General features: G+C 40.2%; 1 protein-coding gene across 1 annotated transcript; it reads left to right on the forward strand.

The window, feature by feature from the left end:
- Positions 1-25,324: 25,324 nt before the first annotated feature.
- Positions 25,325-49,320, forward strand: LOC135476333 (equilibrative nucleobase transporter 1-like). The gene is made up of 9 exons (XM_064756332.1): positions 25,325-25,851; positions 27,266-27,312; positions 33,782-33,951; positions 36,429-36,636; positions 37,688-37,858; positions 42,791-42,892; positions 44,313-44,499; positions 47,710-47,836; positions 48,868-49,320. Exons 1-9 carry the CDS (start codon positions 25,325-25,327, stop codon positions 49,318-49,320), a joined length of 1,992 nt encoding a protein of 663 aa, XP_064612402.1.
- The last annotated feature ends 22,769 nt before the right edge of the window (positions 49,321-72,089 follow it).

Consider the following 72,089-nt stretch of genomic DNA (forward strand, 5'->3'; position numbering starts at 1 on the left):
ATGTCTTGTTTTCAAAAAGTCACATTTTGTTTTTTGTCAATGTTGACCAATTTTCAGTTTACTTAACTGTTATGTTAATAAAGTTTATTCCTCAGAAATCACTTCCTGGAGAATTATTCCGTTAACATTGTTCTGGTTATATGAAGTCATTGTTCTGGTTATATGAAGTTATTGTTCTGGTTATATGAAGTCATTGAAGTTGTTCTTGTGCATCATTCCGTTGTACATCTGGAATCAGATTGTGGTCATGCTCTCCCTCACCCACTTCCACCACATCATCACTGTAGTCACGTTCACGAATGCATATGTTATGTAAAACACATGTGGCAGTAACTGTGTGACAGATAGTTTCAACTGAGCGTGCATTGATGTACTTCAGTCTCCTAAAACGAACCTTTAAGTGCAGGTTCAATTACCTGCCGCTTAGATGACAGCGCCCTGTTAAACCTAGCCTGCTGTTGGGGTGAGATGTCCATTGTCTCTGTAAGCGGTTAACAGCCATTTTCTGAGTGGATAAGCTCCATCTCCCAAGATATGAGAGCGCCCATTTTGACATTTGAAAAACCCATAATCCCACAGGCTGGGGTGTTTCAGAACTTTACCATCGTAAACTGGAAAGGAGTTTGCAACTGTCAACTCGTAGTACTTTTGCGGCTTGAATCTGTCTTCTCTAATGCTGTGAGATTTATAAAAGAAAGACATCGAGCTCAGTGTTTGTTAAATACCCAAATAAGCAGACTAACATGTAAGGAGATTTAAATTTAAATGCAATAACATTTAATCCGTCGGGCACATTCTCTTCAGAAACGGTTGATTATTCGTGACTGGTGTTGAAAACAAAAACTGAACACCAAATAATGTATTTCAATGGCCGATGGACAGTTCATGTGAGAAAACGATGCTCACAGCCCTATAATTCAATTTTCAAGGAGTTGTATTGACTTACATTGAAGCCTAGGCCAGAGCTGAACCTTCTCCGTCATCATCGTCATCTGTATCATTGATGTTTTTACCGATTTGCAACATTGCGACACTCAGTAACACATTTGACGCCATCACCGGGTTACTTGATTTCATGGCAGGTAGTCACCTGACCGGCTTGCGCCGCTGAGAAAAGCGGCGCGCCGGGTTCGTGTTAAAACAAGCAGACCCCATATCAGAGGGATTATCGTTTGTGTTATAGATGCATACATCTAACTCTTCTAGAATAACGGAGCTTGAAAGACTTCAAAACAAGGAGGTGACTTGAAAATGTGACCATGTCGGTAGAATTTGTTTTGGCGATAAGTCCTACGTGCGAAGGTCTACGACACTACGACATATTTAATACCGGTTTGGCACTGCAGCACTCGCAACTGCGCCATTCGAATCCGTGTTAAACTTTTGCGTTAATGTGCGTAACAATGTGTTAATGAATTTGACCAACAAGTGCCCTAAACAGCTTACTTTACAACGAAGGTCGAATATTGTTACATAAGTGATGACGTCAGTATATGTGCTTAACTAAGATGGCGTTGAACTTTTGTATGGGGTAAGAAAGTCATTTTATCGTATGCGAACTGTTACTTATCGCTGTTTCCGTAGAACTAATTTTGCTGCGCTCTTGGCCAGGTTGTTTATTGCATTGGTTTAATCATGTCTTTATACGAACAAGGCACAGTTCCCGTCTAAATTGAACTACACACACCTAAACTAGTCCTTCAACAACACACAAACATTCAAAACACCCCCATAGTCTCCCAAACCCACAAATAACAGCCTTAGTGATTGCATGACCGGAACACGATCTCGCAGGTGAGCTTCTTTCTCAGCATTCTATTACTAAACACACAATCGTTATAGGACAAACACACAAAAAAATTGTTGCATATCATATCATGCAAATACGATCTTCTTGGAACCATTGCCATGAACATTTACAGTACAACCATACACATGCTTACGGTCGTATATCTTCATTGTCCTCGTGTAACCCACTCACCATGCCTATCCGTTCATCTGCTTTCATTGTAAGTCTCTAAAACTCATATACCCACTCCATGAAATTGTTAAAACTCCCATCCGGCTAATTCCTTTTATGTAGACTGTACACCTTTGTCTTTAAAACACCTCAATACAGAGAAACCATCTTATCACCCAAATAGAAATCATCTGTTAAGAAAGACTACATTGTGATAGTTGGCAAACGGTAAAACATAAGCTTTGAAAGCTTGTTTAATTGCTTCAGTTAGGGTTTTATTCTAAACAAAGTTCTACATCGACAGACACGGACGTGTTACCACATTGACAAGCGAGGGCTCGATTATACAACAAAAATGGTTAGTGTATGTGTATTCCTTTTGGAATAACGAATATGTTGATAGCGAGGATTCATTATGCAGTTAACAATGTAATTTATGTCCTTTTACAGCATGGAACAAAAGTTGTTTCTGTCATTACAAAAAGGGTTATTTCATTTCACATTGACTTACACATCGAAGACTTTGCTTATCTGGTCTTCAACCCCATGTTATTTTCATTGACTCTACAAAGTAAAACAAGGATTTGACGACTGAGCTACATGCTACTCAGCCTGAGTATAGAGAGCCTGAATAAAAAAAAATCAGCGTCTGAACATTTGGTGTAGCTCGCGATTTCACTAACATTAAGACTTATGTTTTGTAGTTCCAGTATGATCGGCTGCTGGTGTTATGAGCACAAGGCAGTTCCAAAGTGAGACAAATGTCAGAGGGTTAAGCCGTTACATTTTCAGGGAATGCAGATATCTGTCGGGAAGTAGGGTAATCCAAGAACATCTCAGTTCAGCTCTGCAGTTCTGATGGGAATTCTTGAAGGGGCATCCCCCAAGGTAAAAATCGTATTTAAATGTTACCAAAGACAGGTATTTTAACCATATCTAAATACAACAGTAAGCCATTGAGTCCTCTGCTAAAACTAGAAAGTGTATAACCGATTTGCAAATCAGTTCTGTTAAATGTTTGGTAAAGGGGTTGATTATTTATTGTTTACTTATTAGCGCTCAAAATTTAATGCATACCTTTCATCTGAACTGAGTTATTTTCAATCATCCAGACCAGAGATATTGTGTATTTATTTATTTCATTGCGTCCATACTTAAGAATATTTCACTTATGCGACTTATACATCCATCATTACAGTGGCAAGAAAGCGGATAGATCGCTGAGGAAACCCACAATCATCCGCAGGTTTAAGACCTTCACACGCGCGAACAGAATTGTGATAAACTGACAATACTAACGGATATCTTGGAAAGCATCCTAGTACAAATGTAGAACACGATCGTTGACGGCACGATTTGTTCTTTGATTGGGCATAGGCCTTAACTGACAATTAAATGCGGTCTTGTCAGAACTCTACTCTCTAACAAACTCTCTTATATCAGAAAAACACAAAAAGATTGAAATCCAATTTCGGAGTCGATGACGCCGTTCTATTGACCTTTAGATCGGTGTACAAATTTCCGTTTTGTGATGACATCTAAGGTGCAAGCAGTAAGAAACCATTCTCCTTCCCTCAGTACCCATGAGACTGGTTCCTATCTCATTCCTAATGAATGAAATGTGACAACCTTTAAGGGGTCGAGCACCCATTTCTATCTGAGTAATTTCCAATTTTGGAGTATCCGTTCAAGATGCCATAGCTCATCGACCAGGTAAATTACTGTTTACACCGACCTCTTTTCATATTTGTATGATAAACGGCAGTCGATTGAGGTCTTCCACGCATTAAATAACGGAGCAATATACACCGTCAGGGTACTGCATTCCACGTGTCTTTGAGTAGAGTCCAATCTCCAAAATTGTTTCCCTTTGAAGTGGATATTTGTGGCTCATTCATTTAAAGCGTTGTTATTGGACACGGCCCACTCGTGACTAATAGTCACATGTACCGGTTCGAATCTATCTCTCGTTCGTTCTGATGACGCTTTAAAGGATTAATGCCCAGATTTAGCTATTGTCCATGCTTACAACTGTACAACCTGTTTAAATAAATAGGCTATATTCTTTGTTATTACGACAATTATCCAAACTGGACTCTCATCATTTTGGTCATCAAGTTTGTGAGGTTCATGTAACTGGAGAAGAGGAAAGTTTTCTCCTGCACTAATAACCAGAGGGACTCCGTTGTCGAGTGGTTACCGTGCTTTTGCGGTGCAATGACCTAGGGGCCTCTAATCAATGCGGTCAATTAGAGTTCAAGTTCAACTCTTCCTCGTCTCCTCTCCGGTCGTAAGTGTGAAAGTCTGTCGGCAGGTAGCGGATGGTCGTGGAATTCCACCTGGCCTTTTCCCAGTTTCCTTTCAACATGTTCTGGTCGCCGTTATACAAGTGAAATATTCCTAAGTACGGCGTAAATCAAATGAATAAATAACCTGACGGTCGGCATGTAAAGGGGATAAATATTAATGGGGATATTACTGCGAAAAACCACTAAGCAAATAAAGAAGTAAATAGTAAATAAAACTATTCTCGTGTAACCTCATCATTTGAAAGTTTTCCATATGTTATCTTTCCATTGTCTTGTTCAACAGTCAAACAGCCTATTATTTGCCACCTATCAAACAGTAAACCTAAAACGACAACATTTGAACGTCCACAAAGGATAGCCAAATTGTTGACGTAAACCCTGAATCAAAATATTCTACAGATTTAAAAAGGGGGTTCTCAAAATGGAAAGCGGCTTCCTGTCAGCCAGTGGGACTTCACAAAGGATCGTTCGCAGTGCCAGCTGTCGTCTTGGGAGATTCATAAAATACAATAGATAAGTTAGATACCACAGCCCTATTGGTCAGTCCCGTAAGTTAGATACCACAGCCCAAATGTTCATCCCTATAAGTTAGATATCACAGCCCCAATGTTCAGCTTCATAAGATAGACACCACAGCCCTAATGTTCAGCCTCATAAGTTAGATACCACAGCTTAATGTTCAGCCCCGTAAGTTAGATACCACAGCCCTAATGTTCAGCCTCATAAGTTAGATACCACAGCCGTAATGTTCAGCCCCGTAAGTTAGATACCACAGCCCCACTGTTCAGCCCCGTAAGTTAGATACCACAGCCCAAATGTCCAGCCCCGTAAGTTAGATACCACAGCCCTAATGTTCAGCCCTATAAGTTAGGTACCACAGCCCTAATGTTCAGCCTCATAAGTTAGATATAACAGCCCTAATCTTTAGCCCCGTAAGTTAGACACCATAGCCTTAAAGTTCAGCCCCGTAAGTTAGATACCACAGCCTTAAAGTTCAGTCCCGTAAATTTTATACCACAGCCCCAATGTTCAGCCTCATAAGTTAGACACCACAGCCCTAATGTTCAGCCTCATAAGTTAGATACCACAGCCCTAATGTTCAGCCTCATAAGTTATATACCACAGCCCTAATGTTCAGGCCCGTAAGTTAGATACCACAGCCTTAATGTTCAGCCCCGTAAGTTAGATACCACAGCCGTAATGTTTAACCGTATAAGTTAGATACCACAGCCCTAATGTTCAGCCTCATAAGTTAGATACCACAGCCCTAATATTCAGCCCTATAAGTTAGATATACCACAGCCCCAATGTTCAGCCTCATAAGCTAGATACCACAGCCGTAATGTTCAGCCCCGTAAGTTAGATAGCACAGCCCTAAAGGTCAGCCTCGTAAGTTAGATACCACAGCCCTAAAGTTCAGTCCCGTAAGTTTTATACCACAGCCTCAATGTTCAGCCTCATAAGTTAGATACAACAGCCCTAATGTTCAGCCTCTTAAGTTAGATACCACAGCCCTAATGTTCAGCCTCATAAGTCAGATACCAAAGCCCTAATGTTTAGCCCTATAAGTTAGATACCACAGCCTTAATGCTCAGCCTCATAAGTTAGATACCACAGCCCTAATGCTCAACCCTATAAGTTAGATACCACAGCCCAAATGTTCAGCCTGATAAGTTATATACCACAGCCCTAATGATTTCAACTGAGTATATTTAGGGCAGGAATCAAGTGTGTGTTTTTTACAGACGTGGAATTATATACACAGCTCAAAAATGATGGCATACCAAGGATTTATTAAAGCATTGATCTTCACCATTTCAGAGCTGTTTGACAGTTTGAACCTGTAATGTTAGTCTTGTTGCCTCGTGACAAATAGTCAACTGCTAGCGACCCCCAAAACAGCTGGTAAATATTTTTGGCCCGTTTGATTGGCCCAAACAATTCGCAGATGTACTAATTTCACATATGTAAAATTTGAAAGATGTTTAACAATATTGATAATTCATTACTATTGACATCTACACTTCTATTACTGCATTTATTACTAATTTTAATCTACTTTTATTATTACATAAACAAGATGTCTTACCTTTTAAAGGTCTTGATCAGAGTGCTTGCCTAGTATACATGGTGGTTTTCTCCAACCGTAATGCTGCCCGCACTGTCGAAGTGAAATATTCTTGAGTGCAGCCTGAAACACTAATAAAAAATATCAGACGCGTTCATTTCGTGGCAAATGTCAGGTATGTAGATCATTAATTATCTTTGGCATTGCTTTTTTAAAATAACTTTATTGATGTTTAAATGAAATTATTATTAGGTGTAAATTTCTCATTTTAGGTAAATGATAATATCTCTTATGTAACCACACATGAAACAAAATTTTATTATGACTACGCTTTTCACTTCCTCACTTCAGTGGCTGATTGTATAGTTTATTCCTCTATTGGGTGGCGGGTTATCGTAAAAATATCTGCCTTAGTAACGTTTTAGTACAGTTGACGTTTACGGAAATGGCCAAGAAATTACACCAAAGGCTGAGTTAAGCTCTGTTCTCGGAATACCCTCTACATTGAAGCACATTTTTAGCCGGAACAAGGACAAAAGCTTAAACTGACTGACAGTAGATATCTGACTTCAAGATAAAAGGCTGCTTTCTGTGGCAACCTTCACAGGACTTATGCTTACAGCGCAGGAAAGCCATGTTAATGAAAGTAAAAATCTTTCTTAAGTTTTAATCATCGTGAAATAGCTAGCCACATCAAACGTTTACATGTTGTTTTTCAGGGCAGCATTCTGGCGGGAATCAATTTGTCGGCGAGAGATTGCCGTTCTTACAAACCCTGCAGAGCTGGGATTTCTGCCAGAGGAAAAACCTTTCGCTGGAAACTCTGTAGAATCACTGAAGACAACCCAGAGTTGGTGCCAGGGCAAAAGATTTTTCTGACGTGTAATGCGGCAACAAGGTGATGGAAGAGAAGACTTATTCTTTTGTACGCATTCCTCTCCCAAGTTTTCATCTCTGTTTACACAAAAGGCGAATCAGAATGTCGAAACAGACAGTCGTATAACAGCTATGTGGACGTTCCAGCTCAATAATCGTAAGGTTAATTGCTAAAACAACCTTTAACACAAACCACTAAAAATTAAGAAGTCTATAAATTCCAAAATTGAAAAGGATTCATTAAAAGAGAAGCAATCAACAGTTTTCAATGACGTTGGAATGAATGAATGAATGCTTGGAGTTTAACTTCGTATTTAACAATTTTTAAATGTCATATGGCGACGAGGTGTCATTAGGTGTGTGTGCATATGCTGTGTCTTCTTTTAGCAAGGCGAGTCCATGCCCCCAAAATGCTGCATTCACTGAAGAATCGTGCCGAAGACACTAGACATGAATCTATGGGTTCCAACAGACATCCATGGAAATGGATCTTGCGATTATCGACTTGGAACGCCCTTTACGGACTACGAATGGTATAGGAATGTCTGACTTGAAGCTTATATTCATAGATCAGCCGTTAATCAGTACGACCACTCCTCTGATCCCTGTCGGCTAAAAGAAACACTAGTTCTAGATAAATTTTATGGCTAATATGCCATTTTGCCTCTATCGATCGGCCCATGACCAATAAGGTTACAGACCCGTGTTTGACTGTGGTGAATCTAGAAGTTCGTCAGGTACCTGTCGTGGGGACAGAGGTTTACTTTTGTTTTCTCCACCCAAACCGCCTTGGTGCAAGAGAAAATTTTGTTGAGAATCAACCTCTTGTACACATCAGCACGTCTGAACGATTAAGTTATTACAAATGAATCTAGTATGAAATTGGTCAGATCAAAATGAACATAAAAAACATTTCCATCCTCCTATTTTCTACTGTATTGTTTTATGCAGACCTATTAATTATACGCCGGGGAAATTCGTTTTCAAATGTAATCTTGACAAACGTATTTTTGTTTCACAGTTTTCATTGAAAATGGACGTGGTGGCTGAGTTACATCAAAACCACCTGCTCACACACAACCGGTAAAGTGCGAGGTCGTGTTCATGTGAGGCTGTTTTAATGTTTGTGTGTTGTGTCTGGATAAACGAGGACTAGCACGTTCCAGTGTGATCTTTGAAGACAAATTAAGATTTGCGACGTTCACAAATTAATTTTGAACGACAAATGGCATGTCTTTTTATGAAGGTGAAAATTAACAAGCTCAACCCAGCAGTACATTTGAACATGGATTCTTTCCTGTACTTTTATTCTTAAAGTGACTTTATAAATGTTAATCATTAAGTACATGAAAAACGTAACCAAAGTGTTCTTAACCATTCAAACATATCGCACACTTTTTACGAGGTTTTTTTCTGAGATTATATAACCTTTTCTTTTTTCACATTTTCAAGGATGTGACGTAGCAAATTTTTATCCATGTAGCCTAATGTTTTGTGTCTGGGTCAGATGTACATATAGCCCCTTACTGGTGTTTTGTGTCTGGGTCAGATGTACATATAGCCCCTTACTGGTGTTTTGTGTCTGGGTCAGATGTACATGTAGCCCCTTACTGGTGTTTTGTGTCTGGGTCACATGTACATGTAGTCCCTTAATCATGTTTTGTGTTTGGGTCACATGTACACGTAGCCTTAACTCATGTTTTGTGTCTGGGTCACATGTACACGTAGCCTTAACTCATGTTTTGTGTCTGGGTCACATGTACACGTAGCCCTAACTAAGGTTTTGTGTCTGGGTCACATGTACACGTAGCCCCTTACTAGTGTTTTGTGTCTGGGTCACATGTACATGTAGTCCCCTTACTGGTGTTTTGTGTCTGGGTCACATGTACATGTAGCCCCTTACTGGTGTTTTGTGTCTGGGTCACATGTACATGTAGCCCCTTACTGGTGTTTTTGTGTCTGGGTCACATGTACATGTAGCCCCTTACTGGTGTTTTGTGTCTGGGTCACATGCACTTGTTGCCCCTTACTGGTGTTTCGTGTCTGGGTCACATGTACATGTAGCCCCTTACTGGTGTTTTGTGTCTGGGTCACATGTACATGTAGCCCCTTGCTGGTGTTTTGTGTCTGGGTCACATGTACATGTAGTGCCTTACTGTTAGGTTGGACCCTAGTACACCACAGACTGCAAAATGCTGTGTGGTTGGACCCAAGAACACCACAGTCTGCAAAATGCTGTGAGGTTGGACCTCAGTACACCACAGACTGTAAAATGCTGTGAGATTGGACCCCCAGAACACCACAGACCTCAAAATACTGTAAGGTTGGACCCCAGAACACTACAGACTCTAAAATGCTATGAGGTGGGACCCCAGAACACCACAGACTGCAAAATACTGCAAGGTTGAACCCCAGAACACCACACACTGCAAAATACTGCGAGGTTGGACCCCAACCGCTTCATCCTATTTTAAAAGCTGTGTTAGGAAACAGCACTTTGTAGTCGGTGGTGTACTGGGGTTCAACCTCGCAGTGTTTTACAGTCTGTGGTGTACTGGGATGCAACCTCACAGTATTTTACAGTCTGTAGTGTTGTGGGGTCTAGCCTCACAGTATTTTACAGTCTGTGGTGTACTGAGGTCCAACCTCACAGTATTTTACAGTGTATGGGTTTCTGGGGTCCAACCCTGCAGTATTTTACAGTCTGTGGTGTACTGAGGTCCAACCTCACAGTATTTTACAGTGTGTGGGGTTCTGGGGTCCAACCTCGCAGTATTTTACAGTCTGTGGTGTACTGAGGTCCAACTTCACAGTATTTTACAGTCTGTGGTGCTCTGGGGTCCACCCTAGCAGTATTTTACAGTCTGTGGTGTACTGAGGTCCAACCTCACAGCATTTTGCAGTCTGTGGTGTTCTGGGGTCCAACCTTGCAGCATTTTGCAGTCTGTGGTGTTATGGAGTCTAACCTCATAGTATTTTACAGTCTACGGTGTACTGAGGTCCAACCTAGCAGTATTTTGCAGTCTGTGGTGTTCTGTGGTCTAACCTCGCAGTATTTTGCAGTCTGTGGTGTACTGAGGTCCAACCTCACAGCATTTTGCAGTCTGTGGTGCTCTGGGGTCCAACCTAGCAGTATTTTACAGTCTGTGGTGTACTGGGATCCATTCTCACAGCATTTTGCAGTCTGTGGTGTTCTGGGGTCCAACTCTGCAGTCTTTTACAGTCTGTTGTGTGCTGAGGTCCAACCTCACAGAATTTTAGAGTCTGTAGTGTTCTGGGGTCTAACCTTACAGCATTTTGCAGTCTGTGGTGTTCTGGGGATCCAACCTCACAGTATTTTACAGTCTGTGGTGTATTGAGGTCCAACCTCACAGCATTTTGCAGTCTGTGGTGTTGTGGGGTCCAACCTACCAGCATTTTACAGTCTGTGGTGTACTGAGGTCCAATCTCGCAGCATTTTGCAGTCTGTGGTGCTCTGGGGTCCAACCTCGCAGTATTTTACAGTCTGTTGTGTACTGAGGTCCAACCTCACTGTATTTTACAGTCTGTGGTGTTGTGGGGTCCAACCCCACAGTAGTTTACAGTCTGTGGTGTACCTGGATCCATCCTCACAGCATTTTGCAGTCTGTGGTGTTCTGGGGTCCAACTCCGCAGTCTTTTACAGTCTGTTGTGTACTGAGGTCCAACCTCACAGCATTTTAGTCTGTAGTGTTCTGTGGTCCAACCTCACAGCATTTTTCAGTCTGTGGTGTTCTGGGGGTCCAACCTCACAGAATTTTACAGTTTGTGGTGTACTGAGGTCCTACCTCACAGCATTTTGCAGTCTGTGGTGTTCTTGGCTCCAACCTCACAGTACTTTACAGTCTATGGTGTACTGATATCATTCCTCACAGCAGTTTTTCAGTCTGTAGTGTTCTGGGGTCCAACCTCACAGCATTTTTCAGTCTGTGGTGTACTGAGGTCCAACCTCGCAGCATTTTGCAGTCTGTGGTGTTCTGGATTCTAACCTCATAGTATTTTACAGTCTGTGGTGTACTGAGGTCCAACCTCGCAGCATTTTGCAGTCTGTGGTGTTCTGGATTCTAACCTCATAGTATTTTACAGTCTGTGGTGTACTGAGGTCCAACCCAGCAGTATTTTGCCGTCTGTGGTGTTCTGTGGTCCAACCTCGCAGTATTTTGCAGTCTGTGGTGTTGTGGGGTCCACCTCACAGCATTTTGCAGTCTGTGGTGTTGTGAGGTCCAACCTCACAGCATTTTACAGTCCTGTTGGTGTACCGAGGTCCAACCTCACAGCATTTTACAGTCTGTGGTGCTCTGGGGTCCAACCTTACAGCATTTTGCAATCTGTGGTGTTCTGGGGTCCAACGGCGCACTTTTTTACAGTCTGTGCTGTACTGAGGTCCAACCTCACAGCATTTTGCAGTCTGTGGTGTTGTGGGTCCAACCTCACAGCATTTTACAGTCTGTTGTGTACCGAGGTCCAACCTCACAGCATTTTACAGTCTGTGGTGCTCTGGGGTCCAACCTTACAGCATTTTGCAATCTGTGGTGTTCTGGGGTCCAACGGCGCACTATTTTACAGTCTGTGCTGTACTGAGGTCCAACCTCACAGCATTTTGCAGTCTGTGGTGTTGTGGGGTCCAACCTCACAGCATTTTACAGTCTGTTGTGTACCGAGGTCCAACCTCACAGCATTTTACAGTCTGTGGTGCTCTGGGGTCCAACTTTACAGCATTTTGCAATCTGTGGTGTTCTGGGTCCAACCGCGCACTATTTTACACTCTGTGCTGTACTGAGGTCCAACCTCACAGTATTTTACTGTCTGTGGTGTACTGAGGGTCCAAACTCACAGCATTTTAAAAGCCGGGTTCTTCCTCTGAACCCTTGAATGTCAAACTTGATCTCAGGCCTTGTTGTTATAAAGTTACCATAGAACAGTGTGTAGTGTATACAGTTTCTGTCGATGGCAGCGCGGAACAACCTTTAATTAACGGCTGATATTCGTTTCGTTTAAGTGAAAAAAGTTGTACCTGCTTTTGGGTGATGTAACCTGTTTATCTGAATAAACATTTTCAAAAGAGAAAAATGCGTGCCTTCTAATCGTTGTGCTGAATAGGAATACGAGTTTCGATTCATACTATTAAATACCTTTTTAGTATTTATCAAAGTGAGGTAATGGATGGGCAGAATTTCAACCTCACAAGTATGTCTTTTGTATTTCTTCATATATTGTCAAGCTATATGTTACATAACATCAAAGTATTATTGTAAATCTATTCAGATTATATACACTATTCTTCCAACGACATTAGACGGAAATGTCTATTATCCTAAGCATTTAACGGCATGTAGTATTGTGATCGTTAGCTACGAATATTTCAGCTTAGCCTATTTAATCGTCTATACAGGCTGCATAACAACTTCTGTCGCATGGCGGGGAAGCCATTGTGTCATTTAGCAGACGACCTGTCCACTGTGAGCAGGGTTGGTCAATCGACCTGAACGACAGATTTTGCCATCTAGTCGCAAGGAGTCTTTTGAGTGTTTGTCGGTACATGAATCGAAAGACCGGTCAACTTAAGGTGAAGGCCGAATCGGCAAGCTGATGACATTTTTTTTCATAAAAATGTTAATAACAATATCTCACGATCTACAAAACAAATATGAAGCCATGTCTTTGGTGTTGTGTTTTTTATTTCTTTCTGAAATTACTGAGGCAAATATGCTTCAAGCGTTAAGTGTAGTCAATTCCAGGTTTTGTTTCTCTTGTCTTTTCGCCATTGTTGGAAGGCTTCATGACCAGATATATCCTTAAATTAATAGTTTTAAAGTTGGGTTTCCATTCAGCTAGAACCTGTACATTTACAAATGAATTCTCGGTCACGTACCTTTAACAATGAAGACTTAATCCGATAAGTCTTGATGGACTTTGTTAACACTCGAACAGAGAGAAAGCTGGTATTCCTGGCGAAACGTTGAATAATTTACTGTAAACAACCTTGGAAATCCGCTGAGGTTTTTTGAGAAGAGCCCGTTACTCTTGTTTGCGATTTCAGTTCGAGTTCTTCCGCTTCTGAGTCAGTTGAATTAATAGATTTGCATGTAGCTGAACGGGGATACAGAACAGAAGCTTGGTATTTTAAAAATAAAATATTATGGTCAAGTCGGGCTAGGATGGTTGCCCAGTAATGTCAACGCGGAGCTTAAGAAGAAACCAGTGTATGTAATTAATTATCAAAAAATGGTGAAGCTTCGACTCAAGCCATAGAACTTGTGAGGGATGTTCAGGGTTTTTCTAAGGAAGTATTCTGTGAAAAAAGGCTTAGTCCACTGGCCCCCCAAGACACATAATTACAAAATAATGTTCAACAACAATTTTCATTTAACATGTGCCACATAATCGAGGTACTTCTAGAATGAAACTATAAGAGTGATAACAATATCTACTTGACTTATCTGAAACATTTTAGCCGGTTTGAATGGCACTGTGTACGTTCAGCTTCTCTGCACGCCAATATCTCGTAAAGATTGCCTAATTTTGCAGGTTTTGCTCGGGCATAGAGACTCACGCGAGACCAGTGTGTGTTGCAAACACCGACGACACATCGTCGCCACGTGTTGATAAAAGCCCCTAAAAGGCTTAAAATAGGCGATATTTCTACCAGGTGTCTACATACTACAAACAAAATGATACACAAGAATTAGTGCGTAGTCTCAACAGAATTTTAACATCGCATGACATCTGCCCTAAAAGACAGCATACTAACATGCTAATTTACATTTAACCCCACAGCGTCTCACCAACACACAAAACATTAGGAACTACCCCCACAGACAACCCACATCCACCGATAATAGGCTGACTGGCTGCATGGCCGGAACACAACCCCTGTTGGGATCCGCTACATCATTCTATTTTAAAACACACACCTCTAAAATAACAACCATTTCCATGAATGTAATACCTTGAATAGTTACATTAAAACCGTAGTATAAAGATCCTTAAGCTCTTATTACACAGACTGTGAGGTCAACAGAAAATCATTGCATTGTATCCCAGCGTGCACCTATGGCCAACACTTCAACCTTGTCGAACAGCTACAATCATACAATGCTATAAAAGTACTCCCATGATTATCTTTTGTTCCCAATCACATATTTCTTTCCGTGCATGGCTTGCTCCTTTATCATTTACTAAAGATCATACTACAAACAAAAAGACTATTTGTAGACACCTTGTGCGATTAATCCTGGAACGACTGCAATCACCCTGCAGCACCTTGACAAACCAAACTTAAAGACACAGACGATTTTAAGTCTGTAAATCTGTGGTTAATCCTCCAACGTTAGAGCATAATCAAGATTTTATGCCAAATAAACAACTAGTTTTATCTATAATGATCTAGAAGCAAAAGTTAACACTTGAGGATAGCTGAATTCGTATTATGTCTCGTAAGGTTTAATCAGGAAGAACAGGAATCAGGGATAAAGAACACCCAAAAGAGTAATTTCTTTCTATCATTTTTACCTTTTTTCTGCATTACAAATCAGAGAGCTTCCACGCCCTGTCTCCAACCATATGTTGTTATTTTTGTTGATACTAAGTCTGCCACAACGACTTGGCCACTGGGTTTTGTGTCACAAAACTGTGTTGAACTTAGAAGCCTAAGCCTTCAGAACGCTGACACAGCTGAAAGAATCAAGCCAGGTATCAACTGTCCGTGGGTTAAGCTCTTAACACATTCAGAGGCTACAAATGTTCCACATGAAAAAGGATATGCACAGAAAACAACCCAACAGAGCGTTTCAAGCATGTAGACCTCATGACGATTCTCCAAAGCGACGTCTCTCAAGGTAAAATCGCATGTAAATGGTAATGAATTGATCAGTTTGCACATGAAACAACAACTCAGTGGGAAATTAAACTATCATGTACAAAATAATTTCGGTGTGAATTTCAATTTTGAATGTAACCTACCACCGTGAATGAAACACTACTTTGAATTTTTTATGAAAACGTAAGTCAATTCAAACTGTACGGCATATTCATTTTTAATGTTGTACTTCGTTTTCAGGAAGATACTAGTGTCCTTTTGGCAGTATGATGCAATAAAACACTTCGTTCTTTAAACAAACAAGACCTTTATACACATCTGCCAACAATGAACAAACTGCAAAAACCGTGTTTTAAATAATATCAGTATGACTAAAGACGTGTATAGAGAGTAAAACCAGAACAGCAAAGACAGTGTGATAGCTCTTGTCTCTTACGGCCTCTTGTCAGTTTACCTCAGCCACAAATAGTGAACGGTCCACATCTCAGTATTTATTACGACTCAAAGGTTTGCTATAAGCATTTGATACCAAATAATATCTTAGAAAACATCATAATACCATTGTACATACGGAAGATATTTGCTGCTTTGAAGACATTTGCTGCTTGACTAGGTCTAGGCCTGAATCCCGTTGGTAGGCCATCTTGGCAGCACTCGAACCAGTACACAAAGTGTCTTATATCTAAGGAGCACAAAGAAGATTGAACTCCAATTTAGCAGTTGACGAGTCCGTTGTATTGACCTTTAGCTTGGTTAACAAAGCTCTGTGCTGATGAGGGCATCTTAGGTGTAAGTAGTTACAGATCATTCTGCTCCCTCCTGTATCTCAGTCTGGTTCCTATCTCTACCAGACAACTCGTCTGTATATCTACCGCCTTGTGCCGCCAATCTAAGGATAATTGCATGAACTCCAAAGAAATGAATGTATATGACAATCTTTGTGGGGCTGAGCACCAATTTCTATTTGGGTAATTTCCAATTTTTCAGCATCAGTTGAAGATGCCGTAGCTCATCGACCAGGTAAATTACATCTTACACCAGCCCCTGTCTGTTCCTATTTGGTCGATAAAAGTGGTCGATTGAGCGGTTCTACGCATTGAATAACGAAATTCCACGAGCATACCGTTAAGGTCTTCATTTTGTTCCATCCCACATATCCTTGATTAAAGCCCTGAGGCAAAAATATCTTTCCCAATTTGAAACCACCGGCGCCAAAATACAGTTATTACTCTTTAACGTGATTATTTGCCCAAGAGCGTTGTTGTTGCCGTAGATGACCCACGCTTGACTCCTACAATCACACCCCCGCTCTATATCTTTTTAGTTCAATTCACGGTTTGTATCACCAAAATTTTTCAGGTACATGTAAATGAAGAGCAGTAGGTTACTCCAGACGCCGATCAGTCATCTACTCAAATCAGTGAATGCTACACATTAGATTTTACAAGGCAAATGTCACCGTTAGAACATGCATGGGGCAAGTCCATGGGAATAAAGAACACTTTTAACATACGAATGGCGCCTGAACAACAGCTCTTCGGCAGCCCGCACGAGTTTGCTGTCTCGATTCCTCATATCGACACCTCTAGTGTCAAGGTTATCCCACTCTAACCGATACAATGGGTATAATTCTTTTGTCGGTAAAAACGGATAGAGGGATCAGAATATTTGGCTCTCTGCTTCATGACTGTCAGATTCCGCTTAACCTGGGCCTAGGGTTGGTATATTCATCGTGTTGAATTAGATTAACTGGAATACCAGCATGGGGCACGATTTGAAGACTTAGTTCACTCATTCGCCTAGAACATACCTTGCTTCTTTCCTACATCAATGATATGTGTTGACTGCTTCTCTTTCCGTCATAATTCCCTACTTCATATACTTTAATTCTTTGTTATTTTGTGTTAAAGGTAGGTTTGGAGATTGGCCTTGCGATTATTGACTTGAAGCTGATTATATTGGTTTTTTTTTTACTTTCGACGCACATATTTTCCCTTCTTATCAATTAGGCGATTATCACAAATTATGACTTACCGCTGAACTTGGCTGAACTGTTCGCCCGCACTTTTCCTGGGAAAAAAATAACCACATTTCAACAATGTCAAAATATAGAATATGATTCAGTGTTTAGTTCGGTCATGCCCAAGGCTTGGAAATTTACAATGCTGCTATTTCCTTTAATTGTGTAAGGCGATAGTACAGGACTCTGGATCTATTACACTTTCGCCTTGTTGTGGTTTTATTCTGAGCTGTACGTTCTGCATATTTCCAGTGTGGCAACACTATCAATATGTTGTTGCGGGCTACAGGAAGACACGGTGATGTCATCATGGAAATAATATGAAAATGACATTAATGCAAACCCAAAATCAAGAAAATTCCACTCTTGAGCATACAAACTGTTGTAAATGACACGTTCAGTTAATCTGGACTTCGTATGCCTTATGGATAATTGTGAATTCTGCGTATAGGTTCATTACAGAAATAGGACTGGTACAAGAAAGGGACGGAGGAAAACTAGGTTTTTAGACTGCTTTGGTTTGATGTATAGATGTACGCCTCACTTTACATACAGGGCGCATCTAAGAACATTTCCATCGATGCATGGTACCATATGTAGTCCATCATGGCGTCTAGAAAATGAAGAAAAATTGCATACATACATCGTTGTTATTTTTTTGGGATGTGTTCACATTCGTTCTAGGACAAGTAGGGCACCCGGTAGGCCAACGTTTGAACGTCTGTAAAGGTGAACCAAGACGCTGACGTAAATCCAGGATCAGAAGTCCCCAAAGTCAGGAATAAAAACAGAAGGTCTCGAAAAATAAGCAGCTTGCTAGGTAGGCTAGTGGAAAATCGGACATCACAATGGCATTCACAAATAACATCTGTCATCTTAAGAGATCCGTGATATGCAGGAAATCCACCTGGAAGCTGTCAAATGGAGCATATTTAGAGCAGAGATCAAACGTGCATAGTTGACTGACCTTAGAAGTGCAGGTTGAAAAACGATTCTAAGAGTGTACATGGATCAGCATTAACGATGTTCGCCGCACCTTTTTCAGTGCAGATATAGTCGTTTCTGTTAATGAACTGAATTCTATGGATATCATCCTTCTGAGACGAATTCTTTCTCCTTTTCATTTTTGATAATGATTTCGCTTTGACTTTTCCCAGTTAAGTGACAGAGCATATGTACGTTAAGCCTCACAAGAATACATGACACAAACTCGTGCTAAAAAACAAGCCGTAAAAAGACGGCATCAAAGTTAGTCATATAAAAAAGTCGAAAACAGAAATCATTCTTACGTAGTAAGAATAGTTGTAGTTGTTTGGAATTCAGATCGTAGCGGTGAAATCCTAACACTGTTTTGGGAACGAAGCCCAATGATTCCAACATGGCCCATTGATGCCAACATAGCCCACTGGTGCCAACGTGAACAGTGAGACTAGGAGGCAAATTCTTAATCAGACTTTAATCAATTGATATACATAATGGGCGGGTGCCTTGGGTAAACCCAAGCATATTACAGCAAACTTTCCTATGTATGACTTGCACATGTGCACAACACACTGGGTGACGAAAAATGCCCTTCAACGAACGTTGTCACCTAGGCTCCACAAGTAGTGAAAACGGTGCGAATCTGCAAAGTCCCTTTTCAAGGTTGAGCCCGCATCTCATGTTTCAACGATTGAAAGGAAATCGCCTATATGGGCTAGAGCACGACCCGCGCACAGGCTTAGAGTTGGCTGTTTCGCATCCCAGATAGACTCGGTAGGGCAACTTATGAAACTGACTTGAACCAATCCAATCTATATGGTACGCGAGCCTTTCGATTCCCAGAAGTTCTATATGTTGTTAGAATATAAAGATAATAAAACAACCAGAGTCCATAAAACTCAACAGCCTCGTGTAGCAGTTTTCACCCCGGTGCTGTCTGGCATCTGGGTGTTATCTGTCAAACTTTTACAACCATTCCCCGGAGGGTCATGTGTACGAGAATCTAGGTGATTGGAATGTGGTCTTAGACATCAGACGGAAAGTACGCAGTAATCGCCAATACATCGCCCAATCATTCTGCACGCAAGCGAATTCCTAACGGCTATAGGTGTACATAAACCAACTTGGAATACGATGATCTGGTGCTTCCAAGTCAGCCCATACCACGTGACAATGACAAACGTATTGTCCACGGATTTATGATAGCCCAAAGAAACTCCCGAGTCACATAAAATGCCGTTATTTGAATATAATTTCAGCTTTCATAAATCTGCACAACTTTTAAACTCCACTGACGTGGGATCAAATGAGTAACTGATCATGGTGAAGCCATGCACGGAGGTGTAGTTCAGTACCATCGACGGAGCCTCTGTGGCCGAGATGGTTAGTTTACCCAGCATTGACTTCCTCTCTGGCCGTACGTGGGAAGGTCTAGTAGCAACCAGCGGATGATCTTGAGTTACCAACGACCTCTGCGAGGTTTCTTATCACAACATTGCTGTCCGCCGTCGTACTTTTAAGTTAATTCAAGTGAAATATTCTTCAACATGGCGTAAAACAATCATATAAATAAATGAATACAATCGTCTATTTATAAAAAGCAATTTCAGAAAACAACCAACAGTTCAAAACCAAACGAAAAGCAGTAATTTTACGTATGAACGAAATGATCGGAAACTCAAACTTGATCTGAAGCATGTCAATGGTGAAATCATTTGTGAAGTTTCAATTCAGTCCGATGAGCCGTTATGTACAAACTACATAAGAAAATAATTTGTACACAAAGGACCAAGGAACATGTAGCTGCGGGATCGGTTGGTCATGTTCCCTGCTTCCCTCCCAAAGAAGTCGTCAATCCCCCGTGAACTCGTCAATCCCCCGTGAAGTCGTCAGTCGTAATCATTTTCATTGGAGTTAGTTTTCCTGACGATGGCGATTGCGACCGACTCATGTCGAAAGTAGCGATGAGCAAGGTTAGGAGTGTCTTTTATGCGACAGATAGATTTGTGTTAATTGTGGCGTCATTGGCATTATTATTCAGGAATTGCCGGGCTCTGTGGAGGCAGTATTACTGTAAAATTAAATGGAACATGCTTTTGTAGCCCGTATGTTTCCGACATGTTAAGGACAGACCACTCTAGTACACCCAATTCCAGGTTAGTGAATAAAAGAGATCCGTATTTATGAAAGCTAGGCAGGGAAGAATGAAAATGCAACATAAACAGGCTAATGAAATTGGACTCAGTCCTGCCAAAGGCATAGGTCAAACATTACTTGTAACTACATTTGGCTGAGGAATCAATGTGGAAGATCAGCCCTTCTGGAAGGTGGGTAGATATATGTATAATATCTGAGAAAATTTGTTATACAATTCAGTGTTCAGATAAAGTGGGTGGTTTTATATGAAAGACCAATGGTTTACCCCGTTGTTGCACACCCATTGTTGTTTACATCCCCTTAAGTGGAAAATCATTCAGTATAGCGTGAAACACCAATTTAGTAAGTGAATATTAGTTGTGTGTGTTTGTTTGCGTTATTATGCTCTTGACCTGTTACTGGGAATCTTACTACGTGTTCCACATCAGCCGTGACTCTTGAGCTCTTACGTTTTAAACTTTATCTTTGTAATAGTAGCGTGCTAGGCGAACAACTCTTGTCATATCGTAATAAAATGAACAAAGAAAGAAACTTTACGTATTACGTTTTGTTCGAAACACTCATAAAGAACAGCGTGTTTTGTTAGTGGATCAGTCTGGTTTATGAGTGTAATGAGCGTACTATAAAGTAGGATTAGGCAAAGACTTTTGCTTAATCAAAAGAACTAAAGCAGTTTTGTGAAACCTGCCCTCGTCGCGCTGCAGTAGATTTGTCCCTGCCCAAGGAGATGCCAGTTCCACATCAAGCTGTCAGTTCTTCGATCGTTGCGCGCGAAGAGCATTGGCTTACTCCGCCACCCCGGTTACCTTCACTGCAAGTTATTCTTGTATACGGCTAAAGAAGTAAATAAACAATATACATTAATTTAAAATTAGTGAGAAATGCAAGCAAGGAATGGCCAACTTGGGCGAATATACTTTAACTTTGCAAACCCCATAACGAGATTTGAAAATACGGGCAGACTTGAATACAGAAATACCTGGGACTTCTTTATTGATTTGATATCTGGTAAACGAATGTTAGATGTTTTGCGAAAACACTTAGCAATAAACTACTTCTAATCGTAAGAAGAACAATGGACTCCACGACTGTCATACCTCGGCTAACTCCCTGATCACTCTTCGTCAAGTTTCTTTGGAAATGAGAACTGCTTTGTGAAAGAAGCCAAAATAGGGGGGGTTCCAATGTACCTGGTGACAGGTGAGGTTTTTTTCCTCCAGTCAGATTAATTTCTTTCATTTATAGGCTTTATACACTGTCTATTCAACGTGACGGTGCTATTCTGGGTTTACTCCCCATACTGTAGTCTTTTCTATGCATGTGCATGAAGAAAAAAAAACGTTTAAATCCATCAACTGAGCATAGCAGTTCCACTGAACCTGACACAGCACTCTATTGTCGTTCGATGCGAATGCTCGACTGCTCACACGTTGGGAGCAGATGTTCACACCTTCCATAGGCACACCTGGCCTACTGATAACTGACGTTTGCAAAACGACTATTGAAGACACGAACAACAACGATAAACTAATCCGATGATAATTGAATTGTCATGAACGATGCTTATGTAAAATGTTTCAGATGATAGTTACTTGTGTTTGAAAGCCAAGCGACTGAAATCTCAACAGCGATACTTGCGGAATAATTTGTTTTTGGTTAGACGTACTGGAGTTTGAAACTAACCGTCATGTCCGACATTCGCAACGAATGAAACGTCGTTCCAAGTGGACAATCGCAAGATCAAAGAACTGATGATGGTTTAAAATGGACAAATATTTATCAGGTTTTAGCAATTTGACCAGAAAAAATTAAACAAGTGCGAAGGTATCTCTCTCAAGACCTTTAATGATCACTATGACACTAAAATCATCACATTTCGCAGTGTCATGACCTCTGATAGTGTATAGCTATTTAAACAATAGCGAAACTCTTTGTGCATTTTGTTTGATTGTTTCATGTTATAGACAGGCCTCTCACTTACATGATGGCCGTCAGTTTAATGGTTAGAAGGAACCGGAGTGTTGAGAGTAATCTACTGATCTTTGGGAAGTTACTGATGAAATTTTCCTCGTGTGACGTATTGTTAAATAGACTGTAATTGCTGGCAGATAAGTGGTTTTTAACGAATCTTACACTGCGCGGACTTCCCCAAGAGCGTTGTCGACGTCTCGCTGTCAACACCGCTCCACTTAGAAACAGTAAGGCCAGGGGATTTACCAAATTCCTTGTCCAAAGCCAGTTTTAAAACCGCACCTCGTGTTTGAATGGCACACACAAATGACAAGACCTCCGCCCACTCCACTGATTTTCATGAGTACTTTACTTTTTCCCGAGCAGGTCGAAATTGGTGCAGTCAACAAAAACTAGTGTGATAATCCAGTGGGTTCCCTTTATTTCAATCACCCCAACACACATCATGTGTTACGCTGTAAAATAGATTAGAAAGGGAATCAACCACAAACATCGCAAATTGTGAAACAATGCTTCCACGTGTATCCTCAGAATTCCATGCCAGATTCTGCACTGAACACAGAAAGAACTCTTGTTCGGTTTTGTTGTTGTTTAACATTTTTAACATTGTCATGGCTGTGAGCACATCCGCCCACCTTTAAGTGTTTTGAACGGTGTTCTCTTTTTAACGTGATACACGTGTTCCGATCCAAGCAATATAATGCTTTAATGATAGGAGTTCTGTATAGGCTGGCCGATGGCGTTTGGAAATATCCAGGGGTTGGAGTGTCCCCGTGGGGGTTGGAATAAGGTGTGAAGTGGGCATCTAAGGAGGAAAGCATAGCCAGCCGTATAAGCCAGGCTCTTGACATGGCAGCAGATATGCGTTTTTAAGCTAATAGTGAAGCAATGTTCTTGACGCTCGTTATGAATCGGACATTTTCACATCTCTCGATGTCAGGATAATAACAGAATAACTAGACCGGCTGTCGTTTGACATCGATCGAATCACGCCTGTAGGTTGCCCGGACATAGAGATCCAGAGAGACGCTTGCATCCTTCAACAGCCAGGCGCCTGTTAAGAGAGCTCCTCTATGGAGCGTTCCGTTTACGCCCGGGGGATATGTCCGCCGATGTGTTACCGATAACTCTGCCGCCAGAAGTCTATACCTGCTCCAGAATGCGATGTAAGAGATACCGATCTATACGAAAGGTGAGATAAAATATCGGACATTAGCAATTAATGCGAGCATCTTGTCTTCCGGCCAACCGTTAGCACATTTCGGGTACACATTTGCACACGATAATGGACATTTTTTCATAAACAACTTCCATTTATGAAAGATCCCACCTCGTGTGTCACTTGCGAGAAACAGCTAACCGTTAGAAGTCACTAATGTTATAAGGATTTTACCTGGTCTTCCATTAGCTGAGTGATAGCGCTGACACAACTCCCGTTATTGTGCTGAGTGACGTGTAAAGGCGGTCTATTACTAAATTTGCCAATTTTCGTCCCAGTGGAAAGACTGTCGGCGCCAATTACCTTCCGCAAGTAACGGGCATCTTCTCCCAAATTTACCCCTTTTAAACGAAAACTGATAAAAGCATGATGAGAAAAAGAAAATACTGGAAAAAAAATCCGTCAAAAGCCGCACCCTAACAGGAGGCAAATTTAAGCTATCGCGTTAAATAGGTCCGTCGGTGCTGATTTTAACATGTAGAGTGGTAATACGGCAATTTTGATGAAAGTTTAATAAGTTTAAGAAACTGTAATCAAGCAACGGATGATGAAAGGCCCACGACGATTAGCATTACAACGTGAAGCTCTCCTTTCCACTCAAACTATTCTGTATATCATTCGATGATAAATCAGACTGACCTGTCTGTTACCGGGTCTTGGGGGGATCTCGTGGCTTAAGGGATACCGAGACGTGATTGAGATAAGAGGAAAATGACGTGCCGGCCCGAGGAATATTTTCAAGAAAGAAAAACAAATTATTACATCACTGGATACTATTCATTCCATTTATATATCAGTTTTTTGCAACTCCATATGCGGCCTATCCAATGTGATTGTCTGGAATGGCAAATGAATGATGTATTTCCGAGGTGGTCATGTGGTTGGTTTTTCGTTTGAGATCGCTTCGGGTGACTATGATTGTCAGAATACATTAAACAGACTTTGTACAGGATATCCTGCTGTTCTCAGCGGTCCGTCTATTGCTGGATCGCGCAGACAAGGAGAAAAGATACCGTAGTTCTATTAGTCTGCCAAGCAGGGAACACGTTATCGGGATGAACACCTGCCTAGATCGCGCTGAGAATACCTCGGCAAGCCAGGCTTGATTCGCTGACAATCAGCTCTCTCCAATGAGTAACGTGCCGACAGACAAGCACGTGGTCAACTAAGGCTATGCCCACATGTGCTCAACCATCCTCTGTTCATTTGGCGGAAGACTAGAAAGACGAGAAACATTGTGTCTGCGGAAGCCACTGCAACGGGACAAAGAGGCTAAACAGTTAGGTTGCGTTTTTTTTTTTTTTTGGTGTCGCGTACCATTTAGTTTGTCTTAAGTCATTAACGTTTTTGTGTAAAAAGCATTTAATATTTCTCTGTCTTATACAAACATAAAGATATAATTGGCCATGCATGTGTTCAAACATGTCTGCAGTGTCTTAGTGTGTGTAGTTTCATGCCTGCTGATAGTTTGAAGAAAACTTCTTTCTTTTGCTTCTGTGTGGTTGATGTTTTCATTTTGATTTACGCCGTACTCAGGAATTCTTCACTTACACGACTGCGGCCAGCATTATGATCGGGATAAGCCATACTTTATTATACGCTTTGCGTATTATCAGACATTTAATGTTTCATGGTTCTATTTACCCTCAATAACACCTGCTATTGTCGACGTTTATGTTTCCGGGGTAGAAGTCCCAATTGCCTATACGTTTTAAATTATTATTTACTGATTTACTCTTAACACATTTATAACTTGTATCCAGTGAAGCGCTTTGTTACACATCTTGGAACACATTATCTTTTCATTTTTTATCCCTTTTTTGACAATACTTTCAATCTCTTTGCAGATTGCATGCCCAGGAGAGAAATGCAAGCGAAGTGAACCATTTCAGACCAATATTCTCTGAGTCCAGACCATTTACCAAAATGGCTACATTGTGTGTGAAAAAGTATGTTATGTTTGTTTGGGGCCTGCTGGAATGCCTGCTCTTTTCCGGGGTTGTTTTCGGCTGGGATTGGCTTATTCAGATTCTGAAATACGACGGTTATTTTTCATCATTTTGTAACGGCACAAATCTAACGGAAATAGGATTGTCGACTCCATCCGTTGACCTGGCCACACTTGGTGCTCTCATTTCCGCCAGGACACAACCTCCATCGGATTCCAAAGAGCGAAACTTACCCGGGAAGAGTGTTAACGGCACTGTTTCGGCCCTCGATGGGATTTACCTGGACGGAATTCCAACGACAAATGGTCCCGCTCAGAATGGTTCCCCCGCTTCGCCTCATTCCCCTTACGTACGGTACTTTGGCAATTATACCGACTGTCAGGAGCAGGAAGACCAGTTTGCCGTGATTTACTGCTCCATGTACTTTGCCATGAACAGCCTGACGTTATTAGCGGGTGTTTTCTTTGATAAGTACGGCACAATGAGGACCCGTCTTGTAGCTGTGTAAGTACCGATCTTCTTTTCATGTAATATTTTGGGGTGATGTGGTCTTTCAAATCGTACTCCATATTGTTTGTAGGTGAAGAACATGTACTTGTCAAAATTTCTGCCATAAAATGAGCGACCCTATTCAGTAAAGATTACGAACAGCGCGCTCGGTGATTTGCAGAGAGGGTGATTTTATATCTAAGTCAACTTTCGAGTAATGTCCGGATAGTTGATGCATTCTTGGGGATTTACGGAAGTAAAACATTCTTGAATGATGTGTCACAATGAGAGATAACTTTATTATACAAGAGACGACGGATACAACGGATAGATTTAAGTGATGAAAAGTTCCTGTAAGGTACAGAATATACTTCTGAAGAACATGAAAAGAGTGATCTATATGAGAAACATGAAAGCCAAACTCCGGTCTTAGTCTTCTGAAATAGCCCAATTCCACGTATATATTAAGCTACCTGATCGTTCGTTATTACTGCTGCCTACACCAAAATAAAAACCTCATAAAATAGAAGACACGATGTAAAAGACATACGTGTCATTCTGGTGTTATTGTTCTGTTTATTTTTTCATCAGGATAACCGCCATAAATTATATGTCACGATATCTTCTGAATTTATACCATCCAGATAAGTTGTGGATTGAAGACCAGCTCATGCTGGCTTCCTCTCCGGTCGTGGGAAGGTCTTGCAGCTGCCGTGGATGGTCGTAGGTTTCCCTCGGGTTCTGTCCGGGTTCCACCCACCTTAATACTGGCGATTATATAAGTGAAATGTTCAAGATTACGGCGTAAAACAACAAAACAATCAACCATCCAGATGCAACCATCAAGATATATCCACATTGCAATCATCTTTGTACACAATATACTACGAGCCTAAACACTTTGTGAGTGGACAAAAGTCTATCTTCACGCCGATTTTCCACAACCATATAATGGTGTAGACCTTTATAAATTTATTGGTAGGCCATAAATGGTTGAATGATTGAGTACGTCGCACACTTTAATGACAAAATTGGACGAAGTATGTCCGCAAAGCTTTTAACGCGTTTTTGATGCTCTGACTGAACTTTACTAGTTGAAGACATACCTCATTTCTTGTGTATCTACTTGAATCGGAAGGGGATGAAGATGTCAGTCTAATGAAAAAAAATCTCTCATAACCTCAAGACAGGGACGAAGAAAAAGCTTTTAATGTATTGTGCTCAGTAATGATCGTTCATCTACGTTGCTTTTACAAAATAAAGATCTGACTGAGCTGCAGTTAAGAGTCATTGAAATTTTCCTGAAGCCAATGTACTGTAGTGATCAACATCTGATTTCAGCACTAATCAGTACCATAACTCATAAAGGAAAGATAGATACAAAGGACAGCTGTATTCATTATTTCTTTTTATGCCTTTTTATTTTCAGTCTGTTGTTCACCGTGAGCACACTAATGATGACGTTTTCCAGTCCAGGTAGGCAAACTTGCTTCATCCGTCTTCTTTGGCTTAATTCTTACGGGGCAATAAGAAGAGGTCCTGTAAGTAGAGTGTTAAGACTGTTATTAACTTTCCAATGCCTCGTACTAGCAGCACAGCTCAAAGAAGCGATATCAATGAAGCCCTAGACAATAAATCGATATATTCTTGGACGATAACACCTTCTGTCAGTTATAACATTTAATCGTTGCCAGCTTTTGGGTATGAGGTTTTTTTTTTTTTATTTTGTAAGTTTTATTAGTTTGTTATATACATTATACTATTACACAGATGACTCGTATTAAAACCGCCATGTCTTAAGGGTTAAAGAACATTTCCGGAATAATTTCATTCGTTGAATAATTCAAACGGTCGTTACTTCCCATAAGACAGTAATTGAGTGGACCAAACCTGACAGAGCCCCGGAAGAAACAACACATTTGAATTACTCTGTTAAGTTACATCCGTGCCTGTTTATTAAAACATTTGTCATTCCATACAGGGGAATTTCACTGAATACTTCATCAAGGTCTTGGTTTAAGCACGTCCAGTGCACTGCTAGGAAAGTTCATAACTATTATGGATGTTCTGAATGTTATTGCAAATGGTTTGTTATCAATATTCCCATGCAAAAAGGTTTAAAAAATTCAAACGCTGATGATTAGTTTCGTGCTCATGCGTCATGCGTGTAAGTTGGAATCTGAATAACCATGTGAGCTGCCAAAGGAAATTGTGTAACTTGTAATATGGTTGGGTACATGTACGTGCATAAAGCAAAAATATTTAGCGTTCGAAATCTGTTAGCAGACGTCGGAACTATTATTCACTCACAGAAAGAGGCTGACAAGGAAACCCATTCGTCTAGGATTTCTGAGGAACAAACTGACCCTGTTTAGGCATTTGTTAATTACCATGTGCTCGACCGCGGGTCGGCAACCAACCATTTCTAGGCAGGGAAGGTTTTACAGAAATCTTGGCGCATTTAGAACATAGCAATTAACCGGCTAATGTATCCGGTCTGAGACCGGAGCCGATTATCCCCTAGCTTCGACGGCTGTGTCGAGGCGATTGGATTAGGGCAGCCTGAGAAACTATAATGCGCCCCCTTACCTAGGTTAACATAGCGACGACGGAAGGACTTGGCACCTCAGAGCGCACAGCCACCAGGAAATGGTTTCGTATTCACAGTGGATTTCACACTACACTTTTTTGTCCGGCTGCACAGATTCCCGCAGGGACACTTGGCATCCAATCAGGGGAAAAGCCATTGGTTTCCCCAAGACTTCAATAAGCCACTTTGCATTAGGTAATGTTAACCACAGATGGTGCCGATATTTATCTGCATCCTCCATGCAATAATGGTTGGCTACAGCTCCTTTACGTGACTTCAAGCGACACCTGCGTTTAAATTCTCGCTGTACCATTCAAGTCACGATGTAGGGAGTTTGTTTAAGCGTCATAAGCGATATTAGCTTTTTAATTAAAGCTGTTATCCAACAGCGTTACCGGGGTCCACGCGACTAGACCTTTACCACTTTTGGTAGCCTGATGTCTAATAAAGGTTATGATAATGGTAAAAAAAAACACGAAAAATAAATGTAAAGGAATGTACAGGATTTGAACCCTACATTGCCAAGCATCATTTACAATAGGCTAAATACTGAAGATTAGAATACAGATTAGGCAGCTTTGATCTTCTGCTGATACATGAGGACAAAAGACAGACAGAATATATTGTTGTGTAGTTGGTGACCTAGAGTAGAAGACAGAATACATTGTCGCAGAGCTGATGACCGTTCCGACGGTAAAAAGGAGTCAATGGTTTTATGCAGTCTATCAAGAAGCTCTCGTGTTATATACATAGGGACAGTTGTTAAATTTTTGTTCTGTTTGGTCGAAACATGAAGAAAACACAAGGTACAAAAATAATTCTTGCAGATTTGTAATTGTGAAGTCAAGGGACACCTGAGAGTGTGTGTATTTAATGATGGCAAAAAAATAGCAAGCGAAAAGTTTATTTCTTCTGGACAAGAAGATTTTTTTTTACCTTATCAATAAAATTCAAAATGGCGGCTCAATCACGTGACTGGTGAAACAGCAGTAATGTCAAAAGATGCTTCAAAGTTTCCTTATTAAGGCTTCAAAGTTTGTGTTTTCTACCTGTACCAGTTTTGCAGATATTGCAATTTTACGAGTTGACCAACAATAAGAATAATACTAAATAATAATCCCAACGATTTAGCGAGGTCCCGGTAGGATGCTAGGGTGCACCCCAAATTATTAACCCATTATTATTAAAATGGTCAAGGCAGGACAACAACCGCTAACAAATACCCTTTTGTGATGGTATTCATGCCTTAGCATGGCACAAAGAAAACAAAACTATAAATGAGCTGCAAATCTGCGGTATATCACTAACGTAGCACAACGCAGATACACTATTGCTGATTCTTAGGTTCAACTCACTTTGCAATACGTGTGACAGGGTGCCTGTTGTTTAAAAGCGTATTACACGTTAAAACAGGCTCAAATCTTGTTACCAATCTTGGCCTATTATAAAACCAATAACACTTCAGTCCAGACTAAAGTTAATACCTGGCTGAACTACTAATACACCTCTGAAGCCTGAGCCCAGTATACTAGCCTATGCTGACATTTACAGCCTCGTCCAGAACAATCCACTTAAATCTTCCGTCAGATATGATGAACTGTGTACAGATGTCTTTACAGTTATATATGGTGTTCACGGTTGTGTGAATTTGCCAAACCACACCGTCTGCTGTATATCTGTAAACTTTACCTTCTTCATTTCAAACCTGTGTCGCAGGTAACTGGAACAAAATCCAGTCATGATACTAAAGGACCAATATTACATCACTTTACGTTAAAGTTTTATAAAACAACTCTTAACACCTTTAGTTCGCTATTTGACCTTATTTATTCAAAAATATTTAAAATAACCTTTTATAGGTTTTATAAAAGTACAGTTCCACTGCTACGTTCAAGAATCAATCGACAATCGCAGACCAGCCGTCAGCCTATAAGGCCAATAATCGCCGACTGACTGAAGTTTTGACTTAAGTCAGATTCTGATACGGATTTCCTTGTTCACATCATGAGAATGAAATTGTAATACATACAAGGCTAATCCTCTGGAATTTAAGGTTCAGGAACCAGGGTTTGATAATGGGGTTGTACACTGTTGACTGATGTTGATTGAGCGTGTGTGTGGGTTATGGTGGGAAAACGAAAGGTTCGTGGTCTCGAGATTTAAAAAAAATGTAAAAGAAATAATTAAGTCGGAGCCGTGGGGATTGTTTGTGGTGTTTTAATACGTGTCGGACGAGTTATTTTGGAAAATCAGAAAAGGAAAAACCTGCAACTCTTGCTCTGAGAAAAAAAATGAAAACTTTCTTTGCTTGATCCAGAGTTCGCTCAGTCAAGTAGAGCCACTGGCTTCGTAGATTTAGATCCAACACTGAAAAACTAATATCTGTAAAAGATGAAAGGATTGTGAATTAAAATATCATTTCCTGAAATGTTTGTTCATGCCAGAGGACCTGTGCATTGAAAAAAATTCCACATCGGTAAGAGCAAAATGTGCCAGAATGCATAAGCTTGAAGGTCTGCATGCCAAAAATGAAGGGGCTGTTGTGTTTCTTCTAAATGGACTTAGCTACTCTGGAATTATCGAGTGGTGACAAAGCGTTTACTCAAGATCCGGTCATTTAGCGCAGATGGTATAAAAAGCGTATTCCTACCACCATCTAGAACATACAAGAGGGAGCACTTAGGGCAGGCGCCACGGTCGGTTCTCAAACATTTCTCCACTGCTCTCAAGTAATAGCTGGAAGTGACGCTGTCCAAAGCGATAAACTAACATGTCTGTGACAAAACTGGAATTCTTTACGGTAATGGCCAATTCGAGTTTGCTTAACCATAAAAAAGCGAGGATGACTACATCCACAGCTTAGCGCCTGTTATCACTGACTGTTTATTTATCAGTAGTCTGTCGTGCCTTGGACAGAGCAAACCTCTCTGAAGAGCACTCTAGCCCATGAAGTGGAATTGTACTATGACTTTTTTAAAACTGTGGATATAAGCAGCGAGAAAAAAATACGAAAGTTAATGTTTTAAGAGAGATAGACTAATGCGCTCAATTTCTCTTTTGTATCCGTTTTTTTTTTAATAAAATCTCTTTAATTCAATAAAAATGTGCTGTGGCCAATTTTATTGTTTTGTACATATCCGGTGTTCTTGTTTTCATGTCACAAGACCCTATGAGCCGCGATCACACGTAGCAATTGTCGAGTCGATAGTCGCATGCAAAAGAATTTGTCCTGTTTTATATGATTGTGCAATAAAACGAATAGCATCGTGTGAACGTGGCGTACGGAATCATTCATATTTTCATTCAACCTGTTTAACTGGACGAGTGGGCACGACAAATCGTTGTTTCACTAGCTTGAATGGCACAGATTTTACTATATTTGCTTATAAACTGGAGAGAATATACTTTATACCTATAACACCAAATGTACCATTTATGCAAGTTTCTACGTGCATCGGCCAAGATATTGAAAGTATATGTTGCTAAACATTATATTTCTTTGATTGGAATTTTACGCCGTTCTCAAGCATTTGTCAATCATGCGACGGCAACAACCAGCTTCATGGTAGGTGGCAACCGGGCAGAACCCACAGGAAGCCCACGACCATCCGGAGGTTGCTGGAAGGCCTTCCCACGAAGAACGATTGGAGAGGAAGGCAGCATGAGCTGGACATAACTCACAGCGATCGCGTTGGTGAGAGGCGAAAGTTTCACTGTGTTCTCTAACTAGGCCAAGAGCTCATACTTCACCGTAAAGATGCTTTTTTGTCTCTGTTATCCAACGGTTCAGTGGACATTTAGATTGGCTCAGCATTGGTCTTCAATACCTTTTAACATTGTCATCTTGCTCCATACTGTATGCAGTTTTAATCACAACCACAAATTAACTCTAGAATATATTCGTTCGTTTTATATATTAGTATTAGCTGCTTCAGTTCTGAAACAAATGTTACAACAGTATTGACTCCAAACATTCACTTGACGGTGGCCGAGAAACACAGCCTCCCCGCGCATTGGATGTATACACAGACTGTCTGTTCTCCGTAAGTCAGGTATTGATTTACGGGATTTTGAGGACAGTCTTCGGTAAACCGATTCAAGAATTTTCGTCTCAGAATCACTGAAGGGCGCTTAAATACTGGCCCTAGGTTAACACGTCTGCTTATGTGACACAATGCATAGGTTATGAATCTTTCCCCATCCACGGCTTTTAGATAGGCAACATTGGACGTCCCCAGAGTGCTACTTACGTGGATTGACCGCTCAAGCGTTATTTTAATCAGACATTTTGTGACATTTGGCAATGAGCCCCAATGCAGCCACCATGACATGTTTAACGTCTATTGGCAGTAACGGATAACTAAGTCCTGCGCGAATATGCCACAAGTCTGCCATTCGTCACTATCTATGTCTTTGATCATTCCAGGATCTACACTCCAGATCAGACATTCATTTAGCAGCCGAAAACCCAGACAAAATAACGTTCACAATTTATAATCGCAAGGCTTCCTCAGACAAAATAAAGCAGGTCTGTTAACCCGTAAAAATAGAAACACTCATGTTTTTATTGATGTCAGAATTGACTTAGACATTCCAGAGAAAAAATGCCATGTAGACCATTTATTATCTATCAGAAAATAGAAAAATCGACAAAAAACAAAAGATATTAAAACCACTGGCTTCATCCACCATAATGCGGGCAGCCGTCGTATAGGTGAAATATTCTTGAGTAAAGTAGCAATAAAATAAATAAACTGTTTTCCTTTTGACGGCCATGATAATGTAAATCTATGTTAAGTGTGATGACAACTCAGCATTGTTAGTATTTCTAGACCAGTGACGTCTAATAAAAATGTCAGTCATAAACGTTACTGCATATTATCTAATTCTGCTTAAGCCATGGTGCTAGCGGGTATGCAATTTTGGGGAATTGGCCTTGCGATTATTGACCTGTTAGAATGGTTAGAATAAAATCTTGACGAAAGTAAAGTGACAAGAGGCCGTATTTCATCGATTACGCGTGACCATTTCGCCAATTATCACACTGTCCTGGCAGCTTAGGTTGTATTATATAATCGCCACTCAAATGTCCGAGACTCAAATACCATTCGTAGTCCGTAAAGGGCGTTCAAGTCGATAATTGCAAGATCCATTTCCAAAACAACGTTTAACACCAGCTCCGAAAGACAAGGGTATGTAAGAAATTATACAAATAGGAAATAAAACCGGTAACACACAAGAGAGAAGGGATCATCAGTTTTCAATGATGCCGGGTAGACAGTTGATATTCCATATCAAAGTTCAAAGGTCTATGCCCTGAACGATTTATTATATTATAGGCCATTCTTTGTGCAGGTGTTCCTTGGCTCGTCGTGCCGGCACTCAGTCTCGTGGCTCTCGGTGGCAACATGATTCTGATGACAAATCTGCAAGTGGCAAACCTTCTCAGTTCCCGGCGCTACACCGTCATGGCTACGTACGTTGGAGCTCATGACTCCAGCGCTATCATCGTTCTCTTTATGAAGGTGAGACAATTAACCGTTGAGCCGGGGAATGCCCACGTGGTTTCCGCCAGCAATGTGAAGGTGTTATGCTGTGCACTGTTATAATGTTTCCAGGCACAAGTGGTAGAAAGGGTTTAAATGGGATGCATCCGATCAATTTCACTTCACAAAATATATTCTCTTCTAGTCTACAGGTTAACGTTTTACACTCTTGTGTACAGGTTAACATTTTGTACTCTTGTTGTGTACAGGTTAACATTTTGTCGTCTTTTTGTGTACAGGTTAACATTGTGTACAGGTTAACATTTTGTAGTCTTGTTGTGTACAGGTTAACATTTTGTAGTCTTGTTGTGTACAGGTTAACATTTTGTAGTCTTGTTGTGTACAGGTTAACATTTTGTAGTCTTGTTGTGTACATGTTAACATTTTGTAGTCTTGTTGTGTACAGGTTAACATTTTACACTCTTGTGTACAGGTTAACATTTTATACTCTTGTTGTGTACAGGTTAACATTTTATACTCTTGTTGTGTATAGGTACACTTTTACTGGTCACGTGTAAACTTTTATTCAGACGATGCAGCTTGGATTTGTAGTCCCCATTTATGCATGCTGGATAAAGATAGTGATGTATTATACGTAATATCGGCTGTGTGGGTGGATAGTGGGATATACGTTAACCTGTACACTTTTATTGACAGTTCCCATCGCAGTGAAAAAGATTACTATTTCAAGTAAAATACATTTTGTCCATCTCCTAAACGTGGATGGTTATTGTAAGCTGTAAGCATATCCACAGCATGTGTAAAAAAATATGCAGTAATCGGCTGAAAGTTTACAAGTAAGCCTAACATTGTATGAAAACACAAGCTGGATCCTAACCATCAATCCTACACCCATGGCCCATGGTCAGCATACGATTTTCAGACCTTGTACCTTCATCCGCGTGCGTGACGCGATCCTCGGACCATCGCACGCGCACCCTCGGGCGACCGTCTGCGGGCCGTCGGCCCATGATCATAAAATGTTCGACTTCTTTGGCTTATCAGTTTGTAAACTTACCACAGTTTTATGCTGGGTACCAAAATACGCAGGATTATTTGACTTTGTGTGTTTGATGTGTGTCAGCCTGCGTGGCTATAGACAACAAAAGGCGCTTTACAGAACCTATATAGAAATGTATATGTAATGAGTCAAATGTGTACATCACACAAGGCCTACAATTTATAAAATTCAAACCACTGACATTTATAATGAACTGCATGTTAATGTTTTCCTTTTAAGTTCGAGTCCCTTAACTGTATATCTAATGTCACAATTGTTCATCCTATCGTATATTGATTTTTTATAAGCCCAAAAACGAGTTTATTATAAATTTGCACACGACGAGCGCAATCATAGGTAGCCTTTATATACATCTACGCGTGAACACATACGATGTAGGCCTTAGGCCTATATATACATGTATCCTAAACCTTGCGAGCTATGAAATGTTTTACATATTGTGAGAATATTCCTCTACCTATCAATATATAAATTCTGAAGACACATCAAACAAGTAAAAATCAGAGCCGGAGATTTGTATTACCGGTAGGGCAAATTCAATCCAGTTTTTGCTGTTTAGTTTAGAATAGCAAGAATAAGTACCTTTCATAAAATATCAAAAGTCTCCTCTGTGCAAATTATACGTTCAAAATCGATGATACAATTTCAAAAATTTACATAAAGCAAGTCGCATTATAATTTTTGAATCATTTTAACTATTTAAATACTGGTACGAGCCTGGCAATGATGGCTTGAAACTCGATCGCGAGAATAATACAACGCCCTTAATGTACGTCCGACGTCGTTACATGAAACTCACAAGTGCATGAGTGTCGTAAAATGATGCGCTGATTGCTGACTGTCAGCAGATCGTAGGCCAACCCCACGGGGATGGTAAACGGAGGATTACGGCGTGTTTGATCAGGGTCCGACCAAGCCATAATGGGCGCATGATACATGGACCATCCGACCTCAATAGACGTAGGATTGATGGTTATGATCCCGCTGTACTGTATCCACGATTATACATTGATCAAGCGCGACCCGTGAATGTATCCACGATGATAGTGCGGCCAATGAATGTAGTTTATTTATTTATTTATTTATTTATTTATTTATTTGGTTGGTGCTTTGAGCCGTACTCAAGAATATTTCACTTATACGAAGGCAGGGGGGAACCCACGACCATCCGCAGGTTTCAGGCAGACCTTTCCACTTCCGACCGACAGAAAGCCAGTGAATGTATCCACCATTATATATTGATCAAGTGCGGCTCCTGAATGTATCCAAGATTATGTATTGATACGGCCCATGAATGATCGATAACGCAGTTGATGAGTCCACGTGTCGACCATATTTTTTTTGTCTAGGGTTTGTGCTCCACTATTCTTGTATTGGTCGGCCTGGTTCCAGGTTATTCTTTCAAACAATTCTTCTATTCTTTGTTCCTTTCTAGCTTTCACACATTGGCAACATCAACGTTCAGACGTCCTTTATGTTCCTTACTATCAGCATTGTCCCACTTTTGGTGTCAACCATTGCTTTTTTACCCAAAATTCGAATCCCATGGCCTTTGCCTGCTAACTACGGTAAAAAGCGGGGAGTCCAGGTGGACGAATTGGTGCTGAGACAACAACAGATGGCGTGGCAGCGCAAAATGTCAGGTAAAGTTAAGATATTATGTCAAACGCTGTAAGAGATCTTTATCGCTTTACATCCAAGCAATAATGCAGTTTTTACATATATCATTTGTCATGTTTGTTACGTGCGTTTCCAATTTGTCACGTAGACAAACTGCCTCGTTAAAGAAAAGCAAGGACATTTCATTTAGGCAGGTCGGCCAGATATGTTACATGTGTCGAGAAGGCCACAAATACTTGGCTAAAGACATGCGCACACTTGTGCATTACTAAATGGCTTTATTGTAGAGCCATACGCACACTAAAATAAGTGTTTCGTGCCTAAACACATTTATGACACGCGTTCTGGTGTTTAATCACCAAAAGCTTTAGTAAGTTTATTAACTGAGATGTGTTTATTATAGTAAACATATGAACTGTGTACATATTGATGTGGTGGATGGTTTCCACGAACACAAACAGTCGAGTAGACATGACTGTGTTTGTATGAAGTTCATTGGCTTTTACACATCTTAGAAAACCCAGTCCTTAAATAAGATAAGTGCAGTCATATTTACTATAGTAAAAACATCTCATTATACCTACTAAACATAATTTTTGCATTATCAAACAACAGAACACGTTTTTAAGCTGCAACAGAAATGTGTTTTAAAATAATACCCTTATTTTGGTGTGTGTGTAGGGCTGTAGAGAAGACTGGACTTTCTTTGTAATACGTGAGATAACCAGATCTGCAGACCAGAAGCCGCAGCATGTGTGTCAGTTTTTTAAAAGTGTTCGTTGTGTAACGCAGTATTCAAGAGATACTCCCTTATCCGACCGTAGTCAGTTTTCAGAGGATAAACAAAAATGGCCGGGGTAAATTCACGACCCTAAGACATACTTCTGGCCAACACTTTGATTTAAGCCCGTCAAAATGTTGAATAATAATGATATGTATTGTTGACTGCATAACGTGAGATTTATTCACATGATGTTCCTAAGGGTTATTTTTTATAATGTTTCTTTTTGTTCGTCCTGATTTTTTTGTCCTATTTGTTTATTATTATTAGCAGTGTTTCTTTTCTTGCTGTAGGCGCTAATAGCAAATCGAAACTGAAAGGGAAGCCTCATTTTCGGTCGACAGCCATGACGTCAATCTACATATGTTCTCTACTGTGGTTCAGCATTCATCGGACAAAATCCGTGTTCTACAGCAAAAACTTGAGGACTATCATAAAGTCTTATGGTGCAGACGAGTACACAGGTAAATGTATTTTAAATCCCACATTCAATGTTATGTCTGACCGGTCACATTGCCCGGATACCCATGATTTTGCTTCACTCGACGCCATATACCAGACTACTTCGGCGCAACCAGTACTTAACTAGTCTTCCTTGTTCAGTCAAGAATGTGCTCTTTTTGTCAGTGTGTATGTTTTCAGCTTAGGCTTTGTCGCTTTTAAAATGGATTGGCTATTGTATGTATTATATGAGCAAGCGATGATTAAATCCATTTATTAACCCTTGCTGCGGGGTGTCCGCTTTATAGAGCTGTTCATAATCATTGTGTGCTACTGTGTACTGAACATTTCATTTCTTTGAACATCGTGAGGATGAATAGATGAAAAATTACATTACGAACAGGACTAGACACACAACTGCGTCCTTCACTTAATTCACTCTTCATACTGACGAACAGGACTACACACACAATTGCGTCCACTTAATTTACTCTACATACTGGGTATTACTTCTCTTTTACTTCAGAGAATAAATGAGGCGGTAACGACGGTGGATATTGTGTGATCATTTCCTCATAAGACAGAAACAAAACCCGGAAAGTAATGGGGAGAAATAGGAGCAATGTTATAAGCTTATCACAAATAATTCAGTGTAACACTTAAATAACCCTTGAAACCTAATATATCCATTTTATAATGGTCGAGGTGTAGGAACATTTTATACAGGAGCAAACGGACTGTCTATTTTTCTGTGGCAGATGTTAGACTCACAAAAATATATGATACGATCAAGCCCTGCGCCCATGACACAGACCTTTTACCCAAAGCGATCTGGCGCACTGGTCAAGACAGAGTAGACAGAGACGCCAACATGCTATTTTGTGTTGAGAAATAAAGATACCAATGCAGACGACAAGATTATAGGATTAATATTCTCGGGTACTAAACATTGATTTAGTGTTGTTTGTCGTCAATCGCTTTCCCACGTGCCTACGTGGGAAAACAAGGGAAGATTTGTGTGTTCTAAATATCTCAAACACGATAGTGTAAGTTTCACATTATTCCAGCTGGAAGCTAGTTTGAAGCCTTATTGATAATACTCAACATTCCCTTCTTACAGTAAGGATCATACTGATCCAAATAATAACCGTCCCATAGCTCTTACCAGTTGTGTCTGTAAGACTATATAACGGGTAATTAATTCTCCGACTTGTTACTTTCTAATATACAGTGCGGTTTTCGGCAAGGTAGATCTTCTATGGATCACCTTTTTCGATTCGAAACCTTGATTAGGAATGGTTTCATCAATAATAAACATGTGGTGTCGACATTTTTCGAACTTGAAAAGGCCTACGACACCACATGGAAATATAGGTATTGTAAAAGGCCTTGCTGATATGAGCCTTAAAGGCCGATTAACCAATATTCATATCAGAATTTTTCTCTGATCGTCAGTTTAAGGTTCTGGTGGGGTCCACTCTTTCGGACTCGTATGAGCAGGAAATGGGTGTACCCCAGGGCAGTATTCTATCACCAACTCTGTTAAGCATAAAAATAAATAACTCAGCAAAAACTTAACATCGAGTTCTATAAATGTTGATGACTTCCTTATACCAAGCTAAAAATATAAATAACATTGAATGTCAGTGTGGAGCTTTGTCTAAATAAAATCGAGAGAAGGGCAACTGAAAACGGTTATAGATTTTCAACGTCTAAAACCTCTCGGTATACATTTTTGTAACAGACGGAAATTTCATCTTGACCCTGGTCTAAAATTTGGTGGTAAACAAATTAAAATTGTTGGTGAAACTAAATTTTTGGGTATAATATTTGATAAGAAATTATTTTTATACCTCATCTAAAAATGCTTAAAGGTAAATGTACAAAGGCTCTCGATATAATCAAGGTCGTGTCTAGCACCGAGTGAGGTGCTGACCGATCTATTTTATTAAACCTATATCGTTCTCTGGTGAGGTCCAAACTGGATTATGGGTTCATCATTTATGGTTCCGCTAGGAAATCATATCTCAAAATGTTGGATCCAGTCCATCACCAAGGTCAGAGACTCAGCCTTGATGCTTTTAGAACCTCACCAGTAGAGAGTTTATACGTGAAGGCTAATGAGCCTGCTTTATATAACCGACGTAACAGAGCCTTCAGTATGCTACAAAGCTTAAAGCTCATCTAACAAACCCTGCCTACGACTGTGTTTTCAACCCATCATATGTAGATAAATCTAATGAAAATTCCCAGCATGTTCCTTTCGTTCGGTCTGCGTATACGGGACCATATTGTGAAAGCTAACATCAAGCTAGCGAACATATCTCCGGTGTCTTTTCCGGAGTCTCCTCCATGGCTACTTCCACAACCCAAATTAATATTTGGTCTACGTGAGCACAAAGAAATCAGATACAAATCGTCTTATAATTCAGCAGAGTTTTGCTGAAATTAAGGTTAATTATATGGATTATAAGTTTATATATACTGACGGGTCTAAGGGTGGGAACAGGGTTGTGGCTGCGGCCCAGAGGGCAGTGATATGCATCGACTCACTGCCTTGCCTTTGGGCAAGTGAGAATAATAAATTTAAAAATCCATTAATTCATGAAATAATAGCCAAACATAAAAAACTAATTAAAAGAGATAAAGATATATTCTGTTGGATACCAAGTCATACTGGTATCCATGGAAAAACAGTCGTGGACAGGGAAGCGAAAGGTGTCTTATGTAAACCTGTATCTCGGGTTAAAATAACGTATACTGACATGAAGTCCAATAGTCTTAAATATATTCGTCACCTTAGGCAGGGCGAATGGTATTTGCATGTACGTTATAGGATGAATGGAATGTCATTGGCTATAATAATTGTACTTGCGAAAAGTCTCATAGAGACCTAGTAGTTTTAACGAGGTGTCGTATTGGGCATTCCTGTCTAAAACACAGTTTCATACTAGATGGGAGCAATGCCCCCGAGTGTTTTGCACAGTATGGCATCATCCATATCCTGGTTGACTGTGTAGACTTTGTCCATGTTCGGCAAAGATTCTACTCAGTCAACTATATATGATTTATTTGACAGCATCGCTGGTGATGTCACAAATATTTGAAAGCCATTGGCCTATATCATAGAATATAAATTTTAACTGTAAGAAATATTTACAGATAAAAAGTTATATACATATAGATTTCTACATATACTATTTTTAAACTATGCTGGTTTTCGAGTTTTAACTCTTGTTTTTCTTTTATCTGATTTTAAACATGTCTGAACTTTTTGTTTCATTTTGGATGTTATAACTGTCATATCGAAAACCTCCACTGGGTGGTGTTTTCACCTTGTTCTCGCCACGATATGGCCGAAATATTGCCGATGTGGCGTTAAGCCATATTCATTCATTCCCTTCTTACAGTATCAGATATCTCTCTTCCCTTCTTACAGTATCAGGTATCTCCCTTTTGTTCCTGTTGCATATACACTTCAGAAATCAGCACACACACTGCTCGTGGCAGTGTCCCGCAATTTGAAAGTCGGCCCTTCCTTCCGGATAATTTTCGTAGTGTTTTGAAGTTGTTTTTCATCAACATCACATGTCTATAATGCTGAATTTTTCAACTCGTTATTTAGGAGGGGAGGCTGGAAAGTTTTTATCCTGAGGTACTCGAAGTGATCCTATCTGCTTGTTATGTAGATAACTGAGTGAATAGTTCCTTGTCAACACATGAAGGTTCTTGTGGTCATTATGTTCTAAGTACATCTAAGAAACATCACCATGTCTGACGAATCAACGCACTAGACGAATCTTGAGCAAGGCGCGGCGATCAAATTCCTCATAAAGTGCAATAAAACGCCAAGGATATATATTTGAGGAGATGTCTTTTGTTATGGAGACTTAAGACCTTCATATTCCACAGTGGAATGCTGGACTCAACTTTTCGGAAATGGGCGAGAGTCCATTAAAGATGACACCCGTTCACGCCGCCTATCAACGGTTGTCACAAATGAAACCATTCACAAAGTTAAGACACTAGTACGAGAACATCGTAGAACCAAGTTGTGGCAGATACCTGAAGTTCTGAGCATTAGTAAGGAACGAATTGGAGAAATGTTGCAGGTACATTTTGCATGTGAAAAAGGTGAGCACACGAAGGGTGCCGAAAATGCACACTATACTCGACAAACAGAGGCAAGCCGAATGTTCGAGAGAGTTTTTGAAGCCATGCAGGGACAATTTGGACAAAGTTTGGTCTCGTATCGTCACCACAGACGCGACAATATGACCTGGAACGCAAACAAGAGTCCATGCAGTGGATTCAGAAGGGTGAAAGACCTCCAAAGAAAGTTGAAGTTTAAAAGTCGGCACTCAAGCCCATGGCCAAAATTTTCTGAGACTGGGATTCTTCTCATTGATTACCTGCCTAAGTCAACTACAATGAATGGGGCATATTATTCTGACCTTTTGACCAAGGTAGGACAAGCCCTTGTTGAGAAGAGGAGGGGTAAAATCAGCAAAGGCGTCCACTTTTTGCAAGACAACGCACGCGTTCAACACTGCCCGGGTTGCAAGGCGTGCCCTGAGAGAAGCGGGCTTCAACAAGCACCACCTGTCACCCTACAGTCCAGACCTCTAGAGGCTACTTTTTTATTCAGTAACCTGAAAAAGGACCTGCCGATGGAAAAGGTGTGAGGACGATGAGGACATCATGGCGACAGTGAACGAGCATTTTGAGGTCAAAGAGAATATTTTTGAACGGTATCAAGGTATTGTATATGAAATGTAAACAATGCGTTGAACTACAGGGAGATTATATTGATAAATAGAAATTATTGAAGTTTTCTGTTCCTTGTCCAAGTACCCCAAGCCAAGAACGCTTCAGCCTCCCCTTGTATGCTTGAAAACGTACCCGTGATAAACTGTACCCGTGATGAATTCTAATAATTTGTGTTTTATTGGCAGCTCGGACTCATGAAGACTACAATACAGTGGTACAAATGCTGGGTATATTCTGTGCTCCGTTTATTGGCCTCGTTATGGACAGACAAGGGGTTCCAGTGCAAGGTATTTATGGAAGCTGCTCCTTCCCTTTTCGCCGCATAATTACTTGACAATTTTATGCGATGATTTATCGCGGTGAGTCGCTGGCTCAAATGTTAGAATGCTGCCTCGCTACAAGTATCAGTCTTATTAATGATTGTGCCCGAATGCCGCTCTTGCTTCTTCCACTTCAGTTTAAAGTCAGGAGATGGGTCAGGTTCATAACGATGGGCAGTAGTTTAGTCCACGTTCTACCACCTGAACGCCGTCGTATAGGTGAAGAGTTCTTGAACATGGCAGCGCTGAAGGACAAACAAAATGTCAGTCTCTTTTAAATACTTTAGGTTATATTGACATCCTGATTAACATGTTCTGAGCTTAATACCATGTACACAGTAATGCAATTGTCCGCTCTTTTACTGCAATAATTGTCCGTTACCATAGTTTTATTTATTCAAAAATATGTAGATAAATCGGTTTAAAATCAGCACACAACTGTTCATTATTCAGGGTATTGGTAGATTTCGATATTACAATGTATTTTGTTGTACAGATATTAGTAAAATGATCAATGACTAGTAGGGAGAAGGTCCTTTTATATAAGATTCCCAATTCATAGCTGCTACACCGTATTTATTAAGTACCTTTCATGCCGTAATAAAAATAATTAAGCGACTTCTCTGTAGTGTAGAAGTAAATCAACCAATATTTAACATCGTCACAAAGCTCAACGGTCTCATAACTACACTAACCAACAAATGCAATTCTCATGTCTGCAATCAACCCTTTTCACAACACTTCTGGTTTCTACAAATTCTCACGAAAATAATGTTTTACTTTATGGACAGTGCATTTAAGTCATAAATCCTTTCGTTCATTCTATATGGTTTGTATTTATCAGTTACCAAAGCTCTTAACCACGTTTCACGTCACCAAGCTGTGCACAGTTAACTACTAAAACAATAAAATGCTCGTGGATTGAGCCATTGGAAGCGAGTATAAGCTTTTATCAAGAACCATTCACTTAAGAAGTAATTCCCATTTCGTAAATTGGCATGAGATTGGATTTCTCTAGTTGCGTATGACCGTTTGACAACAATGGTCATGTCGTTGCTGCCTTGGTTTTACTCCGCTGTAATTTTTACTAAATAATTGCGAGGCCTTCGTGACTGAGATTTTAGAGTGCTAGCGCACCAGAGCCTCTCATCAATGCGGTCACTGTTAGACGTCGAAATGTCCGTCAGCAATCTGCGGATGGCGGTGGTTTTCCTCCGGACTGTAATCGTTTAACTTCCACCAGAACGCTGCCCATCGTGTAAGTGAAATCTACTCAACTATGGCGTCAAATATCAGTAAAATTAATAAATGAATTTAACATTTTCTCATTTGTAGTGAAGGGCTCCAATCAATTTTGATGGTAATCGTGTATCTGTTTTTCGCCCAGGTTCTTCCCCGTACGTCCGCCAGATGCAGAACGTTATGGCCGCAGTCTTCCTGACGACCTTCGTGTCCGTCCTGCTGAACATTTTATCCTCAGCGCCATTGCTAGACGTTCAGATCGGAGTCTTCCTTTTGGCCTTAATCCTCCGTGTTTTCACAGTGGCCACGACTGCAGCCTTCCTCACACATGTGTCAGTACGGACGATGTCGTCCACTTTAGTACTTCTATTCGGTCAACAAACATTGTTGTATTAAAGGGAAAGAAACTGTAAAACTAAAATATGCATCATTAGAACATCCACCCACAGAAACTAAAAATGAGGTATACATCAGTGAAACATCTGTTGACAAGAGTCACAACATACGCCGCAACAAATGCATTTGTGTGAAATCTATAAAAGAATGCCACTAGCATCGTGGTTAGTATAATCGCTTAGGGGAATCTTTATCGGTATTGATGATAGGTATGTGGTTTACCATGAAAACCGCGCACGTGGACAAATGTGTCCAGCAAAAATGAAACCTTATGCGGAAAACGGTTGGAGTTGTAACCAGGAAATCATTTCTGTATATTTATTATTTAAGGAAAATGGCTATCTTATTACCATAACAAGCGGAAAGATGAACACATTTGAGTCGCGACACATCGTCATCTGTGTATCCATGTATCCACCAAAATGTGGAAGGCAGCTGGAGTTATTGCCCGGACACAAAATCGTATTCTATTTATATAGTATACATAGGGAAATGGCAACCTGCTAACCATGACAGCTCCGGAAACGAAATCATTTCTATACATATAGTATACATAAGGAAAATGGCTATCTTATTACCACAACAAGCGCGGAAATGGACAAATGTGAGTTGCCACACATCATCTGTTTAAAAAAAATGAAAGCTCTACATGGAAAACAGTGAGAGTTATAGCCTGGACAACGAAATCATATGTATTTGGGTATTACATTTAAGGAAAGTGGATGTGTGGTTACCATGGTAACTGTGGAAATGAAAAATGTGACTCGCGACTCATCGGCATATGTGTATGTTTGTATCCACTAAAATTAAAACTCTACGTGCAAAACAACTGGAGATATAGCCCTAACACGAATACAGATGGACAAAATCGCCATAACATGATACTCTCCGCCTAATCGCGTCTAAAAATTGTACCTGGAAATACCATTACTTTTTTCCACATATTTTCTGAATAAACATCCGCGAACTGTGCTCGTTTAATATGCATCTGCATGAAAAAACAAAGCTGATATTAAATTTTTTTGGCTTGGCAAAACTCGCTGTGACATCATTGTCTACATACATTATCAATCATTTAAATCAATGATAAAAACATATAAAAAAAAAATCTCTGCATTTTATATGTATAAAATCGGCATATACGTAACAACTACAGTCCCAGTTCACTCGGCTGAGTGCTGGCTACAAATAAAGGTCATTCTTCTATTAATGACGGAACGCATTTCTTGGTATGAAATGAGGTTTATGGAAAACTTTCCTATACATTTCCTGTAAGTATACATGTACATTTAGAAATCAATAACCATGTTTTAACAATACATAACCCCAATTACATGCTGCTATACACTGAATTAAGCAAAGCCACAGTACAAATATGGAATAATCAAAACGGAGCGGTACACTTGGCCTTGTCAATCTGTGTCGAGTCCCTAAGTGCAGATGATGGCTTTATTCAGAACAGAAGGAAATGAATTATTCATGTTCCTTTCGTGATCAATTAAGTCTTTTGTTGTCAAGAACACAAAGCTTGATTGGCCTCCTCTTCGAATCATTACAACATACTTAGCGTGCAACCTCTTGGAGTGCGTGTCATTACTGGGTTTTCGCGTGCATACCAATGGCTTTGTACCCGTGACACACATTACTTCGGTGAATCACTTACACGTAGCAAATATTCAAACATGTTCTCAGTTGATGTGGCTTAAGTACAATCCACTCTCATTCCCTTCGGTGGTCACGACATTCCAAAATACATAAAGCACAATCGTTACTTATTAACAACAAATAACTGCAGCTTCCCAGAGTTATTTGTCTGAATGTCTATCTTATGTTGCAGTGAACGTAACTATAAGGCTAAGTTGTTTGACACCTGTCAAATGTAAAAATTCTCAAATGTCCATTTATAAGGTAGGAAAATGATTTACTAAAAACCTGTAACAACAAGGTGATGACCAGGCTCAGGGAACATGAAACCATCTTAGACTTAAGTGAAAATTTAATTTGGTACTTTCCTTTGTGTTATTTTAGCTGAATTGTTTTCTTAAAATTGTATTGACAAAAACTATTTTTTATCGTGTTACGTAAGAAAGAATTTTAATGGGGATATGACTTTTTAATTCATTTTGATTTAAATATAAGACGGCTTCGTCAAAAGTATTGAGTTACTAAAGAAAACAATTACTCTCTGTGCAAATAGACGTCTTGGTTCATGATTTAAACCAGAAAAGTCTGCAGAATGTTACATTTCAAAATACGTCATTACGTCATTATATGCTCAGATTATATGTGTATGTACTTATACCACCTCCATCTAACCAGTTTGCTGTTGTGACCTAAGATTTTACTTCTTCACTTCCAAATGCCCTACACTTTTCCACTGCTGCTGTTCAACGTTGTTTCCCGTTACGTCTTGTACTGTGTCAGATTATTCCTTTGGGATGACAAAATCATTTCAGCTCCCATGTGGACCCTGACCGCCACTTTCCGCCACCAGGTTGATTTGTACACCGACATAGTACACGCATTGTCCTCAGTTGCCACGTCTATCCATCTTCAATGACATGCAAGAAGCAGTTAATTATTTGTTTCTTACTATCCATTGTCCTGTCAGACCAGCCCATTTGGACGATATTCTTACGTCTTCACGTCATTCTGATCCACATCACATCTTAATATCAGGTATATTTCGAAAAAATCGTAATTATTCCCCGGACGAGCTCCTAACTGAGGACTAGCAATCAGGACGTGCTTGATGTTCCTATTGTGCCCAGATATAATACACTTCCGGAGTAAATTTGCGCGGCGCTGTGATTTCCCAGTGGTAAAATATGCGATTAATAAAACCGATGGTCAGAGAAAAGCGTCCCAGTCTCTCCAGCATTGCAGAATGCATTTAAGGATTTGTTCACCTCAGTGTGAAATCTGAAAAGGTAATGCAATGCCCATTTCTGAGGATGATATTTAATTAACGTATTCCAACCGCTGTCTTAATTTAGCACAGAACGTGCCGTTTGTTAATCGTGGCACGAAGGCCATCTGTTTTCATACTAACTACTTACTTTAGACGTCCTATGTTCTAAGTTCTCGCCTAAATAAATATACGCTGCAGTTCCATCATGATTGTGTGAAAATTACATGTTTTTCAGCCATTTTCCTCAAGAACATTTCGGAAAACTGTATGGACTGACGACTTTTGTAGCCGCCATGTTTGGAATCTGTCTCTATCCACTGAGATATGCTCTGCTCTACAAACTTGACGGAAATCCTTTTTATGTAAGTACTTTTTATCGATAAAATATTACACTTTGATTTACAATGAGGGCGTTCAATAAAATCATTTATTAAAATATTGGAAAACGACAAAAATCATACATTTCTACGTGTGGTGCGTTTAAAAGAAAAAAAAAACATATTTATACAACCTTTATCTTAAATGAAATGGCAATACAAACTGTGTGGAATTCAATTTTTTTATAGATTTTTTGTATGTTTTGGTAAGTAAGAAAAACGGTTTTAAGCATTGTGATTTTCTGCAAAATCCACCGATTTGTGTCCCTCCACGTTTTAGGCTTGAAACGCCCCCTTTCCTCCTCTTGAACATTCATTGTTCTTCAGGGTTTACTTCTGCCATTTGATAACGTGCATTTCCAGTATGAGCTAAATATCGTTACAATCGTGGATTACAGCCCACCCAGTCACATTATGCTGAAAAAGAGCCAACCAGTCCTGTTTCTTTGCTATAACCTCTCAGTGCTGGGCGTCAAGGGAGACAGCAACAAGTACCATTTTTAAAGTCTTTCATATGATGTGACCCAGGTTTGATCTCAGGTCATCAGGCTACCGAAGCCGTTTAAAAATAACAATATTATTACTTTATCAAATGTATGAGTACCGGACCTGATAGCACAGTTTGTAACTTCCTCGTTTGGCGTTCAGCATGAAGGGGATAGAGCAACGACTGGTTGACCAGTATCAGTATAATGGCGCGGGAGGGGCAGCTTACTTGCCTTCGGTAAGTCGTCTAAGTGAAGCAGCACTAGACAAAAGAGCGGTGGAAATCTGTCCTGCAACAAGGAGGCACGTTGCATAAATACCCCTTTGCTGTCATATGACTGAAAAATTCCTAATACGACGTTAAACCACAAGCACTCACTCACTCACTCACTCAAATGCATGATGAGCTTTGTCAAGAAAGAAGCTGTTTTTCCTACCAAATTACATTCTGAGATCTGACTGTACGACAGTTGTTCTACTCAATAAGTTGAGCTCATGTTCAAATATTTTTTCTTATTTATGTTTCCAAGATTAACGTGGCGTTCCTGTGTTTGTCATTTCTGGCGTTTGTCCATCCGGTAAATATTTGGAGACACTGTCGAAACGGCTGGATCCGGGACATGAGCGCCTCTGAAATGGAGAGGCGGCGAAAATCGTCTTGTGCTGACCTTCTCCTTGCCAAGCAACAGCTTCAACAGGGATCCGGGAAAGACATGACGGACGGTAGCATGCAGTTATTACCAAGTCCGAGTCGGAGCCATGGAAGTCAGACTGTGTGCGAACTGCAGCCGAGCCCTAGTAAAAGTCACGACAACATAACGACGTCCACTCAAAGTCCGACGTGGTCCAAACAGTCCCCTAAACGGCATTCTGAGGCACACATCACGCCGACCAAAACTCCAGAGGTGGTGCTTACCACAGTCGGGTGTTCGGACGCTGACATACGTGGGGGTGACGACCATGTCGACGACACGGATCTCTGACGGGCGCTACATATCTGGGAATCGTTCACGTGGGGATCTTGGTGAAAATAAAAACTACGAGTGGAGTGAAACGGATGGACACTTTTACGTTTAGTACAGGAGCGTGTGACAATAGGAAACAGCCGGATACAGCCTGGAGGAATTCAACATTATAACACAAACTCAGCTGACAACAGAGGCATTCCCTTCCTGTTTTGTTGGATGCTGAGTTAGTGGAATTGTGCCGTGCTGGCTTTTGGCAATGACTGGGATCTAAGCATTTTGTTGCGAGGCTGATTTGCAGAAGCGCGTACCAGCCAATCTGTACTAGAACATGCATGGCAAATATTGTAGTGTCGTCAGACTCATCTTGAGCTATTTAGTAGTTAAGAAATCGCGAATCTGCCACAGAACTGCTTTGCGATGGCGAAGATAAAATCGATGTTTGATATATAGAACATGTGCACAATGAACACGTAACAATGGCAGCCTAGAATAACACAGAAGTTGGTAAATATGCTCAAACAAGATGTTGGAAGAATGTACCTGAACAAAACGCCCTACATTGCCGTGGCTGATAAGAGTGTCCGTGTGACATTCAGCAAGATACTTCAGTGGTGTTTATTAGCCAACCACGCTACACTACACCTGGAAGAAGTCTTATACAGTGTCAATTGGCAAACAGTGCGAAATGAGTACCGCGTCGGAGACGGATAAACGTACGAACTTTAAGATCCACAATGAATAAAATCTTAATTAGCCACCAGAGTTCTTACTCTAATGGACTTCTTAAGTAGACATTTTAATTCGCCTCTCATGGGAACGCTTTCCAGATTTGTGTAGGGCGAAACTCTGTGACTCGTCCCTGACTCTTGCCAGATAGTTGTATACCTTGGCACAGAACACCTTAATTTTGTGTTTATCGTGAAATGTGCTTAACCAGGCATATCCCTCTCCACCAAGTTCATTGCAACTGTATGACTTGTGTTGTATGACGCTATGATCACTCACTTTGCTATTAGACACCTTTATGTTGTGTTTATTGTAAAATATTGTTATTAACGCCCTTTCCAGATGCACTGCGCCTGACTCAGTTCATTGCAGTTGTATGGGGTGTGCTTTATAACGCTATGATCGCTTTGCCATCAGACGCCTCCGTTTTGTGTTTATTGTGAAATGTCAATGTTCCTTCCAGACACATTCACCTTGATCCAGCTGGTAACAACCGTCTAACGTGTTGTCTGGCATTATGCCCACTTTGCTACTAGACGCCTAAACTTTGTGTTGATTATGAAATGTACTCGTCAATGCCCCTCTCTTACACATTCCTCTTAGCCAATGCTGTACGATCGTTCACTAGAACGATGCCGTCATTATCATTATCATCATCAAGTCTGTACGACGAGTGCTCTATGAGCGTTTGTCTGGCATCTTTAAATGTATGATTTCTGAGATAATATACGTGGTGTCTTTCATACTGTACACACTTTTTAATCATTATTCATGTAATGTTTCATTAATATGAAAACAAACATCGTTGGATGAGTGAATGTATAATGTATATTAAATGTGATGACAACACAGCATTTTCAATAATTCTAGTGACGTCTAAGAAATTACAATTAACATAAATGTATTTTTCTTTACCTGATTCTACTTAGGCCATGGTGCTACTCGCTATGCTATTCGTCTTTAATTATAATGAAACGCGAATATTTGACATTGAAACCCATATCAGACTATATATTAATGGCTCATTTCCTGTTTAACCCCGCAATACTCTCAACCGAATTCACATTCTCTTACAGCCTCACCTTGTGTCATAGAATCATGTCAAGTAAGGAAAAAATGTAGCTGTAAAAAGAATTAACCCTTCATTGCCAAGCATATCATTGCCGTCGTGAGTTTGTCAGAATAGTCCAGTCCACGTGGAAGCCCTCTCGATAGGTAAATAGCTCAGTTTGTGCTACATTTCAATATTTATTAAGTTCTGTGGAATTTCATTTTTATAAGACAGTAGTTAGATTTTTGTGTGAATCAACCTAGAACATTAACAATCAACCACAGCCCTTCGTCAGGCACCTGACAGACACACTGGCTTAAAGCCACAGCCGTTTCTGCCCAGATTGGATCTTCGCCTACCCACAGGCGTATGCGAAACCAACACTTTATCGAAGTAACCCGGCGACAGCTCCTATTTCTGCCAGCGACGCCTTCCTTATTTCCCAAGATGTCTAAACCGTTGTCTTTAATTACGTGAAGTAAATGTAACTATCCCGTGAAGTAACGGGTATCAACTGTATTTAGTACGTGAACGCGACGAACTTGTGAGATCAGATTAATTCTGGCCTGTTGTGACAGGTGGCCAGAACTTTCTAGACGTATTGATTCGTCGAGGAAAATATGCAAACTTAAAATTATTTATCCGAAAACGTATTGTGTAAACGGTCAAACATTGCAACAGAACAGCCCATTTCAACTGAAAGAATGCTCTCAGCTGTTTCTATCCCTATTTTCCGTAGTATCTGAAATTTATAATGTATATTGTGTAGTATTTGTTTTGTTTTCTTTTGAGGTGTACACACTGTTTTAAGTGGCGAACTGTTCATATTGTTTTATTAGCTTACGTGACAATCATGGTTTAAAACGATACAGATAGATGTATTCCCTTTGTAAAATGTTCTCACCACCATATCGGAAACCTCAACCGCCTTGTGTTTTCACCTTTGCTCTCGCCACGATATGGCTGAAATATTGCCGATGTGGCGTTAAACCATAATCATTCATTCATTCATTCATTCCTTTGTAAAAGCGATACTGTTTTTCAGCATGTAGAACATATTACCGTTTTAAGCCTTGGATAATAGGAAAGCACGAACGTATATGGTTTTAAAACATATTTCAAAACAACATGGGATGCTTAGGCTGCAGGAAGTACACATGCCCTATATACGAGAAAGCTTTCACTCCTTGTTGCGTGGAACTGCTTTTTTTGTTTATTAAAATGTAATCATTGGTTATTTCTGTGATAGTGGTGCCTGACACAATCGAGAAAAGGCCTAATACATACCACACACAAGGCGACGGGAGATTCTATCCACGTGTGACTTTTATGACTTCATGGTTAGAATAGGATGCCGTGTCTCGCCTTATTGCGAGTATATAAAACGTTTTCAATCATAACTTCTCCTACTGTATAATCCAATTCCTTTCAGGTTAGTTTGCTAACGGATGTCCTATGCCGTTACATAACAATCTGATAAATAAATCAATCAATAAATAAAGAAAACGTACATTATTTCTCACTTTTACCCCAGGCACCATAATGTAATCTATGAATAGCTCAATAGAATGTTTAGCGATATTAACAAACGAGAGAAGACCAAAGCTCAATTGATTAACGCCTTTCTCGCATTAATTGTGGAAAACAACATATATCTGTGGAAGAGTTGGTTCAGCGTAAAATATTTCAATTGGTAATCTGCTTGACTACACGTGACAAAATTTACTCCATAATAGCTTGAAAATGACAGTCAATTATTTTGGAAGGGTTCTTTCCTTATTTGTCTGCTTTACTGATATTTAACGCAGTGCTCATGAATTTTTCACTTCCAGGACGGGGGCCAGTTTCATAAACGGAAGAGTGCCCAGAGGTGAACATCGCCCCTCACCTAATCAAAGGCTTAGAGATTGTAGCAAGCCAGCGCTTAAACCGTCTGAGCCATCGTGAACCGGAATGATTTTTATAAATCTGAAACTAGCAGATTAGTATTTTGTGTTGACGATTATCTACAGGAATAATTTGTTACTGTACTTCCGGTGGTGCGTATAAAACTTATCCAAACTATTTATATATTGATTTATCTCAATGGTTTTCAAGGATATTTAACTTATACAAGCGCGGCCAACTTTATGATAGGAGGAAACCGGGAAACACACAACGATTCGCAGGTCGTGTGCTAGAACAGATCATTGGTTTGGACAGCTCACCCCACACACATGGAGTGTTTCCGTCCGTATTGAAAACTTTGTATACTTTTTAGTTATTTAGTGCTTTGTGTTGAGTGCTTTGGAAAGTAGTCTTGCCAGTATTGACGGAAAAGTCCATTATGGCAGATTGCTGGTGTATGAATGTGTCCTGACGCCTAGGTTAAGCTGTACCACGGAGCTTTGACCTGAATATTCCTCCAGGGATTGTTTTACTTGGAGCACCTGACGAAATCAGATGACTAGTTCGGAAGCATCGCCTTGATGTAGTAATATTTGCAACATTGGTTTCTGTCACTTATCGACCGTATGTTCTGTTTGCCTAAAAGGAACATAATTACAGTGCCATCCTCTAGACGAATGCTCTAGTATCTAGGTCACTATACCGTTCTTTACACTGTTTGCATGTAATTGGCGACAACTGTGGTGACAACAATGCATGTGGAATCATTCAGCAACAGTGGTGTGTCATAACATAACTAATTTTTTTACCTAATTCTGTTGAGCTATGGAGCTAGGACCGCGTAAATTGCGTCTCTCTGAGCATTTACACGAACAGTTAGAACAGAAACCAGTCACTGACATGGCATTGTTTTAATGTGATTGTATGTTAAATGTGACAATACAGCATTTTGGGTAATTCTTGACCAGTCACAAATTGCATTTAACATCACTGCATACTTTTGTTACCTATTTCTGTTTGGCACTGCTACTTTTTATGCATTTGCATGAACATTTAAAATAAAACCCTGACTGAGGAAATTGACAAGAGGCCGTATTTCACCGGATACGTGTCAACATTTGCCAGGTATCATTCTGTCGTCGGTGCTCTGGTCTTACTCTCTATGCTTTACGTCTATCACACTGTCGTCGCTGCTCTGGTTTTACTCTCCATGCTGTACGTCTATCACACTGTCGTCGGTGCTCTGGTCTTACTCTCTATGCTTTACGTCTATCACACTGTCGTCGGTGCTCTAGTTTTATTCTCCATGCTGTACGTCTACCATACTGTCGTCGTTGCTCTGGTCTTACTCTCTATGCTGTGCTGTATCACACTGTCGCCGCTGCTCTGGTCTTACTCTCTATGCTGTGCGTCTATCACACTGTCGTCGTTGCCGTTGTCTTACCCTCTGTGCTGTACGTCTATGACACTGTCGCCGCTGCTCTCGCCTCATTATGCTGTACGGCTGACACACTGTCGCCACTTCTGTGGTTTTACTCTCGATGCTCTGGTCTTACTTTCTTTGCTGTACGTCTATAGCACTGTCGTCACTGCTCTGGTCTTACTTTCTTTGCTGTACGTCTATAGCACTGTCGTCACTGCTCTGGTCTATCTTTCTATGCTGTACGTCTATCACACTGTCGCCGCTGCTCTGGTTTTACTGTCGATGCTGTACGTCTATCACACTGTCGTCGCTGCTCTGGTCTTTCTCTCTATGCTGTACGTCTATCACACTGTCGTCGCTGCTCTGGTCTTACTCTCTGTGCTGTACGTCTGTCACACTGTCGTCGCTGCTCTGGTCTTACTCTCTGTGCTGTACGTCTGTCACACTGTCGTCGCTGCTCTGGTCTTTCTCTCTGTGCTGTACGTCTATCACGCTCGTTGCCGCCCTGGTCTCTCTCTCTCTTATGACCATTTGTTGAATCCAGTTGGTGACCTTTCAGTGGTCACTTTTACCATTTTCCAACTATCATACTTCTGTGTCTAGTCTGGTCCACGCCGTAGTTTGTAACGGGCTCTCGACGCCAGCCACCCCTTTCTTACAACACCTGGATTCTAGTTTCTATGGACCGACCGCTCTCAACGCGGTGCACTTCAGGTTACACAGCCTTACAACTACCATGATAAACGTCCATTCAAATCGCTAATGCTTTCAGCTATCTAAATGGTCCCACGCAATGAGCTTAAGTGTCTACAACCCCGAGGCAAAGTCTCTTAGTCATAGCTGACTAGACTCATTCCCACCCAGGAGAACACTTGGGACATGTGAGTGTACATTAGCGAAAGAAAAAAAAAAACGAATGATTTATTGTTTCACATCTCATTTGCAGTAAGTCAGCCATGCTATAGATTGGCGTTCTAAGTGGAAGGTACATGTAGGAATATCAGCAGAACATCCAGACTCGAAACCAGAAGGCCACAGTGCAAAAATTGGTTGATTGCACAGCAAACAGGAGTTAAAGGTAGAAATTCCAGATTCAAAAAGCCATTAGAAAAACATGAAATCGATTTATTGCTTCATAGCAACTATTATATCAGATAGCTGTCTGATAAATAAAAGACACTAGTATTGCAGCCAATATAGTAGAAGACGATAACGGAACAAGAGCAAAGTGTTTCAACCCAACTGTTATACGAGGAGTCCATCGACTTACAGACACCATCACATATTCCTCTAAATGGACTTCCACCTCTGACCTCCATCCATAATCATTATCAAGTTAGTCCACAACGTACTATCACTCCCTTTCGCTGCCAAATGGAATACTTTCGAAAAACATGAATCCCGCATGAATGAATGACTGAAACCTTCTACCTGCTGAAACTAAAATGACAGGGCTTTATATGATTGGTGTTCCATGCCGTACTCAGTCATTTTCAAAGGAGGAACCAGAAGTGCCTTTTAATAAACCAGTGACCTCTGACAGAAATGTACATAAACACACCTTATTGGGGAAAAGTGGTCCTACACGATCGCCACACAGTTCCAAATGTTTAGAAATCTTTAAAAAGTGTACGTAAACATGATCGAACAGAGAACGAGTTTCGGTGTTACATTCTAATGAAACATATCCATATATAGCAAATTATTTGTCATTTTATTTATTTGCTTGGTATTTTACACCGCACTCAAGAATATTTCATTTTTACCACGGCGACCAGCATACTGGTGGGTGGAAACCGGAGTCTGGTGGGAGACCCACAACTATCGATGGAGTGCTGGTAATCGTATTTGCCAGTTGTCAGTGGTTTGGAATTGAACTTTTCCACGAATCTACATTTCTTCATTATACTGCAAAATTGGGATTCGTTTGGATACTGACGCGCATTTTACTGCATAGACACCCGAATCAGATGAGTAGATAAATGAACGTATGATTTCATTTCATAATTCGAGTGAATTACCAGACCACATTTAATACAGTTTTATCGGTGATTTTTTTCTTTAACGTGGTTTACCAATCATTAGTTGTTCTGACCCTTAATCGTAAGTATTAACCCAGGAAATAACAATTACGTTAATTCAACGGTAACAACAGGGCGTCTTAAGTATTTCCGACAAAGGAGTCTCGCGGGACAAGTTGCGTCTTCTTTTCTATACAAAACACGTAACCCATTTCTCCTAAACTTGTTGGAATGTGACATGCTATCCCGGCCAATTGCATTTTAACCATTGTTGTGCTACTTTGTATGCATTGCGAATAACTGAATTCTAAACCCTGGCCTATAGGTAAAACTTCTTAGTGGTCGTACATCCGCGGTTTGATATAAGCATGTGTCAATTATTAGTAGTCTGGCTAGTTCCCATAGCGTTGTTAGGCAAAGGAATTTCGACCATGTCAACTGTGGATGCCACAGTGAGTGAATGTGTCACATTTCACATTCACTATCTCTCCTAATTACCTTTCTGAGCAGGGCTAAACTATCGTGACTCAAACGTGCCGGTCCATGGCCCATTGCTTTTATAACCTCATATCTACGTACTATGGCAACGTCATCTACCTCAGCAAAACAACTCTGATGATTTTATCTATTTGTTTGTGTTTACGCCGTACTTAATAATATTTCACATATACGACGGCGGCCAACATTACGGTGGAAGTGAAACGGACATAGCCCGGGTGAAACCCACGACAACCTGCATGCTGCTGAAAGACACGCCCCCGTACGGCCTGAGAGGAAGCCAGTATGAGATGGACTTGAACTCACATCGAATGCCTTGGTGAGAGGCTCCTGGGTCACTGCGCCGCATTGTCACCACTTCAACAACTCTAAAGAACCCAATATCCTGCTTACATTGTCTGTTGCATCAACCTTCGCTTAACGAATCTTCTACATCACGTATCATGGCAAACTTTTCAAACATACTTAATGAACGGTTGTCAGTGATTGTGAAAAGTGGAAGTTGTGTCTATTTATGACCCATAACATTCTGTATCTAAAAATGACAATAGTAAGCGAAGTATCCAAATCAGAGTGTAGGCCATCAACTTGTGAAACCATACCCCAAAAACCAAATTTCCAGTGACCAGTTTTCATAAATAAAATTAGAATTTATTATAAACTGATTAATTCACAATGGTTTATAGAAGATAGTTATCTGGGAGAGGAAATAGCGTTTTCCAGCGAAATATCCGAAGGGTCAAATCTAGTGCGTAAGCCATAAATGCAAATCAAAACACACAAGTATCTCAGTTACGCTTTCATTGCAACTGTTCATATAAACACAGCAGTGATATTAAGACAACGTTATGGTGACAGTACCCTTGGTCCCAGGTTAAGCAGAAAAGAATGTGATACATGTTCATCAAAGGATGTGCCGTAACTGGGTAGTATTAGCACAAAGCGAGGATAAGGCAGGAAAGAGAAAACTCATTACCCGTCGTACTTTCATCAACGACATGGCTTCCTCGGAAGTAACTCAGTGTCCTTGAATCATCACGATGCTGAATGATTCCACCTTTTTTCAATGCAAAGGTGTTGCAGATATTACCAAGGGAGAGATAGTTCGTGTTGAACGTTCCATCTTGTAGGTACAGTGAAGAGAAGGGAAACTCCTTAATACATTACTCCTTGAGATAGTATTGTATTTAAATGCAAATACTTCTCTTGTTATTGCAAGAGCCTTGGTGGCAAGTAGCGGCTTTGTGATGTCGTCTTACATGATGTTCTGGAGACGGCACGTCTTCCACCTATATCATGTGTGAGATTTTTTTTTTTTTTTTTTTTTGATTAGTGTTTTACGCCGTACTCAAGAATATTTCACTTATACGACGGCGGCCAGCATTAGCAGAGCCCGGGGGAAACCCACGACCATCCGCAGGTTGCGGCAAGCCCTTCCCACTTACGGCCGGAGAGGAAGCCAGCATGAGCTGGTCTTGAACTCACAGCGACCGCATTGGTGAGAGGCTTCTGGGTCATTACGCTGCGCTAGCGCGCTAACCGACTGAGCCACGGAGGCCCCTCATGTGTGAGAAAGTTCTCCAGTAACTTGCCAAAGGTCTATGGTTTACTCCGAGAACTCTCGTTGACTCCATCTTAAAAATTATTGCTATAGTATAAAAGAAAAAGATGTCATTTTTAAATTAAACTGTAATGGGATCAATGTACAAATGCAAATATTTTGGGTGGTTTGTTAGCTTTTCATGAAGTATCTTTACGCGCCCGACCTATTATCTTCACGAAACATTAAAAACACCCTATAGTCTCATGCTCTACTGCCTGTTTAAAGACGTATGGTTAATCACAGGTGGATGCCCCTGTAAATGTCACGGAGTCCCCAACATGGATGTAATAAATATTATATGAAACGACTGCACCTATTGCTGTGATCGAAGTAATTAAAGTTATCAGCCGATTATAGGCTTAAAAGATTTTGTACAAACAGATACGCCCTCGCAGTCTTAATTACCCACAACGTTGATTGTCCGTCGTCTTTGTATAACAGTAGCTAATAAAGCTGTATCCTGCAATCGAGGAAACATCTATTGAGCGAAGTTCTATAAAAACTGACAGAGTTGTAATTATAGCTCGGCCTTAGTAAGAGGCATCTCAATGAGAAGGTCAGGATAAAACATGTAATGGTGACTACACTGAAGGACGGAAACCAGTAGCTGTGGTGTATTGCATCGGCTTCTTCAAGCCGGTTTCTTAAAGGCAATATTCCACTTCAACTGACAGTGAATGCCTATTTTCCTGCCAAGATGCCAAGCACACTAATTTTCATATAAAGTGAAAGCCGGGTAGATTTTCTGCTTTACGGCAAGAAAAAAATTCAGGTGACAATTCCAAGAAAGCAATTTCAATTTAGATTATACGGGAAGATTGCATAACATATCGAGCTTTATCCAAGAGTTTTTCTCTTGGAAAAGAATATCAGATGATAAATTTTCAAACAGCTCTCCTGAAATAGGTTTTAGCATCTCTCACATGAAGTACACATGAACGTACATTATCTGCATTACTGCGCTAAATTATATTTATAAATTCACTCGCTTTTGTTGAACGTTAGTGACAACAATCTGTCCACGACGCTCTTTGGTTAGATTGTGCAGTGCGCCATTTGTTAATTATAATAAAGGACTTACAGCATGGACAGTCAAACCAGAGCAGTGATGACAGTTTGATAGCTGGCAAATGATCACACGTAACAGGTGAAATACGGCCTCTTATCAGTTTACCTCAGTTGGGTCTATATTATGTCAATGCTTACAATAGTAGTTACACGCCCCAACCACAATGGCTTCAGACGAATTAGCAAGAAAGCAGTGATGTTATCTGCAATTGACTACACGCCACAGTATTCAAAATATTGTGTTGTCTTCACATATAACATACAATAACATTAAACCTATGGAAAGGATCCAGGCCATGGGGATGCTCAGTACAGTAACAGAACCGTGGTATATGCAGCAACATGGCCCCACCTGGCTATTTCCATTCGACTTGTCATCTACCAGTAGGGTGTGCGTATTTAGTCAAGTTCGCCATTAATTTGGCAAATGTCGGCCAAAGCACTCTGACTTAAATTAATCATTGATTAAAACTAACCACTATCCTATAAATGGACAGTTCTTGAGTACACCTTTGAAGAAAGAGTCCAAAATATATGATGTAAGTAAATCACTTTCATTCTGAATACGCAATACATGTGAGTACACACGTTTGACATATCCAAACATACTGGTACACACAAAGCCTAAGCCCAATGTTCTGGGCATATGACACAGCGTAATAATTTGCTAATTGTAAATCTATCCACGGCGCGAACTTGTGGAGAGGGTAGGTGCGAATATGTTGGGCGGGAACGAAAGTGTTTTAAACCATCGCAGGAATTCCAGGCAACATTGTACATGCGATTCGAAATGTAGTAGAATTACACCATGCCTAAGCTTATTGCTTTTCAGTTCTAACAGCATGCCAACAGTTGCAACGACGCGTTTACGCCTGGTAAATATCTTAAAAATGGTCACATATCATATCAGAAGGATAACACAAAGGCAATACTAAAGGTATCCAAGATGTTGAATGAAGATAGTGGTTCAGGTGACATTCCTTGCACACTTCACAAAGCAGGGAAGAAGAGCCAAGACTGGGGTTTCCCCGTAGAATAAATTGTACAAGATTTCCATCCATCTCTTGGTCTTTAACTTACATACGCCAAACTAGACCCATAAGCCTAATCGATCTACCTTAACAATGCAGACAAATGTACAGAAGCACAGATCATTGAATGGCTCCACAAACCTAAAACGCAAACATGCAAAACAGACAGGCCCGTAAATATAGAGAGACCATATTTAGAGGATTTTCCCGTTGACAAATGGTAAGCAATGCTGAGTCTCCGCAAATACATCATTTCTTCTCATTCAGACGACACTATCACACAGACAGGGATTCAAAAATATTATGTCTCCACTCGTCTGTTATGGTAGAGTCTTCAGGCGACACTATAAATTGGGAATGTGGAACCTGTCTCACAGAGGAATGTGTTCAATTCCTCAAATGATACTCGAGACAGAGAAAGAGCGGCCCTTTGTGATAACGTCGCCACTCTGAAATAGAACTAGTGTTAAACATGCTACCGCAGAGGCGATGTTCCCACGCCTTATGTCATACGCGTGACAATTTATTTCAATACGATAGGTTTTAATGGGAAGAGAGGACGTTGCCTGGTTTCATCTATGCAGGGCTGCGGATTTGTAAACATTGCTTTTATACGTTTCAGTAAAATGGTTAAATAATGGAGATTGAAGTTATATGTGTCCTAAACTAAACAAAAAAAATGAATTCTATAATATCGACTATTTGTCGCAAGTGAAAAATCCAGAAGGTTTTCTAGAATTTCTCCTAACCTCAATACATTTTAAAGTGGGAACTATTTTCATGACCCTCTGGAGGGGGCATGTATCTGTCAGTATCACACAACGTTCATCTGAACGTGCTTTATTGAGCAGCATTAAATTAAGTTTTTTACTCAAGCTTAGACTTTACCACCCTGGGGGAGACCGATACATTGCTATATGAAACTATATAAAAAATTTCCTAAAACACAACTGATTGTATAGTCCAAGAACCGTGAAAGGCTTATTTATTCCCCAGATGTATAGTATACCCTCTTATCAGGATATGCAGGAGTACACCACACTCGTGTGTTTGTTCAAGATAATTTGACTTTCACCACTATTGTCGTGTTCCGGATAGAAGGTTACACAAGCCTCAGTGTGTGCTAGCTTATATTGGGATCTGATTGGTGTTTCATGCCCTGATTAACATTATTTGACTTGTACACTGTACCACTGCTCCAGTGATCCCGGTACAGGTAAACGTGCTCGGGTAAAGCGGTGATTCCGGTACAGGTTAACGTGCTGAGCTCCTGTAAAACGGTGGTTTCTGTACAGGTTAACGTGCTGAGCTCCGGTAAAGCTGTGGTTCCTGTACAGGTTAACGTGCTGAGCTCCGGTAAAACGGCTTCACATTCGCATGTAGGCTGTTAAATCGATCCAGCCCTGCATTCTATTGCGCAAACTATGTGCTTATCTGCATCAGCTTGGTGTTTCATGCCCTGATTAGGAGTATTTGACATATACCAGGGCATGCTGTCGTGATCCGGATAAAGGTTAGCGCACTGCGAAGATGCGAAGCGAACATGGATTGCCATCCGCTTATGATGGGGGGTAGGATCCGCGTATGAAGGAAGTAGAATCCGCGTATGATGTGAATAGGATCCGCGCATGATGGGAGTAGGATCCGACAGCCAAGATGGGGGTATCATCCGTATATGATAGGGGTAGGATCCGCGTATGATGGAAGTAGGATCCGCGCATGATGGTAGTAGGATCCGCATATGATGGGCGTACGATCCTCAAATGATGGGCGTATGATGGGAGTAGGATCCGTGCATGATAAGCTTAGGATCATACAGCCACGATAGACGGCCCATGCACCGATGTGGGTTACTATATGTTATGCCTTTTCGTTTACCGAGTAATTGGGAAAACAATAAAAACGCGATCTCCATATTATCATTATGTATGAATTAGAAACCACACCGCGTACTAGACCTTTCCATTTGTCAATATTTTTATGACGAGAGGACAAACAAGGTTTGTGTCCAACAACGCGGCATTTTTGTAAATTAAAAGCGTTTATGTGTGAATGCTAGTGTATGTCGTAAAAATGTATGCGTATGAAGGTCGGATCCGTACCACATCCCATCGTGTACTATATACGGATGGTAGTTGCAAAGTATATCTTTAGGATCGGGCAGTACTGTATTTGAGATTGGCTAACTCCATTTTCCAGCCAATATTTTAACCGCATTAGTAACAGGCAATTGAACACAAATGCCCTTAAACCGTTATTTATTGAAGTTCCATATTTTGCCTAATGCCCGGGATTTGATTGCGATCCAAAGGCCTTTTGAGGGAAAATGTGGACTATTTCCTATTATTCCACCAATACGACATCACAAGCAGAGTTGGCGCCAGTAACACTCCTCCTTCGGCAAATACAGGTTTTATATACAATTGTATTGAAAACTGGAAGATCCGAGTTGATCACACCCGAAAGAAAGACCGATGTAGTTCTGTCATATAAAAGATATTATAGTACATTTGGCCAAGCCGTTACACGTTGTGCCTTTAGGGCAACGCTGCTGGCGCTTCATCATATGTTAATGTCTTGCTCAGAAAAAAGGAGATATTACGTACGGAAAAAATAACGGCTTACGGCACAGCTGCAGACTGCTGAGTTTCAAAAACCTCTGAAAATTGATAGCTTATTTCACCCAAGTATGATATTATGGTTAACGCCCTAAAAACTGCCATACTCTGCTCAAGGATGAGGTTAAGAAATTCTCTTCTTCATTAATTCAGTTATATCTGTAATTATAAGTGGCTTAGTCGGCTCAAGAGTAGCTCGCACTTCCGTGTGTGTACTAAAACCGTACAACACATTTAGCAATACTCTGTCAGTTGATAAAGAAAGGAGTTGCAGGCTTAGCAGAAGATTTGCATTTTCCATCCTTACACTGAAATAGTCACATTTTAATGAACAACGTAGCATTCAACATTGTCACTCAGGGAGATATGCAGTAAATATAAATATTGCTGTGAGCATCCGATACTGCATGACTTTTAGCAGATAATGCTACAAATGACCGAAACTGTAGTAAATCTTTACCAGTAATGTAGTAACTGGTTTTCTACGCCATGCTCTAGTATATTTTCACCGATAATGTAGTAATTTTGTTCGGTGATATTAGAGGAAGAATTTGGGACATAGTCAAAAAAGCCCACTACCTTATGTTAACATTAATTTGGCGAAGTGAAATAATTAATGCCGAAATAGCCATTAACTTATTCTGGCTTAAACCGTATGCAAGTGGCGATTTTCCCCAGCGTGCCCTACGACTTCACAGGCGTTACGAGCTTCAAGAAGACAATAACCAAATATTTGTGTCCATATTTGGCACAAGTTTGCATTTTAGTGTCTTACAATATGCGATATGTGAAAAACGCAAACTTAATTACCTTAACACTTACTCGAGCATTGTGATGTTAAACAGCTGAGTTTCTGTGCCATTTTTACAAAGTTACTGGACGATATAATTTTAACTGTTCGTGTGGATAAGACGATTGAATGTTTCCAATTCCATGTAAAAATACGGGATGTTAGTGGCTATCAATGCGCCTGAGCCGGCGCCTAGAAAATTATTAACATTCAACCATAGATATCGCTCAACTAAGAAAATGAAAGTAAGAATGATTATGCCAGTTGGTGTCAATGACTAGTACAATTCGGCAACGGAAGACACCTTCGCTTTTCATTATACACCCTTTGGATCAGCGAAGGTGAAAAAAAAAGTACTTATTTTGTAATTATTCAAAATGTTTTTTAACGCAAGTCCTTGATATTTCACTTATGTCATTTAATGGATATTAGAGATCTGCCATAAAATGTCATTATCACAAGGGAATTATTATGAAAATAGCAACAAATAAGCATCCTCTGTCAAAATGATATCATGCGTCTGGGATGCAGTACATTTCATGAAAGGTCGTTGATATTTCAGACTGGTTAATTAATGGATATTAACGTTTTACGTCTAAGACATTTTGAATAATTGGCCATATTGTTATACACAGTATTTCCATTACCAAAATCAGCTCTTTGCGTTTCAAGTTTCGATTGAAGAATGACTTATACTTTCCTGTATGCTAGTTTTATGTTACCTTATTTCCATCTTATTACTTTAGGCATTATGCTTGTTCAACTCAAATGATCACATCTGTCTATTGTTGTTATTGTGACATCTGTCTATTGCTGTTATTGTGACATCTGTCTATTGCTGTTATTGTGACACCTGTCTATTGCCATTATTGTGACATCTGTCTATTGCTGTTATTGTGACATCTGTCTATTGCTGTTATTGTGACATCTGTCTATTGTTGTTATTGTGACATCTGTCTATGGCTGGTATTGTGACACCTATCTATTGTTGTTATTGTGACATCTGTCTATTGCTATTACTGTGACATCTGTCTATTGCTGTTGTTGTGACATCTGTCTATTGCCGTTATTGTGACATCTGTCTATTGCTGTTATTGTGACACCTGCATATTTTTGTTATTGTGACATCTGTCTATTGTTGTTATTGTGACATATGTCTATTGTTATTGTCCTCTCCGGCTGTACGTGGGAAGGTCTTCCAGCAACCTGCGGATGGTCGTGGGTTTCCGCCGGGCTCTGCCAGGTTTTCACCCACCATAATGCTGGCCGCCGTCGTATAAGTGAAATATTCTTGAGTACGGGCGTATAACACCAATCAAAAAAAAATCTATTGTTATTGTGACATCTGTCTATTGCTGTTATTGTGACATCTGTCTATTGTTGTTATTGTGACATCTGTCTATTGCTGTTATTGCGACATCTGTCTATTGTTGTTATTGTGACACCTGTCTATTGCTGTTATTGTGACATCTGTCTATTGCTGTTATTGCGACATCTGTCTATTGTTGTTATTGTGACACCCTGTCTATTGCTGTTATTGTGACATCTGTCTATTGCTGTTATTGTGACATCTGTCTATTGTTGTTATTGTGACATCTGTCTATGGCTGGTATTGTGACACCTATCTATTGTTGTTATTGTGACATCTGTCTATTGCTATTACTGTGACATCTGTCTATTGCTGTTGTTGTGACATCTGTCTATTGCCGTTATTGTGACATCTGTCTATTGCTGTTATTGTGACACCTGCATATTTTTGTTATTGTGACATCTGTCTATTGTTGTTATTGTGACATATGTCTATTGTTATTGTCCTCTCCGGCTGTACGTGGAAGGTCTTCCAGCAACCTGCGGATGGTCGTGGGTTTCCGCCGGGCTCTGCAGGTTTCCACCCACCATAATGCTGGCCGCCGTCGTATAAGTGAAATATTCTTGAGTACGGCGTATAACACCAATCAAAAAAAAAATCTATTGTTATTGTGACATCTGTCTATTGCTGTTATTGTGACATCTGTCTATTGTTGTTATTGTGACATCTGTCTATTGCTGTTATTGCGACATCTTGTCTATTGTTGTTATTGTGACACCTGTCTATTGCTGTTATTGTGACATCTGTCTATTGCTGTTATTGCGACATCTGTCTATTGTTGTTATTGTGACACCTGTCTATTGCTGTTATTGTGACATCTGTCTATTGCTGTTATTGTGACATCTGTCCATTACTGTTATTTTGAAAAAAACCTAAATGGCTATACCGTTGTTTTCCAACGGATGAAACATACCCTCGGAATACTAGCTTTCAACATTTGTAGCCCTATTAGTTCTGTTCAGTACGGTACACTGCATCCTTAATATGTAATGCTTTATATGAAATAAGGACTATATGAAATAAGGAAAGCACCATGGCCATGGGACAAAGATAAACATTTCTTCGTACTTGTATACCCGACTTGCGAACTTGCAAAACTTAACTGAGTAATATTAAAAAATCGATTCTTAGATATTAATCTTTCCACGACAAAAGCAACTCATAAATAAAAGGTTATGCAACTGCACACATTGTAGGTTAAAAGTCGTTTCCTGAATCCTTGTTGAAAACTTGTCATTCGCGAGGAAAATGGCACTCGACATTTGTGTTCGTTTGAATTAAAATCTATGTGCTTTGAATCGATCCACAGATAACCCTTGACTGTCGTGCAAAGTACCATAATGGCCCGCAATAACCGGTTTAATAAGCCTCTGTAATCTCCAACAGCTGCAGGCTTTCAATCTTCAGGTTACCTCTACATTTATGTCTTACCGTGACCTTTTCCCGAGGATTCTCGCGAAACATTGCTTGTTATATTTAGAAACGTGCTGGCTCTATATAACTGGTGTTTAGATGTGAGTTGTTATTTGTCGGATGCTGGTATATTAACAAGGGTTTCAGAGTTGCACAGGCCGTTCATTTAATACAAGCGTCAAGTCCGACATTCCTATACCATTCGTAGTCGTAAAGGGCGTTCCAAGTCGATAATCGCAAGATCCATTTCCACAACAACGTTTAACACTAACTCCCAAAGACAAAGTTATGTAAGAAATTATACAAATAAGAAATAAAGCCCGTAACACACAAGAGAGTTTTCAATGATGCCGAGCAGACAATGAATATTCCAGGCATGAATTCCATATCAAAGTTCAAATTCATAGTCCGTGAATGAGTTCCATGTCAAATAACAATTAAACAAGTATCTCAGTCGCGCTTTCATTACAACTGTTCATAAAGGCATCATGCTGATGTAATTAGCATGGCAACCTTAACGGCCCCTAGCCCCAGGTTAAGCGGTATTAGATACAGTTTGAAAATGACGAGCGTTACAGACCCTACCCGATCAGATTATGATTCAAAAGTAACGGACGATTACGTCTTTCCCGTTAATATGTAAAGATCTCATGCTACAAGAGGCGCCATCTACGATGTTACACATGACATACAAGATAGACGGTTACACTGGGTAACCCGCGCCATCTATGTTGTTTACATACCATGTACGTGATAGATATGTACATAGGGATAACAGCGCCGTCTATGTGGTTGATCACAATGAAGATCGCTAGAGATTCTGAACACTCCTGTCCATACCTGCCAGCGAGAGTGTTATATTCATTGTAAAATTTGAGAAACTTAGAAGGAAGACGTTTGATGGAGTATCCTTGACAAACTAGTTTTTGAACTAGCAACTTGTGACGCAGATTAAAGTCATCACAATTAACGCAAGATCTGACAAATGCTACAAGGTGAGATATGTATAAGCCATATGCAGGACCCTTTGGTACATTGCTATCTAAATAAGGATAATTTACAATATCAAAATTGAAATTATCCCTTTTGTCGTAAAGGCGGCGTGAAAGGAGACCTTGTCCGTCTTTGTACAGATATAGATCCAAATAATTGTTTTTAACTGGTAATCAACAGGTAATATATTAATTTTAGATGTCAAACGAATCTAAATAAAAGCTACACAATATATTCATGTCTATGACATTGTTACTGGATAGAGGCTGCAATAATCAGCATATCCGAAAAAAACTCCCACTTGGTATAAGTCAGAAAGTATGAGCAATGTTCAGCACAATGAATACACTGGCCGTGATTGATATAGCAAAAATCACCATAAGTGGCTGCTCTCCATTATTCAGTACAAAGCAATTGCACTGCGTTGCTTATCGCCATTTTCATATATTGCATCATTATCAATAGGATACCATATAATGGGCGTTACTACGTACTTACCCATTTGACCAGACTTACTGTTTTCACCAGATTTAGTGTTTTACTTTATCTGTTCCACCTGTATGGCAATCACTATTCTTTCTTAAAATATATTATGTGCTCTGGTTTTACTCTTTGTTGTAGTCTTTCATATTTCAGAAGACACTATTGATTTATTTTATACATAATTATCAACGTACAAGTAGTCTCTAGAATGGTTTCTTGTACAGCGGCTATTAGGCGTATAGGTGGAAGAACAGAAGTAAGCCACCACTCTGGAACACGAATCTAAAAAAAAAGCTGACCTAAAGCCACAGTCAAACTAGCAACCTGGTTGGTTAGGGTCAAATCGGCTGCAGCGCGTACAACGTTTAAATAGACGAATGAGCCAGGAAGATCCCAAATTTCAATGAAGTTCGCAAACAGAAGCAAATATCAGCATTATAATCTTACTATTATGTATATGCATTTGACTGTTTCCAGAAGACACCATAGTCTCTAATCCAGCTCTTGCCGCCTCAACTGTCGGTTTAAGTCTGCATATTTGTCAACTACCCGGCGAAGAGCGGTGTTTTAATCCCTGGTTCACTGGACTATATTTCACTCAAGGCGTCTTTGTATATTCCTTCATATCCAGAATCATGTTATGTTAACAACGAAGGCGAAAAAGTGTCTGCACAATATATCGAAAAGAAAACGTATATGATATTCGTGTAATAGCGAAATACTGTTCGATACGAATATGTTGAACTCAATCAACCTGACATTGGTATGGAGGAGATTAATGTTGTAATTAATTTCTGCAGACAATTGCAAGGTTTTCATATGTGGATTTTCTTGGCATTTAAAACGTCCGAGCTATAGCGATTGATACTTATTTCAACAGACAAATGTTCTCCATTTCTCAAATAATCCCAAATGGATTGTTACCACCTCAGGTAACGCAAATATAATATTACATCCAGTCGTACTTATTCATTCATTTTCATTGTGGGCATTGCATGAGGGAATTAGATCTTGGTACCTGGTCTAGTATCCCGGAAAGTTCTTTCGAGGCCTTTTTCCCACTTGTTCTTGTCCGCGCCACTTGACTCCATGGCCCTTGATGGTCGACATAGCGCCAGTATGATATTTACGTTATAAAGTATGGATTTTGTTATAAACCTACTGAGGCTTTTAAAACTGGGAATTTTATCTTAAGTTGGTAACCTGGGTTTTAGAACGCCAGCGTGCATGGTTAATGTATTGGCCTTTCAGAAGGACGAAAGGAAAATGCGACATTAAGTCAAGCTGTGACACGTGGCCAATGTTTTTTTTCTTGCGCCAAATGCTAACTTCAGCCATTCAGAGTATCACTGAGACAGATATTACATCACAGGAAAAACGACTTGCATCACAGCTGGGACGTGCTGAGATTTACGTGCCTCGTAAAATCAATAGCTATTGTTACCAGGGACAAAGTCATAATGTAATAAACGATGGTTTATAAACAAGCATGTTTTCTTCTGAAGCACGCTGATTAAAACTATTTTCTGCTTCATTCGTTCTGATATACTTGTAAAGAGGTTTATCGATTGCTCTATATATTTTACACCTTTTGAAAACCGTTGAAACAAATTTATTTATTTATTTGATTTGAGCTTTACGTCTACTCAAGACTGTTTCTCTTACACGACGAAGGCCAGCATTATGGTGGGGGGGGGGGGGGGGAGGGAGGGGGAACTTGAGGAAAACCGTTGAAGCAAAGCTTGGACAGACATGACTTGAAATGAAAGGTTGAAAAGACAGATACTGATGCATTAAAAGTGTATATTTGTATTGAATGAAAAGTCGAATGTTTGAAGTCACGGCAGGTACTAGGGAAAGAAATGAATGATTGACGTTTAATCTGTGTATCGAAGCTGACATTCGTATACCAGACGTCAACCAATAAGGACGTTCCGGGTCAATATCACAAAGCCCATTCCAGTTCAACGCCACATTGGCATACTATCACCCATACGGTTGAGGGAACATCTTGGAACCAGACACATTTAATATATTTGGCCTGCAGAATCAAAAAAGTACACGGGGCGCATTTAGAATCAGTAGAGAAGGCAAACAAAACGGGAAATTCGAAAATCACGCTAAATATTTTTCTACAAATGGGTATTTTGTATAAAACTTTATCCTGAAAGATAGTGTCTGTTAAATATTTCATTACAACATTGTTAACGACGTGGTTCTACAGTGAAATATAAGGCCAAGGTTCTGAAACTCTTCTCTCCACCAGGATAGGTTTCATAGAGGCATCACTACGGATCAAGAGGAGCAACCATGGAAATTCCAGTGGATAAATACAGTACAAGCCCTGCACACAGGTGAGTGACAGTAAGCATTTTAAGTCAAGTGGATGGATCGCGCGAGGCACGGGTTTCTCTAACTAGTCTAATTAGTAAATTTTCCTGTTCCCATAGTTTGCTCAGCGTGAGCGATAGGCAGGATTCTCTCACAGTTTGCGGAGCGTTGGCGAAAAACGGTCGATGACTCTCTTGTGACCGTTTGCAGAGTCTATCGTTGGTTTGAATCACAATGTGGCGTTCATAATAATAGGTTGCATGTGGGAAGTACGTCAGTAACTTGCCGAAGCCGAATGGTTTATCCCGGACACCTTGTAACATTATAAAAGGCCACTAACCGGTGAATATAATAGGCTCACATCTTCTCGGGTTTTGTGAGAGGCAATTGGGTAGCGACAGCTGCCTGGGAATAATTCTAATAAAACTAGAACTAGATTCACAGGGTGTTACCAGAGTTAAACGCTTCACTACGAAGAAATCTGGTAACATCCTTAAACTAAATACATAAACTCCATTCCGTCGTATAGCTACATTTGTCCGTATAAGGTTAACAAGGATTTATATATCCCTAACCTGATACGTTGTTTCAATTGCCAAAACTTTGGTCACCGAAAGGGGCAATGAAAAACTAAACTGGTTTGCTTCCGATGCGGCAGTAAAGGCCATCATGGTTTCGACCGTAGCAACACAGTTGAGTGTTGTATTCATTTATTTATTTCACTGGTGTACTCAAGAATATTTCACTTGTACGATGGCTGCCAGCATTATGGTGGGTGAAAACAAGCAGAGCCCGGGGGAAACTCACGACCATCCGCAGGTTGCTGCCGGACCTTCCCACGCAGTTGTGTGTTGCAATTACGGTGGAGATCACATGGTCTCCTCTAGTGACTGTCAACCTTTCTTTAATGAAAAACAAATAATAAATTTAAAACTTAAGAAAATATATCGTACAAGGAGGCATGTAAGTTAATGTCACCCTCGAATACTTCACTGCAGACATCGTTTGCCAATGTGTCAGGCGAGTAGCAACTCTTGCTACTCAAACTTCATTGACTTGATCCATTGGAAACGACAACCCTAGTTCTGTTACTGTGCTACTTTCGGCTGAACTTAGTTCTGGCTTAGCCCATGACTACTTTAATACAACAAATAAAACAAGTAAAGAGTACCGAAAAAACTGATAAAGCTGAACCCAATCCTGTTAAAACCAATAATGACAAAAACAGGTCCAAAAACAAACCTCAAAGCAATAATAACAAAACTTATAAACGTAGTTCGCCCACAGAGCGTCCCTCAAAGGCTAGTAGGATCCTGTAAAGACATTTACTAGGTTTGGATCGTTGGTCCTTCAACATCAGATGCGGAATACATCTCCCGCACCAGGGGGATCTTCGTGCTGATCTCCAAGAAAGGTTCGTCCTCGGTCCAAACATAAAGGGAAATCTCCTATTCGCCTCCCTCCATAAGGGTCTATATA

This window comes from Liolophura sinensis, chromosome 10, assembly GCF_032854445.1.
Source record: "Liolophura sinensis isolate JHLJ2023 chromosome 10, CUHK_Ljap_v2, whole genome shotgun sequence".
Lineage (NCBI taxonomy): Eukaryota > Metazoa > Mollusca > Polyplacophora > Chitonida > Chitonidae > Liolophura > Liolophura sinensis.

Bases quoted from the DNA above. Each gene is read 5' to 3' on its own strand.
- LOC135476333 (XM_064756332.1), top strand. From the start codon at position 25,325: ATGGCTACATTGTGTGTGAAAAAGTATGTTATGTTTGTTTGGGGCCTG. The intron at 27,313-33,781 runs GTAGGCAAACTT...TTCTTTGTGCAG, and splicing joins GATGACGTTTTCCAGTCCAG to GTGTTCCTTGGCTCGTCGTG. The intron at 36,637-37,687 runs GTAAAGTTAAGA...TTCTTGCTGTAG, and splicing joins GTGGCAGCGCAAAATGTCAG to GCGCTAATAGCAAATCGAAA.